Source organism: Nicotiana tomentosiformis, chromosome 1 (assembly GCF_000390325.3).
Source record: "Nicotiana tomentosiformis chromosome 1, ASM39032v3, whole genome shotgun sequence".
Lineage (NCBI taxonomy): Eukaryota > Viridiplantae > Streptophyta > Magnoliopsida > Solanales > Solanaceae > Nicotiana > Nicotiana tomentosiformis.
Window position 1 is genome coordinate 70,801,645 of NC_090812.1, and position 72,089 is coordinate 70,873,733.

General features: G+C 36.9%; 3 protein-coding genes and 1 long non-coding RNA gene across 4 annotated transcripts; all 4 read right to left on the reverse strand.

The window, feature by feature from the left end:
• Positions 1-25,384: 25,384 nt before the first annotated feature.
• Positions 25,385-28,102, reverse strand: LOC104095631 (caffeoyl-CoA O-methyltransferase 6). Its single transcript, XM_009601798.4, has 5 exons — positions 27,839-28,102; positions 27,379-27,458; positions 27,010-27,154; positions 26,280-26,411; positions 25,385-25,919 (listed from the first exon to the last, which is right to left on the reverse strand). Exons 1-5 carry the CDS (start codon positions 27,929-27,931, stop codon positions 25,626-25,628), a joined length of 744 nt encoding a protein of 247 aa, XP_009600093.1. The 5' UTR covers positions 27,932-28,102; the 3' UTR covers positions 25,385-25,625.
• Positions 28,103-36,465: 8,363 nt separating this feature from the next.
• LOC138898604 (uncharacterized) lies at positions 36,466-41,249 on the reverse strand. The gene is made up of 3 exons (XM_070184683.1): positions 41,122-41,249; positions 39,238-40,536; positions 36,466-36,718 (listed from the first exon to the last, which is right to left on the reverse strand). The coding sequence occupies exons 1-2, from the start codon at positions 41,131-41,133 to the stop codon at positions 40,063-40,065; spliced, it is 486 nt and encodes a 161-aa protein (XP_070040784.1). The 5' UTR covers positions 41,134-41,249; the 3' UTR covers positions 36,466-36,718; positions 39,238-40,062.
• Positions 41,250-60,258: 19,009 nt separating this feature from the next.
• LOC104116406 (uncharacterized) lies at positions 60,259-62,125 on the reverse strand. The gene is made up of 3 exons (XR_690841.3): positions 61,980-62,125; positions 61,349-61,475; positions 60,259-60,648 (listed from the first exon to the last, which is right to left on the reverse strand). It is a non-coding gene; the product is annotated as an uncharacterized lncRNA (long non-coding RNA).
• Positions 62,126-64,408: 2,283 nt separating this feature from the next.
• Positions 64,409-65,674, reverse strand: LOC117281517 (protein ALP1-like). Its single transcript, XM_033661369.1, has one exon. It carries the CDS (start codon positions 65,672-65,674, stop codon positions 64,409-64,411), a length of 1,266 nt encoding a protein of 421 aa, XP_033517260.1.
• Positions 65,675-72,089: the final 6,415 nt, after the last annotated feature.

Below are 72,089 nucleotides of genomic sequence, written 5' to 3' on the forward strand. Positions count from 1 at the left end.
ATGGTGAGAGAGAGTCAAGTGAGGTACCGTTCGAGGTTCCGATCTGCGGTCCTTGCCATTACATCAAAATAAAAGTAAAATAAAAATTACAATGAATGCTACAAAATCCTATCTATTCTTCTATCTTGAATCTTCTATAGTCTTGTTGTGCATCTCGAACTGTTGAGTCGCATTCTTGAGGCGAGCTTCTACTACTTCTAACTTGAATTGACCTTATTCTTCATGCGGGCTCCTACTGTTGAGTTGAATTTGAATTTAACTCTGAAATGAATTTCCTCATTCTCCAGGTGGGTGCCTACTACTGACTTAAAACTTGAAATAACTCTGAAATAAATACCCTCGTTCTCCAGGTGGGCACCTGCTACTGACTTGATACTTGAAATAACTCTGAAATGAATAGCCTCATTCTCAAGGTGGGCGCCTACTACTAACTTGAAACTTGAAATAAATTCCTTCATTCTCCAGGTGGGCGCCTGCTACTGACTTGAAACTTGAAATAACTCTGAAATGAATACCCGCGTTCTCCAGATGGGCGCTTGCTACTGGCTTGATAATTGAAATAATTCCGAAATGAATACCCTCATTCTCCAGGTGGGCGCCTACTACTGACTTGAAACTTAAAATAAATTCCCTCATTCTCCAGGTGGGCGCCTGCTACTGACTTGAAACTTGAAATAAATTTTCTCATTCTCCAGGTAGGCGCCTGATACCGACTTGAAACAAATCCTGAAATACTAACCCTCGTTCTCCAGGTAGGTGCCCATTACTGACTTGAAACTTGAAATGAATTCCCTCATTCTCCAGGTGGGCGCCTGCTACTAAAACTAAAATTAACTTTGAAATGAATACCCTTGTTCTCCGGGTGGGTGCCTGCAATCAAAACAAATAAAGACTCGACTAGGATGTGCATCTCCTGTGAGTAAAACTAAGAAACTTAGACTAGGAAGTGTGTCTCCAAGGGGTAAAACTAGAATGATCCAAACTAGGAAGTGCGTCTCCTAGAGGTGAAACTTGAATGACTCAAACTAGGAAGTGCGTCTCCTAGGGTGTCACGACCCAACTCCATGTCAGGCCGTGATGGCGTCCAGCACCGTTGCTGGACAAGCCAATAATGAACAACTTAGTGATTTCCCATTTTTGTTTATTAAGCAATTCTAACATTTAGCTTTACTTACATTTAAAGCATTTGATAAATAACGGATTTTTAAGGCAAACAAATGGAAACATCTAAAAGCAGTTATAACGATTGAATTACAACCCAAAAATCAAAGTCTGCTAATACGTGCCAAGATCTAGTGTCACAGGTTTGTAGGCAACTAGTAGAATATACAAAAGATGACTATCCTACTGTGTGAAACAGAATAGACAGATAAAAATAAAAGAGAAACTCCGGCATGCTACTGAATGGCTCAGAAGGGGGCAGCTCACCGTAAAGTCTCGGTCCAAGATCAGGCATGTGCGCCGGGCAGGTAACTAGATGCACCAGCCTCAGTTCCCGTACAATTAAGTGCAAAAGCATAGAATGAGTACATAAACAATATGTACCCAGTAAGTATCCCACCTAACCTCGAAGAAGTAGTGACGAGGGGTCGACTTGACACTTACTAAGGCCAATAATAATGTAATTAAAGTGTTATGCTAAGTATAGATATCATGAATAATTATGACAGTTTAATAACGGGAAGAGATAAGTACTTCTTACATAAATTTAAAATTTTAATTTCGGTCATATCATTTAACCACTTACATTTCAAGGCATTTAAGCAGTATAAATCACGGAGAGTTCCAAATAATCAACATGCACAATTATGCCGAGGTCATATAGCCCGATCCAACATAATATTAAATTGTGTACTTCCGGAGGGTCGAACGGCGTGAACCATAGATGTATCTATTTACTACCGAGGCGCTCGGCCCGATCCACAAATAACAATTATTTTCAAGAAAATACAAGTTTCTCATTTACAGTCTAGTATCTCATACAAACTTTTAAGTAAGTGAATTTAACCTTATACAATTCTTTAATCAATTTCTATCATGACTTAAGTGATTATATTAACAAGTAAGGGAACAAATGATAACGACAAGGTCGAGAATCCAAACTAGAGTAAGAATTTGAAAAGTAAATGCGGAAGCAATAACAATAAGGAATTGAGAAACTAGAATTAAAGGGTAGAAAATAAAGGATATGGAAAAATTCAAGGAAAGAATTCCAAGATCTTCCAAGAATGCAAGTTCTATAGCCTTGACAAGATCAAAGCAACAACGTCTTAATTTATTGAAGAAATCAAACGCCTTTACTTAAAAGCAAATCAAAACAATAGATTCGGATCTTGACCGCTTTACGAGTAACTTGAGACAATAATTAATAACTAGTATTAAACTCCATCTAAGAATACCACAAAGGAATCAAAGATATCACAATAGAGAAGTAATCTTACTACCCTGAACTATGAACTAGTAAAGGTTGAAAGATAAATTTCAAAGAACAAGTAACAAAGGTTCAAAAGAACTCTCAAAGTATGATATACTTAATCAATAATGAAGTGTCTCAATGAATGAGAAGAATTCCTTATTTATAGGAGTACTAAGGCACAAAAAGTCCTTAAAATTAGGTAGGGTGATTGCTAAGGCATAAAAAGTCATTACAATTAGGTAGGGTGATTGATAAGGAGTAAGAAAAGTCATTACAATTAGGTGGGGGCGGCCAAATCCCTTTGGGGCAGATTTGGACCTTAAAACTACTAGTTTGGGCCATTGATTTGGACTCTAATTGGGCTCCCTTTGAAACACCCCCTTTTGGACCTCTTTTAAGCTCATTTTGAGCCCCTTTGGTGGACTTCAAGAGCTGATTTGGTGGCCCAATATTCCTCCTCTTGGACTTCAATTTGGATCACCAAATAATTGTAAAACTTGGATAATTCATCTACTTTGGGATTGAGTTCTTCCTCTACAATTAAAAGCTTCTTTATTTTCCATTGAAGTCCAGCAACCTTAGAGTGCAACTCTTTAGCTTGAGATCTTGTAAATGGCCTTGGAGCTTCCAAAACTCTATCCTTGTCCTTGATGCTATCATTCCCCTCTTCTTGAAAAACATTCATCCCCGAATTCGATCCTACATCAAACAAAGACAAGTCAACAACATTGAATGTAGCACTTACTTGTAACTCACCAGGTAGGTCCAGCTTGTAAGCATTGTCTCCAATCCTTTCAAGGACTTGAAATGGGCCATCTCCTCTAGGGTGCAACTTTGACTTCCTTTTGGAGGGAAATCTCTCCTTTCTAAAGTGAACCCAAACTAAATCTCCAGGTTTAAAAATTACTTGTTTTCGACCCTTATTCTTTCTCAAGGCAGTTTGCTCATTTTTCTTCTCAATTGCAAGCCTTGTTTGTTCATGAATTTTTTTCATCATCTCAGCCTTTGTCCTACCATCAAGATTAACAATATCATTAGTAGGTAATGGTAATAAATCAAGGGGAGTGAAGGGATTAAAACCATAAACAACCTCAAAAGGAGACATACCTGTAGAAGAATGGATTGTTCTATTGTAAGCAAATTCAATCATAGGTAAGTGAGCCTCCTAAGAAGTTAATTTACCTTTCAAAACAACCCTCAACATGTTTCCTAAGGTTCTATTAACTACTTCAGTTTGTCCATCAGTTTGTGGGTGACAAGTAGAAAAAAATAATTTAGTGCCTAACTTTCCCCAAAATACACGCCAAAAGTGGCTCAAAAACTTAGCATCCCTATCACTAACAATAGTTCTAGGTATACCATGCAATTTGACAACTTTTTTTATAAAAAGATCAACAACATGTGAAGCATCATTAGTCTTTAAACAAGGAATAAAACGAGCTATTTTGGAGAGCCTATCTACCACAACATATATACTATCCTTACCATACCTTGTTCTAGGCAAATCTAACACAAAATCCATAGAAATATCAATCCAAGGTGAAGTAGGAACAGGTAGTGGCGTGTAAAGACCATGTGGTAACACTATAGATTTAGCTTGTTTACATTCCAAACATTGTGCACACATTCTTTCAACATCTTTTCTCATTCCAGGCCAAAAGAAATGTTCAGCAAGTATGTCTAGCGTCTTTGGGACTCCAAAGTGACCCATAAGCCCTCCACAATGTGCTTCCCTTACAAATACTTCACGTAAAGAGCAATTAGGGATACACAACTTATTTTCCTTAAAGAGAAACCCATCTTGGAGGTTAAACCTCTCAAAAGGACCCAACTTACAATCTGCAAAAATCTTGCCAAAATCAACATCATTAGCATAAAGTCCCTTGATTTGATCAAAACCCATCAATTTAGAAGTCAGAGTATAAACTAAGACATACCTTCTTGAAAGTGCATCCGCAACAACATTCTCTTTCCCTTGTTTGTAAGAAATTACATAAGGAAAAGTTTCAATGAATTCAACCCACTTAGCATGCCCTCTACTAAGCTTACCTTGACTCTTCAAGTATTTCAAGGATTCATGGTCAGCTTTAATGACAAACTCTCTTGGCCACAAGTAATGTTGCCATGTGGCTAAAGCCCTTACCAAAGCATATAGCTCTTTGTAATAAGTGGAATAGTTCAATGTGGCTCCACTCAACTTCTCACTAAAGTAGGTAATAGGTTTAGAATCTTGCATCAAAACAGCACCTATTCCTTTGCCAGAAGCATCACATTCAATTTCAAAAGATTTAGAAAAATCAGGCAATTGTAACAATGGAGCAGAACATAAATTTTCTTTCAACAAGTTAAAAGCATCATCTTGTTCTTTTCCCCATGTAAAAATCTTATCATTTTTAATAACTTCAGTTAAAGGAGAAGCAATGATGCTAAAGTCTCTCACAAACCTCCTATAAAAACTAGCAAGTCCATGAAAACTCCTAACTTCAGTTACACTCTTAGGTTTTGGCCATTCTTTTATTGCTTTAATTTTCTCTTCATTAACCTCAAATCCTTTAGAACTAACCACAAAACCCAAGAAAATCACATGATCCACACAAAAAGTACACTTTTTAAGATTAGCAAATAAGAGTTGCTTTCTAAGAACTTCAAAAACTTGTTTTAGGTGTTCTACATACTCTTCTAAAGTGTTAGAAAAGATCAAGATATCATCGAAGTGCACCACAACAAATTTTTCATGAAAATCCTTAAAGATATGATTCATTAATCTCATGAAAGTGCTAGGTGCATTAGTTAAGCCAAAAGGCATAACTAACCACTCATAAAGCCCATATTTGGTCTTAAAAGCAGTTTTCCATTCATCTCCAGGATTCATTCGAATCTGATGGTAACCACTTTTTAGATCAATTTTAGAAAAGATTTTGGATCCATGTAATTGATCCAACATGTCATCAAGACGAGGAATAGGATGGCGATACTTTATCGTTATCTTGTTGATTGCTCTACAATCCACGCACATCCTCCAAGTTTCATCCTTTTTGGGTACCAATAGGACGGGAACAGAGCAAGGGATCATGCTCTCTCTCACAAAGCCTTTCTCAAGCAGCTCCTCAACTTGCCTTTGAAGCTCTTTTGTCTCTTCTGGATTACTCCTATAAGCAGGCCTATTTGGGATTTGTGATCCAGACACGAAATCAATTTGACGCTCAATGCCACGTAAAGGTGGCAATCCATTAGGAATATCTTCAGGAAAGACATCTTCAAAATCCTGTAAAAAAGAAGAAATACTACTTGGCAAAGAAGAAGTTAGTAACTTAGAATTAATCAAAACTTCTTTGTAAATAAGTAATATTATGGGCAACCCCTCTTTTCTTGCATTTAAACAATCTTTGGCTTTTATATAAAAACTCTTTTTTTATTTCCTTAGCCTCTTTCCTCTCACCAAGACTTTCTATTTTTTCATTCAAGCCCCTTTTTATCTCTTCTCTCAAATTGTTGCCCTCTCTCTCTTTCTCTCGGCCATCTCTCTTTTTTTCCAACTCTTGGCCTCCTTTCTTTTCTTTTTCCTCAAGCTCACCTTTTATCCCTCCCCTTGGTTTTCCCATTGTTTCCCTTAATCTCTTTTGATCTTCAAACACTTGAGAAGGAGATAAAAGTGCAAGAGTAAATTTCCTGCCATTTAGCTCAAGAGAATATCTATTCTTCCTTCTATCATGAAAAACATTCCTATCATACTGACAAGGACGACCCAGTAAGATATGACAAGCTTGCATAGGGACTATGTCACAAAGAATATCACCCTCATATCTATCAACATTGAATGAAATCATGCATTATTTGTTTACCTTTAGTTAACCACTATCATTTAACCATTGGAGTCTATAGGGAGTAGGGTGTTTTATGCATGCAAGTCCCAATTTTTCCACAAAGTATGAACTCACTACATTAGCACAACTACCACTATCAATGATCATAGAACAAGTTTTGCCCTTTATCCCACACCTAGTATGGAATATATTCTCCCTTTGTTTTCACTATTGCTTCCCAAATTGATAGTCATAATCCTCCTAACTACCCCAATCATGCCATCATTAGGTAGTTCTATATCATCATCATTACTCACATATCCCTCTTCTTCTCCCTCACTTTTTTCACTCTCATATCCTCCATCTTCTCTAAGAATGATGTTTCTTCTACTTGGACATTCATGCATCATATGTCCTCTTCCTTTACATTTATGACACTGAATAAACTAGAAGGTGTAAAAGGTGTAGGTTTAAAGGTTTTACCTCCCTCTTTGTTCTCAAATTTACCTTTATCCTTGTCTTCTTGAGGTCTAGAAAAACTCTTCATCTCTTGATTCGACCATGGCTTCTTGGAGATGGTTTTTGACCGACCTTTCCATGAGCTAGCTTGCTTTCTTTTATTTTGATTTTCTACCTTTACAGACAAATCAACTAACTCATCTATTGTTACATATTGTTGTAATTCTACTACATCAGCTATTTCCTTATTTAAACCATTTAAAAACCTAGCCATTGTAGCCTCCTCTTCCTCCATACAATTAGCTTGGATCATAGCCATATCCATAGCCTTAAAGTACTCATCCACAGACATGGACCCTTGCTTCAATGTTTGAAGGCGTTGTTGTAGCTATCTTTGAAAGTGTGATAGTATGAATCTCTTTCTCATCACCCTCTTCATCTCAGCCCAAGTAGCAATTGGTGCTTGTCCTTCTTGCAATCTGTCCCTAGTAAGCTTTTTCCACTAAATAGCAGCATAGTCAGAAAACTCAACAATAGCAAGTTTAACCTTCTTACCCTCAGAGTAGTTGTGACAATCAAATATGGTTTCAACCTTTCTCTCCCAATCAAGGTACAAGCCTGGCTCCCTTGTTCCCTTAAAAGATGGCATCTTCATCTTTATACTGCTTATATTATCGTCTTCTACTCTACCTCTTTGTTCCCTCCTATCTCTTCCCATCCTATCAAAATCGATGTCATTAAAATCATCTATTGGGTTTTCTTGATTTACAATGGGAGCAAGGGGTACATTTCTCCTATCTTAGGACCTAACATTATTTTCCCTTCTAAGTTTAGCTATTATATCATTTTGCTCAGCAATGGTGTCCCTCATCTCTTGGAGTTGCAAATTCCACCTTTCGAATTGTTGATGCATAGCTTGCAAGGTAAAATTATTTTTTGCTTTGATTTCGGCTTCTTGAAGAACTCTCCGTTCATCATCACTACCTGTATGTGATATCTTAAATAATTAAACTGTATCAGAAAATTAAATTTTTCCTCAATTATTCTCACACACACTTTGCCTTTTTATCTCTCTTGAAATAACCTTTGAACGAAATACTTTGTAGATTTATAGTTAAACCCAACTCATATAAAGTTCTTAGTAGTAAAATATAGATTTTTGAGGAACAAATGAAAGAAGAACCAAATCCTAGAACTATTAGGCTCGGTTGAAACAAGACACGAACAAAAAGGAAATGATTATATATTTAGATTAGAAAGAGTAAGAAAAATTAAATTTTTGTCTTATCTTTGAAATCTGGGATCCCCTCTTCTTGTTTCCTTTGATAGTTTTTGGAAACAAATTAGATACAAAAGAAAATTCCTGGAGAATTGATTTTCGTTTTTTTTTTGTTTTTTTTTTTAACTTGTTTTTTTTTCCGCTCTTAGTATTCAAGAAATCCCCAGAATTATCAAGAATGAAACCTTGATAGAACCGCTCTGATACCACTTGATAACGACAAGGTCGGGAATCCAAACTAGAGTAAGAATTTGAAAAGTGAATGCGGAAGCAATAACAATAAGGAATTGAGCAACTAGAACTAAAGGGCAGAAAATAAAGGATATGGGAAAATTCAAGGAAAGAATTCCAAGAACTTCCAAGAACGCAAGTTCTATAGCCTTGACAAGATCAAAGCAACAACGTCTTGATTTATTGAAGAAATCAAACGCCTTTACTTAAAAGCAAATCAAAACAATAGATTCGGATCTTGACCGCTTTACGAGTAACTTGAGACAACAATTAATAACTAGTATTAATCGCCTTCTAAGAATACCACAAAGGAATCAAAGATATCACAATAGAGAAGTAATCTTACTACCTTGAACTATGAACTAGTAAAGGTTGAAAGATAAATCTCAAAGCACAAGTAACAAAGGTTCAAAAGAACTCTCAAAGTATGATATACTTAATCAACAATAAAGTGTCTCAATGAATGAGAAGAACTCCTTATTTATAGGAGTATTAAGGCACAAAAAGTCCTTAAAATTAGGTAGGGTGGTTGCTAAGGCATAAAAAGTCATTACAATTAGGTAGGGTGATTGCTAAGGAGTAAGAAAAGTCATTACAATTAGGTGGGGGAAGGCCAAATCCCTTTGGGGCAGATTTGGACCTTAAAACTACTAGTTTGGGCCATTGATTTGGACTCCAATTAGGCTCCCTTTGAAACACCCCCTTTTGGACCTCTTTTAAGCTCATTTTGAGCCCATTTGGTGGACTTCAAGGGCTGATTTGGTGGCCCAATCTTCTTCCTCTTGGACTTCAATTTGGATCACCAAATAATTGTAAAACTTGGATAATTCATCTACTTTGGGCTTGAGCTCTTCCTCTACAATTAAAAGTTTCTTTATTTGCCATTGAAGTCCAGCAACCTTAGAGTGCAACTCTTTAGCTTGAGATCTTGTAAATGGCCTTGGAGCTTCCAAAACTCTATCCTTGTCCTTGATGCTATCAACAAACATACCAAGTATAGCATGATACGGGTCCTAAACTACCCGGACAATAGCATAATAGTAGCTACGTACTGACTCTCGTCACCCCGTACGTACGTAGCCCCCATAATTAGGTACAAACATTTATTTAATTCACCTATGGGATTAATTCCCTCTTACAAGGTTAGAAAGGAGTCTTACCTCGCCTCAAAGCCTACTTCCCAATTCAAGAACGCGCTCAAACCTCCAAATTTGATGCCAAACGACTCGAAGCTCACAAAGCTAGGTCGAAATCTCCTCCTTAAGAGCCTCAAATCGCCCAAGAGTGTAATAAATGACCCCAAAATGCCTAAGTCCCTGAAGACCCTTCATCGTAAACGTGGTCAATGTTTCGCGAATGCGGAGGCTAGCTTGGCCTACCCTACGCGAATGCGAGGGTTGCTTCACAAACGCGAAGAACAAAGCGGCCCCAGCCCAGCCCAGTTACTCTACGCGAACGCGAGTCACCTCACGCGAAAGCGAAGGTCACTGGCCTAGACCTTCGCGAATGCGTAGCAAATTTTTCCCCCTAGCCCTAACTTCTTCTACGCAAACGCAATGGTCCCTTCACGATCGCGAAGAAGGAAACTAGAACTCGACATTTCTGGTTTCTCACACTCTGCTCCGAGGAGTCCGAAACTCACCCGAGCCACTCGGGACCCCGTCCAAAGGCACTAACAGGTCTGTAATCATAATACGAACTTGCTTGAACTCTCGAAATGCAAAAAACAACAACGAAACCAAGAATCATACCCCAAAACCAAATTGAATCAAACTTTGAACTTCAAGTTTTCCAAATCCTCCGAATGCACCGAATCATGCTTAGACTACTCTAAATGACACCAAATTTTGCATGCAAGTCTTAAATGACACTACGGAACTACTCCCGATACTAGAATTCAATTCGGACCTAGATAACACAAAAACCCACTCCAAACCAAATTTTAAAGAACTTCTAAAACCTTCAAGAACCAGCTTTCACTATTAGACGCCGAAATACTCTTGGGTCATCCTAAACCCGATCCAAGCATACGCCCAAGTCCAAAATTATCATACGAACCTATTGGAACCGTTAGATCCTGATTCTGAGGTCGTTTACTAAAAATATTGACCAAAGTTAAACTTGGCCTTTCAAGCCAACCTTAAGGAACCAAGTGTTCCGATTTCAACCCAAACCTTTCTAAATCCCGAACCAACCATCCCCGCAAGTCATAAATCATTAAAAGCAAATACGTAAAGTTGTATTTAGGGGAACGGGGTTCTATCAAGTAAAACGAGGGTCGTTATATAGGGGTGAAGCTAGGATGAACCAGAACTAGGAAGTGCGTCTCCTAGATATGATATTGAGCTTGATCTTGAGGAAAACTGTAAACTGAGCTTGACTAAAATAAAAACTGACCCTATTCTCCAGGCGGAACCCCTGAACCCAAGGAAAACTAAAGATTAACAACTTAAGGAAACCAAAGACTGACCCTATTCTCCAGACGGGACTGCTAAACTCAAGGTAAACTAAAGATTAACAACTTAAGCAAACTAAAACAGACCCTATTCTCCAGGAGGGACTCCTGAACTCAAGAAAAACAAAAGATTAACAACTTAAGAAAACTAAAAACTAACCTTATTCTCCAGGCGGGACTCCTGAACTCAGGAAAACTAAAGATTAACAGCTTAAGGAAATTAAAACTGACCCTATTATCCAGGAGGGACCCCTGAGCTATAGATTAACAACTTAAGAAAACTAAAACTTGTCCCATTCTCCAGGCGGGACCCCTGAACTAAAGGAATGTTAAAGATTAACAACTTAAGAAAACTAAAATTGACCTTATTCTACAGGCGGGACCCCTGAACTCAAGTAAAACTAAAGACTAACAACTTAAAGAAACTAAAAAATGACCCTATTCTCCAGGCGGGATCCCTGAACTAAAGGAATGCTAAAGATTAACAACTTAAGGAAACTAAAAAGTGACCCTATTCTCGAGGCGGGACCCCTAAACTAAGGAAAACTAAAGATTAAAAACTTAAGAAAACTAAAAATTGACCTTATTCTCCGAGCGGGACCCCTAAACTTTAAGGAAAACTAAAGATTAACAACTTAAGAAAACTAAAATTTGACCCTATTCTTCGGGCGATATCCCTGAACTTAAAGAAAGCTAAAGATTAATAATTTAAGAAAAACTAAAAACTGACCCTATTCTCTAGGCGAGACCCCTAAACTTAAAGAAAGCTCCAGACGGGACCCTTGAACTTAAAGAAAGCTAAAGATTCTTCTTAACTAGGGAGAATGCCTAGGAGGTATGGTTCTTTTCAACTAGAAAAAATTCCTATGAGGTAATGATCTTCTCAACTAAGAAAATACCCAGGGGTAATGAGATTCTCAAACAGCCTATGCGTCAATTAAAACAAACACATGATTTTTTTTCTCTTTTTTTTCTTTTTTAATTAAAAAAATTGGTTGACTCGTGACAAACTTGTAAGCTGACTTTTAAGCATTGTTATTTGACTTGGCTTGCCAGGGTTGATTTGCATTGGTTTCAAAGAAGATCCAAAGTGATTTGCCCATGGGATTCGACCAAGTTCATTCCTATCACTTCACTCAAATTTCCAAAATTAATTCATTTTTTTCAGTTGAATTATCAAACAAGTCATTTCCCTTTACTAGGATTGCCGAATTGATCGTCTCTTTCACATTGATTTTCAAAATTGATCATCTGCCTTCCTAATTTGGGACCTCTTTGTGGTAAATTTAAAAATTCTTTCTTGCTTGTCTTGAGCAAAAGAAGAAGAACAAATGCACAAGTAAAAATCAAAGAGAGTAGTGTGTGATGAGATTCCACTGAGAAGAAGGAGAGCTTATCTAAAATGAAGAATAAGGCAAAGGAATGTGACATGCATTTATACCAATAACTTGATTTGTCCATCTTTTCAAACTTGTTGACTCTTCAAATCCCTACCTAACATTGAAGAGTTTGACTACTTTGCTCCTCCAAATGTTCCGCGGACGTTTCATGTTTTCTTCAAAGATATTTTGTTGCACATATATCCCAACATTTCGACTTGTAGTGCCTCGAAAGGTTTTCACCGACAAGTCTCTTTCATTTCCCTTTTTGCTCCCATTCATTGCCGCTTCCAATTCTTAGCTTGGCTAATTGACTACCCCTTCAATCGTTATTGATTTTCACAAAAATATTGATAAGCTCCCAACATGCTTGACTTGGCATTTTCAGGAATCGATCTCATAAGGACTTTTATTTGGACCGTAATGAAAGTTTTTGTGGCTCAAAATTGTAATGACGGGGTTACTTTATTTACAACTTTTGGAATCCACTCTAAAAACTTCACCCCAGTTTCTGAAACAAGAGAATTTGAGTTTTGAGTTGTTTTTTTCTTTTTTCTTTTTTTTTCTTTTCTTTTTGAAATAGAATTTCTAAAAACCTTCCCTACTCTTGACTTCGTGGGATTATGAAATATTTTATTTGGAGCGACCGAACCGTAAGGCTACCTACGTATCTTGTGGTAACAAGAATCAGGTCGAACATAGTTCAAAGAACTACATGGTATGGAGATCTCTCTCTTTTTCTTTTTCCTTCTTTGTTTTTCTTTTCTTTTTCATTCTACCTTTTCTTATTTTTTTATTGGATATTAACATTCAAACGGGGATGATTCTAAACCTTGACAGGCACTTGATTCCAAAAGAGGGTTACCACTGAAAGAGAAACATATTAAGGCTCAAAGGACTGACAAGTGGTATTAGTGTTTGGATAGGAGAAAAATAGCCTTTCGTCATTTCAACTCTAAAAATGCCAACTCAAGACATATTTCAAAATGATTTAACCTGGAATATCCTGAAGTATTATCGTACATCCGAAGGATAGAACTAAAACTACTTCAGATTCCACTGCAAATTTTCTCTCTTCCACTGAGTCCTTGAGGTGCTTATCATTAGCTCAAAAACCTGCCTCTTTCTGAATGTGAAGTTCATTATAATCTTTTTCCTTGAAACTTCATTATCTTATGACTCATTGCCAGAAAGCTTTTGCTAATATCCAAACCTTGCCACTGGTCATGACGCATGTGACATTTAGTAGGCTAGAAAATGATGAACTATAGTGAATGAGAAGGAGAATGCAAGAACAATGGGGAAGGGTAAAATATTGCATTTAAGAGAGAGGTGAAAAGGACATGGAGGTTGAACAAGACAAGCAAAACACGATCCAAAACCCCTGGTTGAGCCGGTCTATCTGAAAGAATGACCAAATTAAAACCACAAACAAGTTCCTTTAGCACGATATAGGATTGAGATATGAACTACTCTTTAATCCCTTGGACAAGGTCATAGGGTATTATTATTGGCATTTGAGATCAAGAGACATTGGTATCTTCCACTTTGAATCAGCTCGATGAATCCTCTTAATTAATCAAGACCTTGAAGTGTTCAAAAAGGGCTAGGGCATGAAGGGAAGTGACGGTTTGTATCAAGTGGTACATGGTCTATGTTATCTTTTGATGTGAAGATAGATTGAAAGAAGATGGGTGAGGTCTTGAAAGCACTTGAATTGTGATTTCTGGCCAATATTGCTTTTGGTTGAATAAAATCGGAATGGTGTTTGTTCAACTCCAAACTTGTCACAAGTCAACCTTTATTTTGAAAAACCTTTTTTTTTGATAATTCAATTGAACCCGATGTAGGTTTCCTACGTATCTCGCATCCGGTGATAATCAGACTAAGCGTAGTTCTGGAAGATCGGAAATAGACTAAATAAACCAACTTCCTTTTTCTTTTTTTTTTTCTTTTTCTTTTCTTCTTATGCAAAATCAGACTATCAGAATATCTAAAATAAGAAAATATTTTTGAATTTTTATTTTTTATTTTTTTGAAAATTTGCGAAGAAAGTCATCTAAAAATGAAAGAAAATATTTTTTTTGGTTTTGAAATATTTGCAAGAAAGACTTCCAAAGAAGAAAGGATTTGTTTTTTTGAATTTTTAGTTTTTATTTTAATTTCCGAAAGAAAACTTTCAATTTTTGAAATTTTCGAATGAAAGACTTCTAAAGAAAGAATTAAAGAAAAATATTTTTGGATTTTTGAAAATTGGGGCCGGACCCGATAAAGGTTTCCTACGTATCTCACATCTGGTGAGAATCAGACCCGCGTAGTTCGGTCGGATTAGGAATGGGAGAGGACTTTGGAAAAAATCAACTAATTTAGAGAAAACTATTTTTTTTTGTCTTTTTGAAAAATGATAAGAAAGTGTAAAATCTTTTTGGGTTTAATCTTTTAGAAAATTGGACAAGAAAACCAAAAGTGATAAAAGAAACTATCAACATTCTCTCTTACTTCATTTTTCACCCTTCTTTCCCAAATATCAGTCTGCTAAATAATATTTTTACCCTCAAAGATGCAACATTTAGCACATAGGATGATTGAACGTCCTTTTGGGTTGGCGAGCCCATTAGACATAATTTGGATAGGCTTCCTACAAAGGGACACTAAAGGCTGACCTACGTTGGAGTTCACTAACAAGGTAATTCGGGGAAGCGCATGGTCGATGGCGGCTGCTCAAGCTTTCCACCCACTCCATACGTCGGACGGCTCCCCCTCCTAAAATAAGGGTGACTCAACAAAGAGTTCGTGTATGCGACGCGTACTACGGGACTTATTACAGAAAGAAGACTCATGATTATGCAAATGATGACAGTTATAAAACAGTAACAAATAAGGAAAATGGTAAACACATAAACAATTAGCAACTAAGCAACAAAGTGTAAAAATACAAAAGAAACAAAAACACAAAAATGCCTCAATTGAGTATTCTAAAAGACCAACAAGATTACAGTATCAGCTCGAACCTGCAACTCCCCAGCAGAGTCGCCAAATCTGTCACACCCCTTTTTTTTACCTCACTAACCCTCTTTAATAAATAAGAGTGATTTGTAAAGCTCGAAAGGGTTTTCAATTAGAAAGTGACAAAACACTGGTTTAAAAGGGATTTTCTCAGAGTCGCCACTTGGCATATAATCTCGGTGTGCCAAGTCACCATTTAAAAGCAATTTTCTCTTAAAAACATATTTGACTCTAAACCAGTTTGCACCAGAGATTCTAAATAAGGGGGTTCATTTGACTCGGGGAGAAGGTGTTAGGCATTTTTCGAGTCCCGTAACTAGTACGGTTGCATACTTGATCAAATTGACTTTTAAGAATATTCTAATTGAGGCAAAAACACATGAAAGAAAAATAAACACACAAGAGGCTCGAGGTTGTCCCCACCTAAAAAAATAAAAAAATAAAATAAGAGTGAAAATACTAAAAGTATATACTATGCTCACTTTATGATGTCCGTCATGGCCTCCAATTACATTCACTACGGGGCATACCCCGAATAAAATATATACAAAATTTACGGGGCATTCCCCTGAATATAAACTAAAGGGAACGACCTCTCACCTCGAATAAAAAATGAAACAAAAACCTAAGGTTTGCCTACCCAAGTGTGGTCGGCCTAAACATGCTCCTAACGATTAAATTAATAAAGCAGAACCAAATACAAAGTTCATTAAGTCCAACGTTCAATTTAGAAGCAAGACACACATCTGATTTTAAGAGATTAACCCCTCACGGCCTATGTCATCGAGCTTTGTCACATTCAACTTGTTATCAGTCCAAACAAGAACTATCAATCAAACAGAATTAATCCAACCCCTCCTTAAAATTCTCGTCTAGCAACCCATTTGTTGAAGCCTTTTGTCTAAACTCATTCACTTGCTAAATCAATTTATCTTTCTCTTTCACGGGTCAATATAGATTTGTAAAACAGGGATTCAACATGTACAATTATATATTCAATCAAAATTAATCAACTCAAATAGATCTCTAAATAAAATCATAAGTCATTCACGTAATAATGATTAAAGCATGTTAGGCAAACAAACATATAGATCACCCACATAAGATAATTTCAGTTAAGTAAAGAACACAGAAGAGAGTGAACCTCAAGTGGAAGCCAAAATGCTCTTTGAAATTTGATTAATAATGAACCGATTTCCTTTGATTACAGCAAAATCAAACTATGAACTTCAAATTGGACCGAGAAATAGACACCCCGAACCTGAGACCCCGCTGATGAAACCTCGACGAACCTCGCCTCTGAACTTCTAATTTATTTTTTAGCTTTTGTTTTGCAGGAGAAAATAAATTAAAATGGAAGCATATAAAGAAAACATAGGATATTTTGTGGTTTCTGGGCGAAGTTTGACGGAGCTGTGATGTGGTGGAAGTAACCCGGCACCGGTAGAGCAGTAGCACGTTGGTGGTGCTATGGCTGGTCTTGGATGAAGGAGAAATAATTAAAATGCCAGAAAAACTGAATTTACATGGTGTTGTTTGAGGGAAGAAATTGGTGGCTTCACATGGCTATTTTGGCTTGAGAACGGAAGAAAGTGGCTAGCTCTAGAGAGGATGAGAGGCTTCAACGCTTAGGGATTTTTCTCGTCTCCGTTCTGTTGCTATGTCTGTTCCTATTTTCGTTTTTCTGTTCGTTCCCTCTATCTCCACTCCCAATTATTTTGACTCTCTTGTCTTTATCTATTCTTTTTGCTTGGAGAGGAAGTTGCAAGAAATACGTGTGGGCCCAAGTTTGTTGTAGAAAAAGACAAGAAAGCTAATGTGACCTTTTTCTTTTGCGTTCTTTTTTTTTCAGTTTTATCAAAAGTAAAAATAGATAAAAATATATAGATAAAATACAAAGTAACTCAAATAGAATAAAATATTTTTGTAATTTTCAATTTTAATATAAAATAAAGAAAAAAGGTCAAAAATAATCAAAATAGCATTACTACACCTAAAACCAACACTAAGCATTAAAAGGTGTAAACTTTCAGGGAGGGTCAAAATTACATGTCTACAACGACGATGAATTCAGCTCGGGAACGGACGTACAACTCATGAAATCGGAAGTGGAAGAAGGTCACACTCAAATAAACTCGACAAGCTTAACATGGTACTATAGAAACAAGTATATAGATTACCTGAAGACCGGGAAGCTACCCTCGGATGGTAAAGAACCGAGAGATTTGCGTACGAAAGTGGCCAGGTTCAGCCTGCACGAAGATAACACTGTGTTCAGTAGAATGTTCAATGTTCCATTCTCCATATGTCTGGGATTGGGAGGCATCGATTATGTTGTGAGGGAAGTTCGTGAAGGTACCTGTGGGAACCATTCGAGGGCTGAATCGTTGGTTCGGAAGATAATCAGTGCCGGCTATTACTAGATCGACATGGAGAAATATGAGAAGGAGTTCATGTGAAAATGCGACGGTTGTCAGAGACACACACCAATGATCCATCAGTCCGGGGAGCTACTACATTCGACCTTGTCACCTTGGCCATTTATGAAATGGGGAATGGACATCATCGGTCCCCTGCCATAGGCACCCGGTAAGGCACAATTTATATTATTCATGACTGGCTATTTTTCTAAATGGGTTAAAGCTCAGGTATTTAAGAAATTCAGAGAAAAAGAAGTTATTGATTTTATTTGGGACCACATAATATGTCGGTTCGGGATGCCGGGCGAGATCGTATATGACAACGGAAAACAATTCATCGGCAGCAAGGTAAGCAAATATTTCGAGAACAATATGATCAAAAGGATCTTGTCAACACCCTATCACCCTAGTGGGCAGGCAGAATCTATAAACACGACAATACTCCAAAACCTTAAGAAAAGTTTGACCGATGCCAAAGGAAAATGGAAGAAAATTTTGTCCGAAGTCCTGTGGCATACCATACGACCTCAAAGTCTAGTACTGGGGTCGTCACGTTTTCGTTAGTCTACGGTGCCGAAGCACTAATACCGGTCAGGGTAGGAGAATCAAGTTTCAGGTTTCGATATGCGATCGAAGAGTCGAACGGTGACGCCATGAGCACGAGATGAGAGGCACAAGGCCGCCCTCGTCTGGTTGGCCACCCAGAAAAACCGGATTGAAAGGTATTACCACCGGAGAGACAACCTCCGACACTTCAATATCGGAGACTTAGTGTTAAGAAATATGATATTGATCACCCAGAACCCGAGCGAACGGAAGATGGAGCCGAATTGGGAAGGTCCATATCAAATTATTGAGATTATCGATAAAGGTTCGTACAAACTCGAAGCAGGGAACGATGAGCAGCTACCGAATAACTAGAACGTGACCCCATTTATTCTTATATATATATTGCGAATTGGACTAACACTTGCAGACAACATCCAAAGGATGATGTAGTTGTTAGGCTTGAAAGCACGCATTGCACTCTTTTTCTCTTGAACCGGTTTTGTCCTAAATGGTTTTTCCGGCAAGATTTTTAACGAGGCAACAATAGATCGTGCTAACTTAGAATTGAAGAGCAGTTTTGAATCGAAGTCGATGGTCACGTCAACAGTATCTGAGCCCTCTCAACGATCGACCTCGAATACTGGGGGGCCATAACCCTCGGGTCATAATTTTTAGCAATGAAGAAATATTTGTGCTCGATCGGTCTAGGCTCAGTAGTTAGGATTCATTGTAAGGGCCAAACAGTCAAATGAACTGTGCTCGCATAGGTCATATCGGTCGCAATACGAGCTTTTTATACAATCTTGTACATTACGCACAGAATTGAAAGAAAGTTTCTACCTTGCTAACAAATATTTTTTGCTTCTTAAAAGTATCTAGCCTAAGGACTATTACTATCCGAGAATTATCGAGCTCAAGGGCCACCCCTATCCGAGCCCAAGGGGCTACCCCACTCGGGGACTGCCTTCCTTGATAAGTTCAGACGGCTCGGGTTATCAAAACCCAGAGGCACAAGACCTATTAGGCAGTGCCCAAACCTAAAAGGCTACGGCCACCCTAAAAGCGGCTCGGAGACGTCCGAAGCTTGTAATCAAAACATAAGGCCTTCAAAACTTCAAATCGATTCAAAGGTTAGCCTCGGCAAAATGATATTCTTAAAACATTTAAACAAACTTTTTGGGAAAAGCTTCCGGTCATTCTGAGCCCCCACAAGTTTCAAACAAAACTTGCATCGAGAACAAGTCTTGTTCGGACCTCCGAAAAATAACTTATTCTGTAGTTGAGCAAGCTAGCTAGCTACACACCACAAACATAAACAGTAGTAATGACAACTCGAATTAACCCACCCATTTGCCTATCTCTAAATAGAGTGTACCTTAGCCCCGAGTAATAATAGTAGGAGAAAGGGCCCTCTAGTGATAACTTTTTCTTGTCAATCATTGCCTTAGCTCTTCTTACATACAGCAATGGATCACTTCCACCTCTGTGATAATAAACTGGTAAAAGAAGCATGCCAAATATTCGTTACCCCACCTTGCTCCTGATTTGCTGTTCATCAGCTGAGCAAAGTCCTGAATTTTTTGGTGTATCTTATGTAGGGAAATAGAGAATCTCTCGAGCTATGATTTTATATATTTTATTTGACTCCCAATTACTATTAAAAAGTTTAGAAGTATAACAACTAAATTTGGTTGGTCGCTATATGGCATTCGATTCGAGTTGCTAAAAGGGAAGTGTTGTATGATGATGCACTTATACAAAATTGGAGTAGGATAAGCACTCAAAAACAGATTATCATGCCAACTCAAGCGAAGAAAAATACAAATGAAAACATGAAAATTGTAATGGAATATATGCAATTAGAGGACTTCGGTCCAATTGGTGGGGATAAAAAGAGAGGACTTTGTTCCAATTATTTGGGCCATTTCAAGCTTTCCACCCACTCCATACGTCTGACGGCTCCCCCTCCTAAAATAAGGGTGACTCAACAAAGACTTCGTGTACGCGACGCGTACTATAAGATTTGTTGCAGAAAGAAGACTCATGGTTATGCAAATAATGACAGTTATAAAATAGTAACAAATAAGTAAAATGGTAAACACATAAACAATTAGCAACTAAGCAACAAAGTGTAAAAACACAAAAATGCCTCAATTGAGTATTCTAAAAGGTCAACAAGATCACAGTATCAGCTCGAACTTGCAACTCCCCAGCAGAGTCGCCAAAGTTGTCACACCCCTTTTTTCACCTCACTAATACTCTTTAATAAATAAGAGTGATTTGTAAAGCTCGAAATGGTTTTCAATTAGAAAGTGACAAAACACTGGTTTAAAAGGGATTTTCTCAGAGTTGCCACTTGGTATATAATCTCGGTGTGCCAAGTCACCATTTAAAAGCAATTTTCTCTTAAAAAATATATTTGACTCTAAACCAGTTTGCACCAGAGATTCTAGATAAGGGGTTCATTTTACTCGGGGAGAAGGTGTTAGGCATTCCCCGAGTCCCATAACTAGTACGGTTGCATACTTGATCAAATTGGATTTTAAGAATATTCTAATTGAGGCAAAAACACACGAAAGAAAAATAAACACACAAGAGGCTCGAGGTTGTCCCCACCTAAAAAAATAAAATAAAATAAAATAAGAGTGAAAATACTAAAAGTATATACTATGCTCACTTTACGATGTCCGTCATGGCCTCCAATTACATTCACTATGGGGCATACCCCGAATAAAATATATACAAAATTCACGGGGCATTTCCCTGAATATAAACTAAAGGGAACGACCTCTCACCTCGAATAAAAAATGAAACAAAAACTTAAGGTTTGACTACCCAAGTATGGTCGGCCTAAACATGCTCCTAACGATTAAATTAATAAAGCAGGACCAAATACAAAGTTCATTAAGTCCAACGTTCAATTTAGAAGCAAGACACACATCTGATTTTAAGAGATTACCCCATCACGACCTATGTTATCGAGCTTTGTCACATTCAACTTGTTATAAGTCCAAACAAGAACTATCAAGCAAACAGAATTAATCCAACCCCTCCTTAAAATTCTCGTCCAACAACCCATTTGTTGAAGCCTTTTGTCTAAACTCATTCACTTGCTAAATTAATTTATCTTTCTCTTTCACGGGTCAATATAGATTTGTAAAACATGGATTCAACATGTACAATTATATATTCAATCAAAATTAATCAACTCAAATAGATCTCTAAATAAAATCATAAGCCATTCATGTAATAATGATTAAAGCATGTTAGGCAAACAAATATATAGATCACCTACATAAGATAATTTCAGTTAAGTAAAGAACACAGAAGAGAGCGGACCTCAAGTGGAAGCCCAAATGCTCCTTGAAATTTGATTAATAATGAACTGATTTCCTTTGATTACAGCAAAATCAAACTATGAACTTCAAACTGGATCGAGAAATAGATACCCCAAACCTAAGACCCCGCTGATGAAACCTAGACGAACCTCGCCTCTGAACCTCTAATTTATTTTTTAGCTTTTTTTTTGCAGGAGAAAATAAATTAAAATGGAAGCATATAAAGAAAATAGAGGATATTTTGTGGTTTCCGAGCGGAGTTTGACGAAGCTGTGATGTGGTGGAAGTAACCCGGCACCGGCAGAGCAGTAGCACGTTGGTGGTGCTATGGCTGGTCTTGGATGAAGGAGAAACAATTAAAATACCAGAAAAACTGAATTTACATAGTGTTGTTTGATGGAAGAAATTGGTGGCTTCACATGGCTATTTTGGCTTGAGAACGGAAGAAGGTGGCTAGCTCTAGTGAGGATGAGAGGCTTCGGCGCTTAGGGATTTTTCTCGTCTCTGTTATGTTGCTATGTCCGTTCCTATCTTCGTTTTTTTGTTCGTTCCCTCTATCTCCACTCCCAATTATTTTGACTCTCTTGTCTTTATCTATTCTTTTTGCTTAGAGAGGAAGTTGCAAGAAATACGTGTGGGTCCAAGTTTGTTGTAGAAAAAGACAAGACAGCTAATGTGACCTTTTTCTTTTGTGTTATTTTTTTTAATTTTATCAAAAGTAAAAATAGATAGACAAAATACAAAGTAACTCAAATAGAAGAAAATATTTTTGTAATTTTCAATTTTAATATAAAATAAAGAAAAAAGGTCAAAAAATAATCAAACTAGCATTACTACACCTAAAACCAACACTAAGCATTAAAAGGTGTAAACTTTCGGGGAGGGTCAAAATTACATGTCTACAACAATGATGAATTCAGCTCGGGAACAGTCGTACAACTCATGAAATCGGTAGTGGAAGAAGGTCACGCTCAAATAAACTCGACAAGCTTAACCTGGGACTAGAGAAACAAGTATATAGATTACCTGAAGACCGGGAAGCTACGCTCGGATGCTAAAGAACCGAGAGGTCTGCGCACGAAAGCGGCCAGGTTCAGCCTGTACGAAGATAACACTGTGTTCAAAAGAATGTTCGATGTTCCACTCTCCATATGTCTGGGATCAGGAGGCATCGATTATGTTGTGAGGGAAGTTTACGAAGGTATACGCGGGAACCATTCGAGAGCCGAATCGTTGGTTCGGAAGATAATCATAGCCGGCTATTACTGGATCGACATGGAGAAAGATGAGAAGGAGTTCGTGCGAAAATGCGACGGTTGTCAGAGACACACACCAATGATCCATCAGCCCGAGGAACTACTACATTCGACCTTGTCACCTTGGCCATTTATGAAATGGGAAATGGACATCATCGGTCCCCTGTCATGGACACCCGGTAAGGCACAATTTATATTATTCATGACTGGCTATTTTTCTAAATGGGTTGAAGCTCAGGCATTTAAGAAAGTCAGAGAAAAATAAGTTATTGATTTTATTTGGGACCACATATCGGTCGAGATCGTATATGATAACAGAAAACAATTCATCGGCAGCAAGGTAAGCAAATATTTCGAGGACAATATAATCAAAAGGATCTTGTCAACAACCTATCACCCTAGTGGGCAGGCAGAATCTACAAACAAGACCATACTCCAAAACCTTAAGAAAAGTTTGACCGATGCCAAAGAAAAATGGAAGAAAATTTTGTCCGAAGTCCTGTGGGCATACCGTACGACCTCAAAGTCTAGTACCGGGGTCGTCACGTTTTTGTTGGTCTACGGTGCTGAAGCACTAATATCGGCCAGGGTAGGAGAACCAAGTTTCAGGTTCCAATATGTGATCGAAGAGTCGAACGGTGACGCCATGAGCACGAGATGAGAGGCGCGAGGCCGCCCTCGTCCGGTTGGCCACCCAGAAAAACCAGATTGAAAGGTATTACCACTGGAGAGCCAACCTCCGACACTTCAATATCGGGGACTTGGTGTTAAGAAATATGATACTGATCATCCAGAACCGGAGCGAACGGAAGCTGGAACCGAATTGGGAAGGTCCATATCGAATTATCGAGATTACCGGTAAAGGTTCATACAAACTCGAAGCAGGGAACGATGAGCAGCTACCGAACAACTGGAACGTGAATATATATATATATATATTGCGAATTGGACTAACACTTGCAGACAACATCCAAAGGATGATGTAGTTGTTAGGCCTGAAAGCACGCATTGCACTCTTTTTCCCTTAAACCGGTTTTGTCCCAAATGGGTTTTCCGGCAAGGTTTTTAACGATGCAACAATAGATCGTGTTAACTTAGAATTGAAGACCAATTTTGAATCGAAGTTGATGGTCACGTCAACAGTATCCGAACCCTCTCGACGATCGACCTCGAATACTGGGGGGCCATCACTCTCGGCTCATAATTTTTAGCAACGAAAAAAACTTTGTGCTCGATCGGTCTAGGCTCGGTAGTTAGGATTCATTGTAAGGGCCAAACAGTCAAATGAACTGTGCCCGCGTAGGTCATATCGGTCGCAATACGAGCTTTTTATACAATCTTGTACATTACGCACAGAATTGAAAGAAATTTCTACCTTGCTAACAAATATTTTTTGCTTCTTAAAAGTATCTAGCCTAAGGACTATTACTATCCGAGAATTATCGAGCTCAAGGGCCACCCCTATCCGAGCCCAAGGGGCTACCCCACTCGGGGACTGTCGCCCTTGATAAGTTCAGACGGCTCGGGTTATCGAAACCCAGAGGCATAAGACCTATTAGGCAGTGCCCAAACCTAAAAGGCTACGGCCACCCTAAAAGCGGCTCGGAGATGTCCGAAGCTCGTAATCAAAACATAAGGCCTTCAAAACTTCAAACCGATTCAAAGGTTAGCCTCGGCAAAATGATATTCTTAAAATATTTAAACAAACATTTTGGGAAAAGCTTCCGGTCATTCCGAGCCCCCACAAGTTTCAAACAAAACTTGCATCGAGAACAAGTCTTGTTCGGACCTCCGAAAAATAACTTATTCTGTAGTTGAGCAAACTAGCTAACTACACACCACAAACATAAACAGTAGTAATGACAACTCGAATTAACCCACCCATTTGTCTATCTCTAAATAGAGTGTACCTTAGCCCCGAGTAATAATAGTAGGAGAAAGGGCCCTCTAGTGATAACTTTTTCTTGTCAATCATTGCCTTAGCTCTTCTTACATACAGCAATGGATCACTTCCACCTCTGTGATAATAAACTGGTAAAAGAAGCATGCCAAATATTCGTTACCCCACCTTGCTCCTGATTTGCTGTTCATCAGCTGAGCAAAGTCCTGAATTTTTTGGTGTATCTTATGTAGGGAAATAGAGAATCTCTCGAGCTATGATTTTATATATTTTATTTGACTCCCAATTATTATTAAAAAGTTTAGAAGTATAACAACTAAATTTGGTTGGTCGCTATATGGCATTCGATTCGAGTTGCTAAAAGGGAAGTGTTGTATGATGATGCACTTATACAAAATTGGAGTAGGATAAGCACTCAAAAACAGATTATCATGCCAACTCAAGCGAAGAAAAATACAAATGAAAACATAAAAATTGTAATGGAATATATGCAATTAGAGGACTTCGGTCCAATTGGTGGGGATAAAAAAGAGAGGACTTTGTTCCAATTATTTGGGCCATTTCAAGAATTGCACTATGTAACATACCCGAATGCGGAAAGAAAACCCGTAGAAGTAATTCAGAAAATGCTTTTAAATTAGTAATTCATAATCTGCAACAGCTAGAAAACTACTTGCCTATTTCCTACTTGCCTATATTGCAAATGGTACAAAAACAGCTAGCGGCTTCGACTTTAATTTTCTGTGGGCGCTAAACAATGTATCATTTACAATGGGATTAAAATTAATAAGTAGCTCCCTAAAAGTTGTAATAATGTTCACTTTGCTACCTCAAAAACTTGTACCTATTAGATATTTCAACCTCTCTAAGCTCTCAACTTTAGGGAACTGCACTTGCCAAATCTTTCTTGAAGTATTCAAATACATTTACAAAGGATAAAATATCATTTTGTAAATAAACTTTACTCGAGCGATAATCATTTCTGTAGTACAATCTTAAGTATTTGTTACAATTTCAGTAGTACAATATTTGAAATACAAATATATAGAAATATTAATAGCGATAATCATGAGATACAAAATATTTATTCACAAATCAAAAGAAAAACAAAAGTAGTTGGATAAACAGAATAAATCAGCTGATGCGGCGGCACAGGGTAATTCCATCACCAACGGGAAGCATGCAAATCTCAATTCTTGGATCAGCTGCCAAAGCTTTGTTAAGTTCCAATACGAAGTCCCTATAGTACCTTACGTATTTCCTCATTGGAGCATCAGGTGGAGCCACCACAGAACCATTCCATAGGGTGTTGTCGTAGCCAATCACACCACCAACTTTCACTAATTCTATTATTCTCTTGTGGTAGTTGATGTAATTGTCCTTGTCAGCATCCACGAAAATGAAATCATATGTGCCATGATTATTTTTCTGATATTAAAAAAAAACAATTCAAAATGAATCATTATCAAGTCTAAAGAAAATTAAACATAAAAAGGTTTATTGGATTTTATGTATCAAAAATTTTGATTCCGAAATATTGAGTTTTGTCGAACCAGCAAACACAATCAAACATCTCTATAATACTTTCGTTTGTTACGATATTTTTTGACTGTTATAATGAAGTACTGTTATAGAGGAAATATATTATAATATAATATAATAGTCGGTTCGAGAAAAACTCAATTTTTATAATGAATAAATATTATATAAGAATATTGTTATAGAGAGGTATGAATTCAAGTAATTGGACCCACATTGAACATAGAAGAGAGGATGCGTGAAACTTACATCTTCAATCATTAAATCAAGAACAGGCAAAGCAGGACCTTCTCTAAAATCAATTTTATGAGCCACGCCAGCCTTTTGGATTACGGGCAACCCGAGTTCGTAATTTTCCTTGTTAATATCCATTGCCAATATCTGCAGAATCAAACAAAAATAGCAATTAGTTCCTTAATTGTCTCTGGTTTTTCTTTTCTTCTCAAAACCGAATTTGCTCATTTAATATTCCGAATAATATATTTGAAATGGTTTTGTCGATATGTTTGGTAATGACCCATAATAGGCAAAAGTGGTGTGCACGACTTATAATAACTTGTTTTCGGTACGTGGTCGTTGAGGCGACAATATTAAGCTAGTAATTAAAATGTTACTGTAACTCGAATTATATTATATCACTAGCTCAAACTTAAGTGACACCCTAATTAATTACTGATGTTTAATTAGACATTCAGTAGTTTGAGTTAAATGCAACTTCAATTTGAGTAAAATCCTCCCCTTATTATAAGGATCGTCACATTGAAGTAGATCTGAAAAGTTTCATAAGTTGAATGGGGTTGTGCCTAAAGTCAAATGTCCACTTGTCCTCGTAGACTTTTCTGCTCTTCTTTTTCGTTCTCCTCCTTATTTTTCTTCTACGTTTCTGTTTTATTTTATTTTATTGTATTGTGGGCAAGTCTTTTCAAGAGGATGCAGTATGTGAATATCTTAATTGATCATTATCCATATGAAATTTTACCTTTCCATCATCAGGAAGAGCAAGAGCAGTTGCAAGAAGGGAGTAGCCAGTGTAAACACCAATTTCCATTGTATTTTTAGCATTGATCAGCTTCAATAGCATGCTCAAGAATTGTCCTTCATCCGCCGAAGTTGTCATTAGATTCCTGTTTCCAACAAATATGCATATTCTTCAGTAACAAAAAAACATCTTTAGGAATTAACTTTTTACGTGTGCTATAATATATTATATATTATGTTGTTCGGAATGTCCGAAAACATCGATGGGTGAGTGCCTTTTTGAAGAACCTGACACGGATGCACGGATGCGATAACTGTTTTGGAGAGTCTGCGCAACGTGTGTGTATATATATATATATAATAAACTCACCATGGATGCTTAGCAGTCAATTCTCTGAGCTCTTTCATGGGTTCTGGCTCTCTTGGGTATACGCTGGTCTCAAGTATGTACTGTAACATGTAGCAACCAATGATCAGCAGCCACGAAAAATTATTACTTTGTCATAGCCAGATTCAAAATATATTCATTTTTAATATTCTTATTAAGAGTAAACTCATTTTATTTTTATAATTACGGTTCAGAATAAACATTTGTTGTGTTTAATTAGAATTTTTTAAACTATATATCTATATTTGTTTTCGAAAATACTAGTTCAGTTAAAATTATTATTCAAAAGTTCATCCGCATTCGGATTATGCAGTGAATATAATTAAGTAGAGGATGCTAAAACATCATCTACGTACTACAAACTATTTAAAATTTTGAATCTATCTCTACATGTACTGAGAAAATTTTCTTTTTTAGGAAAAGGCTTAAGAAATTGTTTTACCTGGTAAAGAGCATCACTTTGCAAAAGGCTCTTGTGGCCAACCTCTTGGTGTTTGGTAACCTGATTTTCCTGTGCTGCACCGTTCTCAGCCATGTTAAATTTTTTAAGTTTTTAACTCTTGCAAATTCTGCTCTCTTTTTCTGTAGCTTTTCTCGTTTGTTTTATTTGCTTTCTCTTAATTTCCTTTCCTTTGGTTTCTGATTTTTGAAGGGAGGGAATGGAAATATATATATATATACACTCTTTATAAGGAAAATGGATGCTAGGTGTCTGAATTAGACGGGGTGAGTTTATTGACTATACCAAGTAAGGCTTGCATGAACAGATGCAGCCCACCAACTAGGCAAAAAGTTGGTGAGATTCCTTCTTGGTGTGATTCTAATATTTAAATGGACCCCACATGTGGGACCAATGGAAGTTGTTGCAATGGACTCTCAACCACTGAATCACTATCACGTCTGATGGCGTCATGGAAACGTCATGAAAACTTAATTAAAGTGTCTGATGGGTAAATTATGACGCATGATTGTTTTTGTAGTTATTCTCACGTTACATATAAAATAACTAGTTACTTTAGAGGGATTTGAAGTCGTACATTATATTTGTGTCACCTTTTAATTTTTACTCTATTTTTAAAAATTATTGATTTGGTATCCAGCTGACAAAAAATCCATAATAATATGACAATTACACGCCTGACAAAAGATATAAAACCTGCATCACGCATTAATCGCGTGATCTGCAACCTCATTCGTGAAAAAAGATCTCCTCCTTTCCTCTAACAGTTTTATCATAAAATCAAAAACTTGTCCAGATTTATCTTTAAAATCACACTTGCATGAAGTTGTTTCACCTTTAAGCTAAAACTTCATGCTATATGTAGCATGAATTTATTTCACATTAAAGCTAAAACTCCATGCTAATGCATGCTGAAGTTATTTATCTTGCAGTCTACAGTTTTGTCATGAGTTTTATCCGAAACTTCAGTCTAAATATGCTGAAGTTATTTAGTTCATTTGCTAAAACTTCAGACTAAACATGCTTAAGTTGTTTAGTTCATTTGCTAAAATTTCAGACTAAAACATGCTTAAGTTATTTAGTTTATTTGGTAAAATTTCAGACTAAACATGCATAAATTTTTTAGTTCATTTGCTAAACTTCAAACTAAACATGCTTAAGTTTTTTAGTTCATTTGCTAAAACTTCAGACTAAACATGCTTAAGTTTTTGTCTTGTAGTATGTAATTTTCTAATGAGTTTTTGCTAATGCATGCTGAAATTATTTAGTTCATTTGCTAAAATTTCAAACTAAACATGCTTAAATTTTTTAGTTCATTTGCTAAAATTTCACACTAAATATGTTTAAGTTTTGTAGTTCATTTGCTAAAAGTTCAGACTAAACATGCTTAAAGTTTTTAGTTTATTTGCTAAAATTTCAGACTAAACATGCTTAAGTTTTTGTCTTGCAGTATGTAATTTTTTAATGAGTTTTTGCTAATGCATGCTGAAGTTATTTAGTTCATTTGCTAAAACTTCAGACTAAATATGCTTAAGTTTTTTAGTTCATTTGCTAAAACTTCACACTAAACATGCTTAAGTTTTGTAGTTCATTTGCTAAAATTTCAGACTAAACATGCTTAAATTTTTTAGTTCATTTGCTAAAACTTCAGACTAAATATGCTTAAGTTTTTGTCTTGCAGTATGTAATTTTCTAATGAGTTTTTGCTAATGCATGCTGAAGTTATTTAGTTCATTTGCTAAAATTTCATACCAAAACATGCTGAAATTTTGTCAGGCAGTCTACAATTTTGTCATGCATTCTACAATTTTATCATGAGTTTTATCCGAAACTTCAGTCTAAACAAGCTGAAGTTTTTTAGTTCATTTGCTAAAATTTCAGACTAAACATGCTTAAGTTTTTGTCTTGCACTATATAATTTTTTTAATTAGTTTTTTCAAATGTATGCTGAAGTTATTTAGTTTATTTGCTAAAATTTCATACCAAAATATACTTTATTAATAGTTATTTAGTTTTGCCCTGTAGTCTACAGTTTTGTCAATAGTCTTTTATTAAAGAAGGGCAAAATCGTCTTTTTAAAATACTTTTAATAAAAAAATAGATACGGATACAAACAAAAAAATAAAATGGGTATAAGTTAAAAAGGGCGACCAAATAGGGCGCCCCATGCAATTTTTACTTACTTTAGCCCCTATTGAGCCCAAGCCCAATTCCAAAAGTTAAAGCTTGCAAGAGTATTTGAAATCAGAAGAAATAATTATTTTTTTACTTTGGACTTCTATTGTATTTTAAAAATATATATTCCTATAAGTTCTTGAAGTCTAAATGAGCCTTAGCATGTTAATCTTGTTTGACCTGTCAAATTATTTTTTGTTTTCTAATTTTTATTTGAGAGAATTTAGCAATTGAAACGTTAGATGTTCAACTTTTAATTTGGTAATCGATTCTACTAATAAAAAAAATCTTATGATATTTATAGTATGTTATCGTAAAGATAAGTTGATTAGACAATTTGACATCAAATAGGACGGGCCCGATAGGCCAATATAGTGTATGTAAGTTTTTCTAATGGCACTTAAAAGTTTTTAAAATTTCATATTTGAAATTTAACTTTAAATTATTTTGATTTAATTTTTCACACTAGTTTGATTTCTAAAATTATCTTGAAATAACCTCTACCCCATAAAAATAGAGGTAAGTTCTGCATACATCCTACTTTTTTCAGACTTCACTTTATGAGATTACACTGATATGTCGTTGATGTTGTACTCCTAATTGTACACTCCTTCTCAACTTCCCTCGGAAAGAAATATATTTCGATTCAAGAAAGCTTAAATTTTATCTTATATTACTAAGTGATTATTTTGATTTATCTATATGTAACTCTAGATAAACGAAAGCTTGCACAAAAATAATCTAACATAATATTTATAATAGGCTGGTAAATGTATCTAATATTCTAATTTCTTTTCTTAAATTTTATTTACCAAGCATTTGCTACTATCACCATATAAAGACTCTTTAGAATTGAAATTACTGAACATCATTGTAAAAGATTTGCAAAATAATTTGTTATTTGTTTTACAAATTAATGATTTGATAACTTTAAAAAGACACAATGCAGTGGGTATATAGTATTAAAGCCGTAATGGGGCCCATGAGTTTATAGGAGAATTCAAACAAATGCAAAGAAAACCGAATTACCAGAGAGGTCTCAAATGTGAAAGGTAAATGGAACCCACAGGTAGAAACTCCAAGGATATTTTTGTCAATTCACCTCTTAGCCGCTTCTATAATAGTAGTAAAATAAAATAAGAAAGGTGGGAGAAGATTGGCTAGGAGTGGGACGTGAAATAGGTTGACAAAATAGAGAAGAAAAGGTAATGGTAGTTGCTGGTTGGTAAAGATAGCTGCAATACACTTCTCAATAATTTTTTGGTAAAAGAAAGCTTTAATAACTCTTTTTGAGAATATAATTGGGTTTCTAAAGAACAACTATCTAAACATATTTTTCAGTCAAAATATTTCTAAATGATTTATTTTTTTCAAAATACGTTTTCAAATACCACCCAAAATTCTCATAACATCAACCGAAAACCAAATCAAAATATTAAATAAGTGGATAATTTAAATGAAGGGACAAATATAGGTTAGTTCAGAGTTGGCGAAAGAGAAATTTGCTTGTGAAGATTCGGTCAGTGGTTGGTGGAAAAAAAAACCTTTATAGTCAACAAAATTTTGATAGAATAACAAACAATTATGCTAAAAGTTGGTAAAATGGTGACCCCAGTGACCACCGTCCTCTTCGACTTTTCCATTCTCTCTTCTTTTAGTTCTTTCTTTTTTCCTCTATGGTGAAGCAGACAAATTAGATAAAATGGAGTCGGATAGGAACTCCACTTTGACTTTTTTTTTTTTGTACGCTTCAACCGTTATTTCTCAGAATAATTTCAGTAGGTAGGAATTTAAAGCATTATATAAGGGAAGTTTCATAATACTCATTTGTAAAATTTACTATTATGATATACTTATATTTTGAAATTACATTAAATATTCCAAAGGTATTACATTCTATACCTTCAAATCTTTCCATATATTCTGAAACATACCATAATATTCTAATTTGGAATGCAATCCAAATCGAAATATACCACAATATTTAAACTAGAAATACCAAAATATTTTAATTTGTAGTATAGTATCCAAACCAAATATTTCATATTATTTTAATGAAAAATACAATATTCAAATCAAACATATCATAATATTCTAATCTGGAATATAGTATTTAAACCAAATATACTATGGTATTATAATTTGGAATACAGTATTCAAACCAAACATACTATAGTATTCTAATTTGGCTCCCATGGAAGACAAGATGCGGGAAGCTAGGCTTAGTTGGTTCGGGCATGTGCAGGGGAGAAGTCTGGATGCCCCGGTTAGGAGGTGTGAATGGCTGACCTTGACGGGTATGAGGAGAGGTAGAGGGCGGCCTAAGAAATATTGGGGAGAGGTGATCAGGCAGGACATGGTGCGACTGCAGATTTCCAAGGACATGGCCCTTGATAGGAAGTTGTGGAGGTCGAGTATTAGGGTTGTAGGTTAGGAGATAGGAGGCTAGTTTGATAGTGTTTTGTTTTAGACTGCTAGCGGCTCCAGTTGTGTCCTTAGTACTTCATTAGGGTTGTAGGTTAGGTTGTAGAAGTTAGTCTGGAAGTATTTTGTCTTAGGATGTTAGTGGCTCTTGTTGTGTCCATATTATTCTATGGCGTTTGTATAGTACTGTATCATTTTACTACTTAGTGTTATTACTTTTCTCTCTATTTTCTAGTTATTACGTTGCTTGTGTTATCTTTCTGGACTCCTTTGTTGTTACTGCTACACTATCCCATTTCATCTTATTGTGCCGAGGGTCTATCGGAAATAACCTCTCTACTCCTCCGGAGCAGGGGTAAGGTCTGCGTACACACTACTCTCCCCATACCCCACTTGTGAAATTTCACTAGGGGGTTGTTGTTGTAATATTCAAACCAAATATTCCACAATTTTTTAATTTGAGATACATTGTTAAATCAAACATACAACAATATTGTAATTTGCAATATAGTACTCAATCCAAACATAATACAATATTCTAATTTTGAATACACATTATTTTATTTTAGAATATAGTAGGTATACAAGGTAAAATAAATTTAAAAAGTAGGTATACATGATAAAATAAATATTTTAATTGTATATGGTGTCTCCGGTGGGCATACAACGCAAATTTCCCTTTCTTAATTGGCTTTAAGTTATACATCCTAAGCTTCCTTAACTATGAGATTTAATTTGTAATATCGAAAATAAGATAGGTAACCTGCTACAACATATAAAAAGGCAGAATGGCCTAAATGACACCTATACTTGTGCCGCTTTGTCATGTCGGTCCTCCTACTTTACTTTTTTTTATCCAGACACTTTAACTTGTTCAAAATCTATATTTTAAACCTCTTTGACCGTGTGTGTATCTCACTTGCTTGACGTGGATGACACATCATATTTCACATCATTTTTTATATTTTATCTACTAAAAACAATTATTATATACCATTTTCTTAAAGAAAAAGAAAAAATAAAATCAATGCCTCTGTCTCATCTCTCTTCCCTCAAATTCACAGATTTCTTCTTCCTTGTCCATCTCATATCCCTTCTTCATTCTCATCTCCCTTCTCTGTCTCACTATTCCGTCGATGAATAGCCATTTAGGTATTTTTTTTAATTAGGCAGATTAACCAGAAGGGGGAAGGGAGAAAGAAGAAACTGGGTTGGGGTCTCCACGACTAGGAAATATGAAAATTAAATGAAAACAGAAGAAAATTAGTATTTGATAGTAGAAATGGCCACTTTTAGTAAGGGATTTTTAGGGATTGGGTTGTTTTTCTTTCTTTTTTTTTGGGGGGGGGGGGGAAGAAGGGGGGGAGGGAGAAAAAGAAAAAGAAGAAGAAGAAGCGTACAGTGGGGGAACGAAAAGGGAGGGGGTGTTGTTGGGGGAGGCAGTGGGGAAAAAGAAGAAGAGGCGTACAGGGAGGGACGAAAAGGGAGGGGCAGTGGGTTTCGAAGAAGAAGAAGAAGAAGCGTACAGGGGGGGGGGGGGGGGTTACGAAAATGGAGGAACATTTTGTTTTTTTGGTTTTTTACTTATGTATTTTCATTCTTATTTTAATGATTTTTTTTCTTCTTATTCTAATTATTTCTGGTTCAAAATGTTCATATTCACGCTCATTATCCGCGTGAATTACACTCACTTTGTACAGCTCAACCATTATTTTTCCACATGTGCTTGGTCAACGGTCAGAAGGATTTAAAATATAGATTTTGAACAAGTTAAAGTGTGTGAATGAAAAAAAGTGAATTAGGAGGACCGACATAACAAAGTGGCACAAGTATAAGTGTCATTTAGGCCATTCTGCCCATATTAAAATGATATGATATATAAAATTTTCTTGCACAAGTGGTGCATAAAACTTAAACTCTAACTAATTTACCAAGTCAGTTTATAATGTTTAGTCTATGTTGTAAGTTCACCAAGTACTAACTCAGTTTATAATGTTTAGTCTATGTGTAAGTTCACCAAGTACTAAATTGTTAAAAGAATGAACGCAAAAATTTATATTCTCTTTCCTACCAAGTTTCTCTCATATTGTTGTTCTAATAAGTTAGTTGAAACTTGATAAGCTGGAATTAATAGAATCATTACGAAATGGGCTGAAGTATTCAAGATGAGTGCGTTGTACCAACTACCAAGTGGAAAAAAGAAATAATAAATAAAATTATTGAAGTACAGAAAACATGCCTAAGCGCACTACTTAGGATTATAGTGAGATAAATATCCTTTCACCTTAATTAGAAATTTTGATTTCGTAATAGGAATGAATTATTTTTTAATAGGGAGGAGCCGCTTCTCTCTCTGGCCTTACGCGCCGAGCCATAAAGCGGACCACAAAGAATGCTTGAGCTTGAAGAGGCGTGCTGTGTTTGTTCCTTTTTATTTTCTTCCCTTTCTTGCTCTTTTATTTTTTTTAATTTTTAATTTTATTTTTACCTCTCTTTATTTTTTTTTATAACTTTTTATCAAGTGAGGAAATGTTCATTCCTAGATATAGCCATTTGCTAATCAAATTGTTTGACTTTGAACTTTGTTTCCTTTTTCTACCAACTTAAATAATTTTTGGGACATAACAAAAGAGGTTCTCTCTTTTCTGGAGTACCCAAATTAATGATTATAATTTTTTTTAAATTCTAAAAATGTTAGTACTAAATAATGTATATTTGATGTGCAATTATCGAGTGTCATTTCAAAAATAGTTTTAGAGTTTGATGTTGTGTTAAGATTATAATGATGATAGGTATTTAAAATTTATCGTATTTATTTAAATGTGCATTTACCAATTTGACTTTTCATACTATATATGCTATAACTTTTTTGCTCTATTTGAATAAAGTAAACTGAGAGAATGAATTATCTTTTATTCTTATTTGCCATTGATAAATTCTAGGAGAAAATATTTGTAGAGCCACTTCTTTGGAATCCCTGTCCTCTGCATCTGTCTACCTATATCCAAACCTTATTTTCTGATTTATACGTGTTTTACAACTTGTTTGGAGGGTTGCTACTTGTTATATAGTATCGTATTGTTACTTTAAATATAATATTTATTTTGAATGTTACTTAAATTTTATTATATTGTATCATTGAATCCATCATTATGTAACAACGAAAAATATCACTTTATGGAATACGATTTGGTGTGGTCGCATCATTACCTTATTTTTTTCTCTCATCATGCCCTTCCATATTATTAAATAATTCTATTTTATCATTTATCTTACCTTTTTATATAATAATTCTATCATGTATTATATTTTTCTTTATAATATTACAAGTTTATTCTTAATATAATTGGTGCATGACATAATACAATACAATATGATACGATACGATACATTATAAACGATACATAATAACTATCCAAACAAGCTATTAATAAAACAATAAGTTTGATAATAATAATTCTAAACTATATATTTCATATTTCAAAGTCCTAAATATTAAGAAGTTTAATCATGAAAAGGTATTATAATTAAGTTTCATAGTTCAAATAAGGAAATAATTTATACAAGGTAATTTTTTTGTGAATTTTAAAGTTCTAATTATTAGAAATTTTTACCGAGTTCAAATAAGGAAAGATTTAACAATAAAATATTTTAGTTGAATTTAAAGTAATAAATATTTGGAAAATAAGTTAATTACTATTTTGGCCAATGTGAATTCTATTTTTAAAGGGTAAAAAAGACGAACGATATTTTACTACGTATTTCGTACATTTAATATAGTATAGATAGATAGATTAGTTTTTCATTTTAAAATGAAACAAAAGAGAATTGACCTAACAATCTACGTTATAGCACTTCATCGTTATAGCACTTCATCTCTTTTAATGTCACGACCCAAAATCTAACCATGGTCGTAATGGCGCCTACCGTGTTACAAGGCAAGCCTATTTCTAAAAATATTACTACTAAATTGATTATACGAATTTAATAAAACATTTCCAACATTTGAATTTTTCATAAACTAAATCAACTCTAAATATAATTATAGAAAATACGGAAACGAGCCCCAAACATCGGGGTGTCACTAAGTCATGAGCATCTAGATAACCAAACTAATACAACCAGTGTCTAAGTATTAATACAAGATATAAAGAAATATATAGAAGGAGAGACAAGGCCCTGCGGACGCTGGTAGCTACCTCGTAGTCTCCGGTACTCGATTCTCCCGGACTCAACGACCTCCGTAATCAAACACACCTGAATCTGCATATGAAGTGCAGGGTGTAGCACGAGTACAACCGAGTCAGTAGTAATAGAAATAACAAAGGAACTGAGTAGTAGTGATGAGCTAAGCAAAATAGTCCAATTATTTATTTTCACAATTTACAATAAACATGAATAAACAGGTAAATTCCATAAAAACTAACAAATACCACAAAGAAATTAACAGGTAAATGCGGTAACAGCAAAAGTAAATGCAACCTCACAGCAATGTCACTCCATCACTCAGCACTCGGCACTCAATACACTCAACACTCAATAGGTGCCTGCGCTCATTGGGTGTGTGTACAGACTCCGAAGGGGCTCCCAAAGCCCAAGAGCTAAGCACGGACAACTCACATGCTGCATGGACAACTCACGTGCCATAATATCAATCCTTGGATCCGCACGGTCAACTCATGTGCTACGCGGACAACTCACGCGCTATGGTATCAATACCTGGATCCGCACAGACAACTCACGTACAGTACGGACAACTCACTTGCCTCAATCAAATACCTCACAACAGGCCCTCGGCCTCACTCAGTCATGTACCTCTCTAGCCTCACCATCATCAACAAATAAGGGAAACACAACTCACGTCAAGTATCACAGCATATCAGCAAAATAATAGGGACTGAGGTAAAGATGTATAATAATATCTATGACTGAGTGCAAATAATGTAAGCATGAACAAAGCCTAAGCATGATTTCTAACATGAAGGCAAACAAGTTCAACAATAAATAAACACATAACCACAGATAATAGCTATTAGGCCTCACAGCCTCACAGGACGGACCAAGTCTCAATCCCTCACGGTGCACAGCCACACGCACGTCACCTAGCGTGGGTATCACTTCTAAACAATCATGTGATTTCAAATCTCCAGGTTTATACCCTCAAAGCCAGAGTTAAAACTGTTACTTACTTTAACAGCGTAAAATCCTACTCCGGGATGCCCTCGTCTCTAGACTCAGTCTCCAAAAGCTTCGAATCTAACCAAAATCAGAATACTACTATTAACATAGGCTAAAGAATCAAATTCCACAATAAAAACTGCATAAATAGGCCAAAAATCTGAAATCGGCCCCCGGACCCACGTCTCGAAACCAGTAAAAAATGGCAGAATAACAACCCTCGTCCTCACCAGAGTCTAACCATATATAATTCGTCAAAATCGAACTCCGTTTGGTTCCTCAAATCCTCACTTAAAACTCTCTAAAACTCAAACCCTAACTCCCTCAATTTCACCCTAAACCCCTACTAATTTCATGGCTAATCAGTGAAAAAACATCATAAATGCATGTAAATATACCCAAGAAACTTACCTCACTGATGTCTCGTGATTCTCCCTTGAAAAACACTACCCTAGCTCAAAATCGCGTTCAACAATGGAGGGAAAAAGGGCAAAAATTCGCGAAGTGTGATATATATAGGTTCTACCTAGGGGTTCCACACCTGCGATCCTATATGCTCATCTGTGCTTCCGCATCTGCGGTCCCAGGTGCGCACCTGCGCATTCCACGTAACCGACCAGGCTTCGCACCTGCGAGCTCGCATCTGCGGTCCTAGGTGCGTATCTGCGAAAGTCACTTAAACGCCAAGCTTCGCACCTACGGCTGCCCCTTCGCACCTGCGGGCTCGCAGGTGCGATCCTCTCTTCCGCACTTGTGCCCAATGCTAGCCTCCATTTTACGCATCCGCGACATGCCATCTGCACCTGCGATCATCGCACCTGCGGCTCCCCATCCGCATGTGCGGCCACACCAGTAGCCTTACACCAGTAGCTTCCAACTGCATTTCCCAACTTCCAAACTTCTCCTTAACCATCCGAAATCCTCTCGAGCCCCTCGGGACCTCAACCAATAATTTCCACAAGTCATATATCACTACCCGAGCTTAATCGAACCTCTGGAACACCCAAAACAATATTAAAACACCAAATCAACCCTGGATTTAAGCTTAGGAACATCTAAACTTCAAAAATTCACCAACGACGCCGAAACCTATCAAACCACGCCCGAATGACCTCAAAATTTGCACACACGTCACAAATAACACTACGAACCTACTCCAACTTCCGGAATTCTAGTCTGACCCCGATACCTAATTTTTTCACTACCAACCAAAATCGCCAAATTTCTAACTTTTGTCAATTCAAGCCTAATTCTACCACGGACCTCCAATTTATATTCCGGACACACTCCTAAATCTAAAATCATCCAACGACGCTAATCGAATCATAAAAATCCACATCCGAATTGGTTTACTCATAAGTCAACTTCCGGTTGACTTTTATAACTTAGCTTTCTACTAAGAGACTAAGTGTCTCATTTCACTCCAAAACTACTCTGAACCCAAACCTACCAACTCGATACAACTCAACATAACTGAACAACATATAAATAAGCAAAAATGGGGAAAATGGGGCTATAACTCTCGGAACGACCGACTGGGTCATTACATCTTCCCCCTCTTAAACAAACATCTGTCCTCGAATGAGTCTAACAGAAGAACATACCTGAAATTACAGCATCTGAAGCAATAGCATCTGGCCTGGATGGGAGGGCATAGAAACGGGCCTGACCACCCCCTGATCTGCCCCTCCCCCCCCCTCCCGGGCGGCCCATAGCTGACTGGGCTCCGCCCCTAGCTGGTTGAACTCCACCTCTAGCTGGCTGGGCGGGTGGTGGAGGAACTGGTGCTGGTGCCGTCGGCTGAGTACTCCATTGTGGAGTCCCACCCAACAACCTAGGGCAATATCTCGCAATGTGACCAAAATCTTCGCACTCGAAACAACCTCTCCTCTGACGAAATTGCTGCTCCTGGTGCCCAAAAGAATTATCCGATGATACCTGAGCGGGCGGGGCATAATGAGAACCCTGCGCTGGCAATGCACTGAATGATGACTGACTCTGCTGAAACTGACCTCCCTGAGGAGCACCACTGAAACCACTCTGACCACGAGGCCTCTTAGCCTCCTGTCAGCCCTATCCTGACCTCGAACCATCTCAATCTGTCGAGCAATGTAGATAACCTCATCAAATGTAGCCCCAGATACTCTCTCCCTGGTCATAAGCAATCGAAGCTGAAAATCGAGCCCATCTATAAACCTCATGATCCTCTCTCGATCTGTGGGAACCAACCAGACCGCATGACGAGCTAACTCGGAGAACCGCATCTCATACTGTGTAACAAACATCTCACCCTGGCGAAGCTGCTCAAACTGCCTGCGCAACTCCTCTCTGTGGGACTCAGGTACAAACTTCTCCAGAAAGAGAATGGAGAACTGCTGCCAAATAAAGGGTGCTGCGCCAATAGGCCTACGCCTCTCGTAAGTCTCCCACTATCTGAGTGCAGCCCCAGAAAACTGAAAGGTAGTGAATGAGACCTTACAAGTCTCTAGAATACCAGCAGTACGGAGTATCCTCTGACACCTGTCCAAGAAGTCCTGAGCATCCTCTCTCTCTGTGCCACTGAAAGGTGGCGGCTGGAGTCTCCCAAACCTCTCCAACCTACGCTGATCATCCTCAAGCATAGCAGGAACCACATAATCCTGTGTAGCTGCAACCGGTTGGGCTGGTGGTGCCTCCAGTGTCTGAAGTCCCTGAACAACCTTCTCGGGTGTGCGAGCGACGGGAGTCTGAGTGCCTCCCCCGGCCTGAGAAGTGGCTGCGATCGTCGACATAGAGACCGCCTGAGCAAAGCCGGTACACGCTGTCATAATCTGAGCCAGGGCCTCCTGAAGGCCTAGAATAACAATAGGCACAGGTGGTGCCTGAGCTGGTCCCGCCGGAACCTCTACCTCCGGGACCTGGTCCTGAAAGGCAGTAGCGGAGCCAGGATTTACACAAAGGAGTGTCAAAATCTAAAGAAGAAGCCAAGAAAAATGATTCTACTAGTGACAGCAAAACAATATTATATTATTACAATCGTACTCGACGGGGTTTCATTTCTTGAAATGTTTTTACAATATCATCATTAGAAATAGTACTAAATACATCTTTTTCTACGTAAGACACCAAGCAACCACTTAAAAGTTCATCATTCATTCGATTACGCATGTCGTCCTTGATAAACTTCATTGCCAAAAAAAGTAATATTTTCTATAAAATATCACAATTCACAGTTATAACAACTGTCAAGTTTGTCAAGATTTCCAGACTTTTGGTACATGAATTTTCACTTAAAGGTAAAAAAACACTTAAAAATCCAAGATGCTCACACGAATTAAAAGCAGCCTTATGAATGTAAATAAGAAATTCAAAGGAACTACACAAAGTGACCACAAAGTCAATGATAAATGTAAATGTGAAATTCAAAGGAATTACACAAACTGACCACAAAGTCGATCCAATCCACCTTAATAAAGTACCAATGATTTGCAAAGAGTAAAGGAACTTACCGTGGCTGCCATGACAGGCGAATATCGAACATCGATTTGCAAAGAGGACCAACGACAGCGAGTCGGCGACAACAATGGGCACACACAACGCACTTAGCAATTTTGAGAATGGGAGCACTAACTTTTGAAATTAGGGATTTCTTTAATCCCAATTTCGTTTGTTAGTTTAAAAAAGAGTACTTACAGCTAATAAAACGATGTCGTTTGAAGTTTGTTTAAATTTTTTTAAAAAAACTAAACTGTAAAATAGAAATTATGTTGCAATCGGGAATGGAACTTGCGTCCTTCAACAACTTTTGACACCCCTTGACCGTTGCGCTGAGAGGTTGTCTTGTGTCAAGGGTTGTCAACTAATTGTATATATTCTATTTTTTAAAAAATAAACCTATCTATGCAATTTCCCAGCGAAGGGGTGTCAGTTGACACCCCTCGGACAAGGGTAGCTCCGCCCCTGCTGAAAAGGGACAACTGGGGATCTGTAGGTGCTGCCCCAGCTGCTGCGCTGGCGATGACTCCGTCCCTACCACGTCCTCTCGCGGCCCAAACTGGTGGTTGTCCCTCTTGACCGGTAGCACGAGTCCTCACCATCCATGAGAGAATGAATAACAGATGTTTAGTTACTAGAACACACAAAACGCACGACAAGAATCCAAGAATGTAAAATTTTTCTAAAGGTTCTGCAGCCTCTCGAAGATAAGTACAGACGTCTCTGTACCGATCCGCAAGACTCTACTAAACCCGCTCATGACTCGTGAGACTTATGTAACCCAAGCTCTGATACCAACTTGTCACGACCTAAAATCTAACCATAGTCGTGATGGCGCCTATCGTGTTACAAGGAAAGCCTATTTCCAAAAAAATATTACTTCTAAATCGATTATAAAAATTTAATAAAATATTTCCAACATTTGAATTTTTCATAAACTAAATCAACTCTAAATATAATTATAGAAAATACGGAAACGAGCCCCAAACATCAGGGTGTCACTAAGTCATGAGCATCTAGATAACCAAACTAATACAACTAGTGTCTAAGTATCAATACAAGACAGAAAGAAATATATAGAAGGAGAGACAAGGCCCTGCGGACGCTGGTAGCTACCTCGTAGTCTCCGGTACTCGATTCTCCCGGACTCAACGACCTCCGTAATCAAACACACCTGGATCTGCATATGAAGTGCAGGGTATAGCACAAGTACAATCGACTCAGTAGTAACAGAAATAACTAAGAAACTAAGTAGTAGTGACGAGCTAAGCAAAATAGTCCAATTATTTATTTTTACAATTTACAATAAACATGAATAAACAGGTAAATTCCATAAAAACCAACAAATGCCACAAAGAAATTAACAGGTAAATGCGGCAACAACAAAAGTAAATGCAACCTCACAGCAATGTCACTCCATCACTCAGCATTCGGAACTTGGCACTCAGCACTCAATACACTCAACACTCAATAGGTACCTGCGCTCACTGGGGGTGTGTACAGACTCCGGAGGGGCTCCCAAAGCCCAAGCGCTAAGCACGGACAACTCACGTGCTGCATGGACAACTCACGTGCCATAATATCAATCCCTGGATCAGCACGGTCAACTCACATGCTACGCTGATAACTCATGCGCTATGGTATCAATACCTGAATCTGCACGGATAACTCACGTGTAGCACAGACAACTCAGCTGCCTCAATAAAATACCTCACAACAGGCCCTCGGCCTCACTCAGTCATTGTGTTGACCCAAAATATTATCTTTAAATTTAATAATTAATTTTGTATTCTAAGACCATAAAAAGCACTATTTATCATTCCTCGACTTGCGTGCTCAGTCCGTAAAATTTTCCGGAATGATTTCAGATGAAAAATGAATTAAAATATGAATTAGAGCTTTAAAACTCAAATGAGTTGACTTTGGTCAACATTTTGAGCAAACAGACTCGGATCAGTATTTTGATAGTTTTGGTAGGTCCGTATCGTGATTTGAGACTTAGGCATATGCCCGAAATCAAATTCCAAGGTCCCTAGCCCGAGATATGAAATTTTGATGAAAAATTAAAAGTTTAAGTTCAAATAGTGACCGGATGTCAAATTATGTGCAAACAACCCCGGAATAGAATTTTGATGATTCCAACAGCTCCGTATAGTGATTTTGGACTTAAGATCATGATCGGAATTTTATTTGGAAGTCCGTAGTGGAATTAGGTTTGAAATGCCAAAAGTTGAATTTTTGGGAAGTTTGATCGGGGGGGTTGACTTTTTGATATCGAGGTAGGAATCCGATTCTGGAAATTAAAATAGGTCTGTTATGTCATTTATGACTTGTGTGCAAACTTTGAAGTCATTCCGAATTGATTTGATGTGTTTCGGCACAAGATATAGAATTTGAAAGTTCAAAGTTCATAGATTTTGATTTGAGGTGCGATTCGTCGTTTTGATGTTGTTTGATATGGTTTGAAGCCTTGACTAAGTTTGTATTGTATTTTGGGACATGTTGGTATAATTGGTTAAGGTCCCGAGGGTCTCGGGTGGATTTCGGAAGGTAAACGGAACGGATTTCGGACAAAGAAGGCTGCTGGAAATTTCTATTGCAGAAATTTCGCCCGTGGAGCCAAATTTGGAAGCTTATATCGCGCAATCTATAAGGAATCAGAAAATTATCAAAACATAAGAGTTGTAGCCCTTTGATTTTAGTTTCTATAAATTTAAATCATTCATCATTTGGATATTTTTACAGAAAGTTATGATGGATTGAATGAAGGCTGGTAGAGCAGTTTTGCCAGAAATTTCGCTAGAAATTTCTAATGTGTGGAGCTGACTTTGGAAGATTATATCTCGAAATGCATAAGGAATCTGAAAAATTTCAAAACATGAAAGTTGTAGTCGTTTGATTCTAATTTCCAGAAAGGTATACCATTTATCATTTGGACATTTGTACATAACGTTATGATCGATTGAAGGAAGGCTGATAGAGCAGTTTCTGGTGGACTTTTAGTGACGAAAAATGGACTTTTAGTGATGGAAAATAGACTTTTAGTGACGGATTAGCAGAAACTTAAGACCAAAAATGGTCATTTCATTCATTTCGTTTTGGATTTTTGGAGCACGGTTATTGGGCGATTTTTGGGCGATTTTTACGGGAAAACATTGGGGTAAGTGTTCATTATCCTATATTGATTATATTTCATGATTCCATACTCATTTACATCATGAATCCGTGAATTTATGGAAGAAAAATCAAGATTTTTGCAAAATCTTCCAAAAACGAAAATTTAAGATTTGGAGGCCGAGTTATTATCGGATTTTGGCAAAATTGGTATGGGTGGACTCGTAATTGAATGGGTTGTCGGATTTTATAAGTTTCGCCGGATTCCGAGATGTGGGCCCCACGGACAAATTTTAAACTAATTTCGAATTTTATTGAAAATGTAATATTTTCTTATGAAATTGATTACTATAATTTATGTTGACTGTATCGAATTAATTATGACTAGATACGAGTCGATCGGAGTCGAAAAATCGAGGAAAAAGTATAATACTTGGTTAAATTGGAGCAAGTCGAGGTAAGTGACTTGTCTAACCTTGTGTGGGGGAAATTTTCCCTAGGATTGATAATTGTAATGTGTGAAAAGTCGTGTACACGAGGTGACGAGTGTGTACACGTGCGAAATGTGAATGATTATATTTTAAATTGTGTAGATCACTGTTATGCATTAATTAAATTATTCTATTTTGTTATATTCTTCATTATTGATTTAATGTTTATATTTTAAATTTGTTTGACCTTTTCCGGCTAATTATTTTTTTTGTTTAGTTGGAACTTGGTTTCTTTTATTCTGTGCATTATTTGAAGGTTGATTTTCTTTAAATTAAATATTATTAATATGAAGTATTTGACATTTTTAAACTCTATATTGAAGCAACATATTAAAGATTTTGAAATATTATTTTCCTGAATTATTTACTCCTGAATATTTTTGTAAGATTTTCGTACTCATTGTGATGGAGCAGTGAGCTCTTTATTGTGGAAAAATATTATTGTTAAATTATTTTGACATGAGCCGTGAGCTCTTTATTGTGAAAAAATATTATTATTGAATTATTTTGATATGAGTCGTGAGCTCTTTATCGTAGAAAAATATTATTGATGATTTATTTTGGCATGAGCCGTGAGCTCTTTATTGTGAAAAAAATATTGTTGTTGAATTATTTTGGCAAGTTAAATTATTTGAGTACTTGAAGTGCAAATTGTGATATATTGTGATATTGATACGCATGCGGTGGTGTAAGGTCGGGTGTTGAAACACATGCGGTGAGATAATGGTGGCTTGATACGCGTGGCTAGTAGGGGTGACTATTAGAAGTCATGCGGTGTGATAAGGGTGGCTAAAACGCGGGATGCTATTTCGGAAAAAAATATTTTCTTTAAATAAATTGTGAAGACTCCAGCGGTGATATAAGAAAATGAGATATTGTGAAATTATTTATAACTTGGGACGACAAGGCGGTACCTCGGTAGTGCCCTTGTTGATATTGATTTATGGCCATAGTTGCTTTCGATTAATTGTTGTGATTTTCATAAAGTTGAAGGAAATTCTATTTTGATTCCACGAGATATTATTTGCAATTATTTGGTGTCATTAAATGTGACATACTATTTGATTCATTTCCAATGTCATTTTATTTTACTACATTGATAAACATTTTACCATGCCATTATTATATTTCAATAGGACCTCACCTGACCTCGTCACTACTCTACCGAGGTTAGACTTGGCACTTACTGGGTACCGCTATGGTGTACTCATACTACGCTTCTGCACATCTTTTTGTGTAGATCCAGGTACATTTTTACCAGCCTAGACGTCAGTGAGTTACCTGCGCACGGAGATTTCGAGGTATATCTGCCAGCGTCCGCAGACTCCGGAGTCCCCTTCTATCATTTTATGTTGCTTTCTTATATTTTATTTAGACCTTGATATATAGAGACATTGAGAATAAATTCTTAGAAACTTGTGACTTATTTCTACCGGGTTTTGGGAGTTGAAATTGTTTGAATTGTAGTTTATTTATTTCAGATATTTATTATTATTCCGCATTGATAGGCTTACCTAGTCTTAGAGACTAGGTGCCATCACGACATCCTACGGAGGGAATTTGGGGTCGTGACAAGTTGGTATCAGAGCACTAGGTTCATAGGTGTCATGAGTCACAAGCAGGTTTAGTAGAGTCTTGCAGATCGGTACGGAGACGACTGTACTTATCTTCGAGAGGCTATGGAACTGTTAGAAAATATTCACTTCTTTGACTCCTTATCGTGCGGCATTGATTTAGCTTGAAACATATATCTTATATTCCTTTGTATCCACTCGTGTATGACATTGCGCACTCGATATCAGTTGTGCTTCGATGGTTCGTGATGCCGTAGATAGACTATGAGGGAGCCAGAGATGCTCAAACATTGCCTCAACGTGTGGTTCCGACTGAAGATGCGGGCGTATTGAGAGATCACCAAGTGAATCATGTGGGGGTGCAACGGACATTGGCGTCTGGTTGATTTATACAAGCTGTGAAGATTATTATTGTGGATCATCGGATGTTGTGACCTATGACTTCGCGCCGAGTAGGGGGAGTCCATTACCAATGGGTGGATTGCGGGGTCATGTATTATATCAGTTTTGGCCTGAAATATATATATGTGGTACTGAAAGGTTCCCTAAAATTTACACATGTTTAAAACCTGAGATTTTGTAGAGGATAAGGTTGGGACTTGCGGTATGTCCGCCTCCTTAATAATCCTATACTTCAATACCAAAAGAGTTATAGAAACAACTCTAAATTTGTAGAAGGTCTACTCAGCGTGGACGTCACTGTTGCGGATTTTAGGGTGCTTCGGAGTAAGTACACTTGTTGACGAGAGTCTGGACTATGTGGTTCGTGACAAGATTTGTCTGTATGGAGCTCTACTTTTGTGATCGTTGTGTATAAATAGGGGTAAGGGTTACCCCAAAGAAGAGTCGAAGAGTATGTTAAGAAATTGGTCAGCTCAACAGTGTAGAGTCAGTATAACAAAAGAAGAAATTCACCTTGGGAGAGATAATTCTCCACCGATGTTCGTGGCAAGCCTATGAAGAGAGCAGACCAGCCAATGCAACACCGCCCACTTGTCTCAGTTCTCAGAAATGCTTTTGAAAGAGTTTGTTTTCTGGACTCTCCATAATGCGTGGCGCATAAGGTTTGAACGGCTGCGTTATGTCACCATTGACGATGTCAGAATATGCCATCAAGTTCAATAAGTTAGCCCGTCATACTCTTACTTTACTTCCTACAGCCAGAGGGCGAGTCCATAGACTCATTAAAGGACTCAATTATGATCGTAAAATTTTGTACGACTCGGGAGCTACAAGTTGATACTTCATTTCTGCTAGTTGTACAAATTGCCAAGATATTAGAATGTGTTCGGGGTGGGAAAAAAAGGGAAACTAAGGAGACCAAGACGTCTCAAGGTTCTGGGGGATTCAGTGGATTCTACTCTGCAAGTATAAATCATTATGGAGGGGGCTCGGGCAGTCGGCCAGCCCATTCCGCACATTAGATTACTCAGGGTGCTCCAGTAAGTTCTTTTAATGCACCACCAACATGAGTTCCTACAATGGTTATTCTAGTTATCTGGCGCAGACTCAATATGAGCAGTCTAACCCACAAAAGGGTTGTTATGAATACGGTGATACTAGGCACATCATGAGAAAAATTGTCAAAAACTTGGGAGAGACTTATTTCATCAAAGCACTTAGGCTACGTGCCCCATTGCAGTTACTACACCACCCACACGACCAGATAGGGGTAGAGGACAGACGGGTAAAAGGCGTCCTAGAGGTGGAGACCCAGCCGTTGATATATTTGTTTTACGGTATGGCAGAGGTCGCTACATCAGATGGTGTCGTTACAGGTACGACCTCGATTTAATATAAAGGAATAATTTCCTTAAGTTGATTCGGTTCTCAATATCGAAACGAGTCTTCCTATTGTACTCCACTTATGAGTGAGCTTCATATTTCTATAATTTACTTATGTGTTTACCCCTGTTGGGAGATTTTATGGAGATAACTACGCCTATCATTTTGTGTTGGTCACTAATAAGAGCTGCGAGGCTAAATGTGGCTTTCTGTTACTCATTTCGGTAAAGTTTGATGTAAATTCCGAATAATTAATTGCAAATTATGAATTATATGCCCTACCGGTGTGGGGTTCATTATGTGTTGTGATTTGATGTAACCGAAATTATTTAAAAGGAGAAAATGGAAATTTTCAATTGGCACGAGGTGCATATTACTTGTGATTCAGAACTGAGGACGAGATCCTCATATTTTTATGTAAATTGATATGTTTAAACCGGGCTATGATCTGCGGTGGAAGTTATACAAGGACGAGATCCTTGTGAGGAAAATTCTTGTGTTTAAGTTTTCCCTTGTGAAATTAAATTTGTACTATAGTACTAATAGGGAGTCATGCCTGTTAGGCTTATTTAAAAATTCTTATATGAAATTCTCTGTGCATAATTGTCAAATTCGTGTTGTAATTATTAATTTTTAACCTACGAGGTAGGTGCCCGCCTAGGTGGCGTTAAATGTGACTCGTTAATTCAGGTAAATAATTATGAAGTCTTCATACCTCGCATCTAGTTATCAGTATTGTGAAGGTTTGCAACGAGATTTTTGTTAACATGAGGTTAAATGACGATTCTGTAATTGATTATGAACAACTATTAAGATCAAATTGATCCAAGAGGGTGCCTCATTTACAGGGTCAAACGAGTGTGAGTTAAGCTTTCAGAAGCTCAAGATCACTTTGACTCGGACACAAGCGTTGGTATTACTTACATATTTAAGGTTTTATACTGTGTATTATGATGCTTCGTGTATTGGTCTCGACGCGATGTTGATGCAAGACGGTAGGGTGATTGCCTACGCGTCCAGACAGTTAAAGGTACATGAAAAAAAAAAATTTGGTCCACGGCCTTGAGTTAGCAGCTATTGTTCATGCCTTGAAGAATTTGGCGGCATTATTTGTACGGTGTCCATTGTGAGGTCTACACCGATCACCGAAGTCTACAATATCTGTTTAAACAGAAGGATCTTAATTTGCGGCAGCGGAGATGGTTGGAGTTGCTTAAGGATTATGATATCATCATTCTCTATCATCTTGGGAAGGCCAATGTAGTGGCCGATACCTTTAGTCGTAAGGCGGAGAGTTTGGGCAGCTTAGCATATTTACCGGTAGCAGAGAGGCCTTTGGCCTTGGCCAACCAGTTTGTCAGATTGGATGTTTCCGAGCCAAGTCTAGTTTTGGCTTGTGTGGTTTCTTAGTCTTCTCTTTATGATCGTATCAGGGAGCTTCAATATGATGACCCCCATTTGCTTGTCCTTAAAGATACAGTTCAGTACGGTGATGCCAACGAAGTTGCAATTGGAGATGACGGTGTATTACGGATACAGGGCAGGTTATGTGTGCCTAATGTAGATGGTTTTCGTGAATTGATTCTCCAAGAGGCTCACAGTTTGCGGTAATCCATACATCCGGATGCTGCGAAGATGTAGCAGGACTTGAGGCAACATTTTTGGTGGGGGAAGATGAAGAAAGACATAGTGGAGTATGTATCTAGGTGTATAAATTGTCAACAAGTAAAATATGAGCATCAACAACCGAGTGGATTGCTTCAGAAGTTAGAGATTCCAGAAAGGAAATGGGAGAGGATCACTATGGATTTCGTTGTTGGGCTCCCACGGACTCAGAGGAAGTTCAATACAGCTTGGGTGATTGTGGATAGATTGACCAAGTCAGCTCATTGCAATCCTATGATGACTACCTACTCTTCCGAGCAGTTGGCTCGAATCTATATTCGCGAGATTGTCAGATTTCACGGCGTACTGGTATCTATCATCTCTGACCGGGGTACGTAGTTTACATCACGCTTCTGGAGGGCAGTACAATGTGAGTTGGGTACTCGGGTAGAGTTGAGTACAATATTTCACCCTCAGATGGACGGGCAGTCCGTACGCACTATTTAGATACTGGAGGATATGCTTCGTGCGTGTGTGATAGATTTTCGGGGTGCTTGGGGATCAGTTCTTACCACTTGCGTAGTTTTCTTACAACAATAGTTACCAGTCAAGCATTCAGATGGCTCTGTATGAGGCCTTGTATGGTAGGCGGTGCCGGTCCCCAGTGGGTTGGTTCGAACCGGGCGAGGCTAGGCTACTGGGTACAGACTTGGTTCAGGATGCCTTGGAAAAGGTTAAGTTGATTCAGGATTGACTTCGTACTGTCCAATCTAGACAGAAGAGTTATGCGAATCGGAGGTTCGTGATGTTGCATTCATGGTTGGTGAGCGGGTATTGCTCCGGGTTTCGCCTATGAAGGGTATGGTGAGGTTCGGGAAGAAGGGCAAGTTGAGCCCTAGATATATTGGGCCTTTTGAGATTCTTGAGAGAGTTGGAGATGTGGCTTACAGACTTGCACTACCACCTAGTCTTTCTGCGGTTCATCCGGTATTCCATGTTTCCATGCTTCGAAAATATCACGGCGATCCGTCTCATGTGTTAGACTTCAGTTCGGTTCAGTTGGACAAGAATCTATCTTATGTTGAGGAACCAATGGCTATTTTGGATAGGCATGTTCGAAAGTTGAGGTCAAAGAACATTGCTTCCGTGAAGGTTCAGTGGAGGGGTCATCCGGTCGAGGAGGCAACTTAGGAGACTGAGCATGATATGCGCATCTGTTATCCACACTTATTCACCAGCTTAGGTACTTTTTCTAACTCCGTTCGAGGACGAACGTTTGTTTTAGAGGTGGAGAATGTGATGGCCCAAAATGTCATTTTTAAATTTAATAATTAATTTTGTATTCTAAGACCTCGAAAAGCACTATTTATCATTTCTTGATTTGCGTGCGCAGTCCGTAAAATTTTCCGGAAAGATTTTAGGTGAAAAATAAATTAAAATGTGAATTAGAGCTTTAAAACTCAACTGAGTTGACTTTGGTCAATATTTTGAGCAAACAGACTCAGATCAGTATTTTGATAGTTTTGGTAGGTCCATATCATGATTTGGGACTTAGGCGTATGCCCGGAATCAAATTTCGAGGTCCCTAGCCCGAGATATGAAATTTTGATGAAAAATTAAAAGTTTAAGTTCAAATAGTGACCGGATGTCAAATTATGTACAAACGACCCCGGAATAGAATTTTGATAATTCCAACAGCTCCGTATGGTGATTTTGGACTTAAGAGCATGATCGGAATTTTATTTGGAAGTCCGTAGTAGAATTAGGCTTGAAATACCAAAAGTTTAATTTTTTAATATCGAGGTCGGAATCCGATTCTGGAAATTGGAATAGGTCTGTTATGTCATTTATGACTTGTGTGCAAAATTTAAAGTCAATCCGAATTGATTTGATGTATTTCGACACAAGATATAGAATTTGAAAATTCAAAGTTCATAGATTTTGATTTGAGGTGCGATTCGTCATTTTGATGTTGTTTGATGTGGTTTGAAGCCTCGACTAAGTTTGTATTATATTTTGGGACATATTGGTATAATTGGTTAAGGTCCCGAGGGTCTCGGGTGGATTTCAGAAGGTAAACGGAATGGATTTCGGACAAAGAAGACTGCTGGAAATTTCTGGTGCGTGGAGCCAAATTTGGAAGCTTATATCGCGCACTCTATAAGGAATCAAAAAATTATCAAAACATAAGAGTTGTATCTCTTTGATTCTAGTTTCCAGAAAGTTAAACCATTTATCATTTGGACATTTGTACAGAAAGTTATGATGGATTGAATGAAGGCTGGTAGAGCAGTTTTGTCAGAAATTTCTGATGTGTGGAGCCGACTTTGGATCTTATATCTCGAAATGCATAAGGAATCTGAAAATTTACAAAACATAAAAGTTGTAGTCGTTTGATTCTAGTTTCCATAAAGTTACACCATTTATCATTTGGATATTTGTACATAAAGTTATGATCGATTGAAGGAAGGCTGATAGAGCAGTTTCTAGTGGATTTTTAGTGACGAAAAATGAACTTTTAGTGACGGAAAATGGACTTTTAGTGACGGATTGGCAGAAACTTAAGACCAAAAATGGTCATTTCATTCATTTCGTTTTGGATTTTTGGAGCACGGTTCTTGGGCGATTTTTGAGCGATTTTCACGGGAAAACATTGGGGTAAGTGTTCCTTATCCTATATTGGTTATATTTCATGATTCCATACTCATTTACATCATGAATTCGTGAATTTATGGAAGAAAAATCAAGATTTTTGCAAAAATCTTCCAAAAATAAAAATTTAAGATTCGGAGGTCAAGTTGTTATCGGATTTTGGTAAAATTGGTATGGGTGGACTCGTAATTGAATGAGTTGTCGGATTTTATAAGTTTCGCCGGATTCCGAGATATAGGCCCTACGGGCAAATTTTGAACTAATTTCGGATTTTATTAAAAATATAATATTTTCTTATGAAATTAATTACTATAATTTATGTTGACTGTATCCAATTAATTATGACTAGATACGAGTCGATCGGAGTCGGAAAATCGAGGAAAAAGCATAATACTTGGTTAAATTAGAGCAAGTCGAGGTAAGTGACTTGTCTAACCTTATGTGGGGGAAATTTCCCATAGGATTGATAATTGTAATGTGTGGAAAGTCGTGTACACGAGGTGACGAGTGTGTACACGTGCTAAATGTGAATGATTATATTTTAAATTGTGTAGATCACTGTTTTGCATTAATTAAATTATTTTATTTTGTTATATTCTTCATTATTGATTTAATGTTTATATTTTAAATTTGTTTGACCTTTTCCGGCTAATTATTTTTTTTGTTTAGTTGGAACTTGGTTTCTTTTATTCTGTGCATTATTTGAAGGTTGATTTTCTTTAAATTAAATATTATTAATATGAAGTATTTGACATTTTTAAACTTGATATTGAAGCAACATATTAAAGATTTTGAAATATTATTTTCCTGAATTATTTACTCCTGAATATTTTTGTAAGATTTTCGTACTCATTGTGATGGAGCAGTGAGCTCTTTATTGTAGAAAAATATTATTGTTGAATTATTTTGACATGAGTCGTGAGCTCTTTATTGTGGAAAAATATTATTGTTGAATTATTTTGACATGAGCCGTGAGCTCTTTATTGTAGAAAAATATTATTGATGATTTATTTTGGCATGAGCCGTGAGCTCTTTATTGTGAAAAAATACTGTTGTTGAATTATTTTGGCAAGTTAAATTATTTGAGCACTTGAGGTGCAAATTATGATATATTGTGATATTGATACGCATGCGGTGGTATAAGGTCGGGTGTTGAAACGAATGCGGTGAGATAATGGTGGCTTGATACGCGTGGCTAGTAGGGGTGACTACTAGAAGTCATGCGGTGTGATAAGGGTGGCTAAAATGCGGGATGCTATTTCGAAAAAAAATATTTTCTTTAAATAAATTGTGAAAGCTCCCGCGGTGATATAAGGAAATGAGATATTGTGAAATTATTTATAACTTGGGACTACAAGGCGGTACCTCGGTAGTGCCCTTGTTGATATTGATTTGTGGCCATAGTTGCTTTCGATTAATTGTTGTGATTTTCATAAAGTTGAAGGAAATTCTGTTTTGATTCCACGAGATATTATTTGCAATTATTTGGTGTCATTAAATGTGACATACTATTTGATTCATTTCCAATATCATTTTATTTTACTACATTGATAAATATTTTACCATGCCATTATTATATTTCAATAGGGCCTCACCTGACCTTGTCACTACTCTACCGAGGTTAGGCTTGGCACTTACTGGGTACCGCTGTGGTGTACTCATACTACGCTTCTGCACATCTTTTTGTGCAGATCCAGGTACATTTTTACCAGCCTAGACGCCAGTGAGTTACCTGCGCACAGAGACTTCGAGGTATATCTGCCAGCGTCCGCAGACTCCGGAGTCCCCTTCTATCATTTTATGTTGCTTTCTTATATTTTATTTAGACCTTGACATATAGATACATTGAGAATAAATTCTTAGAAGCTTGTGACTTATTTCTACCGGGTTTTGGGAGTTGAAATTGTTTGAATTGTAGTTTATTTATTTCAGATATTTATTATTATTCCGCATTGATAGAGGCTTACCTAGTCTTAGAGACTAGGTGCCATCACGACATCCTACGGAGGGAATTTGGGGTCGTGACAGTCATGTACCTCTTTACCCTCACCATCATCAACAAATAAGGGAAACACAGCCCACGTCAAGTATCACAGCATATCAACAAAATAATAGGGACTGATGTAAATATGTACAATAATATCTATGTCTGAGTGCAAATAATGTGAGCATGAATAAAGCCTAAGCATGATCTCTAACATGAAGGCAAATAAGTTTAACAACAAATAAACACATAACCATAGATAATAGCCATTAGACCTCACAGCCTCACGGGATGGACCAAGTCTCAATCTCTCGCGGTGCACACCCACACATCCGTCACCTAGCATGGGTATCACTTCCAAACAATCACGTGATGTCAAATCTCTGGGTTCTCAAAGCCAGAGTTAAAACTTTTGCTTACCTTAACAACATAAAATCCTACTCCGGGATGCCCTCGTCTCTAGACTAGGTCTCCAAAATCTCCGAATCTAACCAAAATCAGAATACTACTATTAACATAGGCTAAAGAATCGAATTCCACAATAAAAACTGCATAAATAGGCCAAAAATCCGAAATCGGCCAAAACTCATCCCCCGGGCCCACGTCTCGAAACCAGTCAAAAATAACAGAATAACAGCCCTCGTCCTCACCCGAGTCTAACCATATAAAATTCGTCAAAATCGGACTCTGTTTGGTCCCTCAAATCTTCGCTTAAAACTCTTCAAAACTCAAACTCTAATTCCCTTAAATTCACTCTAAACCCCTACTAATTTCATGGCTAATCAGTAGAAAAATATCATAAACGCGTGTAAATATACCCAAGCGACTTACCTCACTGATGTCTCGTGATTCTCCCTTGAAAAACACTGCCCTAGCTCAAAAACCCGTTCAACAATGGAGGAAAAAGGGCAAAAATTCGCGAAGTATGATATATATATATAGGTTCTGCCTAGGGGTTCCGCACCTACAACCCCATATGCGCATCTGCGGTTCCAGGTGCGCACCTGCGCATTCCACTTAACAGACCATGCTTCGCACCTGCGGGCTCGCATCTGCGGCTATAGGTGCGCATCTGCAAAAGTCACTTAAACGCCAAGCTTCGCACCTGCGACTGCCCCTTCGCACCTGCGGGCTCGCAGGTGCGATCCTCTCTTCCGCACCTACGCTCAATGCCAGGCCTCCATTTTCACATCTGCGACATGCCATCCGCACTTGCGATCATCGCACCTGCGGCTCCCCATCCGCAAGTGCGGCCACACCGGTAGCCTTACACCAGCAGCTTCCAGCTGCATTTCCCAACTTCCAAACTTCTCGTTAACTATCCGAAATCCTCTCGAGCCCCTCGGGACCTCAACCAATAATTCCCACAAGTCATATATCACTACCCGAGCTTAGTCGAACCTCCGAAACACCCAAAACAACACCAAAATACCAAATCAACCCCGGATTCAAGCCTAAGAACTTTTAAACTTCCAAAATTCGCCAACGATGCTGAAACCTATCAAACCACATCCGAATGACCTCAAATTTTGCACACACGTCACAAATGACAATACGAACCTATTCCAACTTCCGAAATTCCATTCCGACCCCGATACCTAATTTTTTCACTGCCGACCAAAATCGCCAAATTTCTAACTTTTGTCAATTCAAGCCTAATTCTATCACGGACCTCCAATTTACATTTCGGACACACTCCTAAGTCTAAAATCACCCAACGAAGCTAACCGAAACATAAAAATCCACATCCGAATTCGTTTACTCATAAGTCAACTTCTAGTTGACTTTTCTAACTTAGCTTTCTACTAAGAGACTAAGTGTCTCATTTCATTCCAAAACTACTCCGAACCCAAACCTACCAACTCGATACAACTCAACACAGCTGAACAACACATAAATAAGCAGAAATGAGAAAAATGGGGCTACAACTCTCGGAACGACCGACCGGGTCGTTATATTTAACGACGTTGATGGGACACAAAAGGAAAATTTTATTTCACTTGTCATTATATTAGTAATAATAAAAAAATAATTAGAGTATGGTTGAGAAAATATCTAGATAAAAATAATATCACATCAAAGTTAAAAGGATATTAAACAACTAAATGAAGTTAAATTGTCAAAATCAGCAAATTTTAATCAAACAACTATCTGCAGCTAGTTAAGGTTGGCATTATGAATCATTTATATCTTTCTCATTCTATTGGGGAAATAATTATTTTTAACCAGGACAAACTAAATGCTCACTTTAACCAAATTACAAAAGTTCCAGGTAAATACGAGACTAAATATTCTGAAAATCACATCGAATAATGTCATTGGTTTAATAATTTAATAAGATATTTTTAAACGCATGGCATAAGGAAGCAGTGAGGGTGTGACACTAATACACTATCAAGAGATAAGAATGCAATCAAATCAGATTAACAAAGTAATAAAATGATCGAAATCCTGCATCAATCAACAAGAAAGTGGACATTCTGGCCCACCGAGCAAGAGACTTTGAGTACTAAAAATAATGGCTGGTGAGGTTGGTGAAGTGTTGAACCTTGATTCAATTAAAGGTTTGATTAAGCAAAAATGATATTGCTAATTAATATTTAGGGAACCTTAGGTTATGACCTTTTTTCCCTTTGAACATCAAAAAGTGAAGTTAAGTCTCCCACCAAAAGCCAATGAAAGCGGACACGTATGCTCATGCCTATGTACGAATAAATTATATGTACGTGATAATTTGTTATAAAATACGAATAAGAGCACTTAAAGATAGACATATTTTTTATAACGGGCCAATACTGATGTAGAATAGAACAGTTATAGCTCCTAAAGTAAATTATAAGTAGCGAAATTAGAGCTAGAGGGTAGATGAATATACAATTGTAAAAGTTGATTTAAACGTCTGCCCTTTGTAGAGTAAAAAGAATACATGAAGACAGGGCGGATGAGGGTCGGAGGTGGCACGCCACCCGGACGGTCGGGTAAATTTTATGCGCGTGTGTATATACATATTAATATTTTAGAAACACCACGGTATATATAATAAACGATGGCACTTAAATTGATATGTTGGCTCTAGGTGCGACGGTTAAAACACAATTTTCCAGACACTAGATGCTAGATCGGATCCTTTGTTAGCCTTCTCTTTATTTACTTTTTGCTCCTTTGCTTAAATTTTTGTATTTCTTCATCTTTTGATTTCCTCTCTTAGTCCAACCATTTTATTATTTATTCAATAATATATTTGCTTCTTTTTTTCTTTGGGTAGATCTTCAACATTTTATTTGAATGTGATTTTAGTATTTTCTCTTTTTATCAATATAATTTTATTATTTCCATGGCATCAATAGACATATAAGGGGTGTATTTGCTAATTTTAAATTTTATTTTAATTTTATGCATCTAATCACATCATTCAATAGAGATAGAGAAATAGATCGAATTGGACAAAATTTATTCAGTTTGATGGTCATATATTTATTTATGCACCAAAATATTTGTAAATCGAACCACATTAATTCAAAAAAACAAATAGATCGAACCGAACCAAAGCGAACCGAATTAGTTCAAAATTGATCAAACTCATAAAATGTACACCCTAAGTTAATCTCCTTCACCAATGATAGATTTGCATTAAAAAATGGCACTCGTAGCCATCTCTTTATTTACTTTCTGCTCCTTTGCATAAATTTATGTATTTCTTCATCTTTTGATTTCCTCTCTTTCTTAGTACAACTATTTTATTATTTATTCAACAATATATTTGCTTCTTTTTTTCTTTGGGTAGATCTTTAACATTTTATTTGAATGTGATTTTAGTATTTTCTCTTTTTATCCATATAATTTTATTATTTTCATGGCATCAATAGACATATAAGGGGTGTATTTGTTAATTTAAAATTTTATTTTAATTCTATGCATCTAATCACATCATTCAATAGAGTTAGAGAAATAGATCGAATTGGACAAAATTTATTCAGTTTGATGGTCATATATTTATTTATGTACCAAAATATTTGTAAATCGAACCGCATTAATTCAAAAAAAGAAAAATAGATCGAATCGAACCAAAGCGAACCAAATTAGTTCAAAATTGATCAAACTCATAAAATGTACACCCTAATTCAATCTCCTTCACCAATGGTAGGTTTGCATTAAAAAATGACACTTGTAGCCATCTCTTTATTTACTTTTTGCTCCCTTGCTTAAATTTTTGTATTTCTTCATCTTTTGATTTCCTCTCTTTCTTAGTACAACCATTTTATTATTTATTCAACAATATATTTGCTTCCTTTTTTTTCTTTGGGTAGATCTTCAACATTTTATTTGAATGTGATTTTAGTATTTTTCTCTTGTTATCAATATAATTTTATTATTTCCATGGCATCAATAGACATATAAGGGGTGTATTTGCTAATTTTAAATTTTATTTTAATTTTATGCATCTAATCACATCATTCAATAGAGATAGAGAAATAGATCGAATTGGACAAAATTTATTCAGTTTGATGGTCATATATTTATTTATGCACCAAAATATTTGTAAATCGAACCACATTAATTCAAAAAGAAAAAATAGATCGAACCGAACCAAAGCAAACCGAATTAGTTCAAAATTGATCAAACTCATAAAATGTACTCCCTAAGTTAATCTCCTTCACCAGTGGTAAGTTTGCATTAAAAAATGGCACTCGCAGCCATCTCTTTATTTACTTTCTGCTCCTTTGCATAAATTTATGTATTTCTTCATCTTTTGATTTCCTCTCTTTCTTAGTACAACCATTTTATTATTTATTCAATAATATATTTGCTTCTTTTTTTCTTTGGATAGATCTTCAACATTTTATTTGAATGTGATTTTAGTATTTTCTCTTTTTATCCATATAATTTTATTATTTTCATGGCATCAATAGACATATAAGGGGTGTATTTGTTAATTTAAAATTTTATTTTAATTCTATGCATCTAATCATATCATTCAATAGAGTTAGAGAAATAGATCGAATTGGACAAAATTTATTCAGTTTGATGGTCATATATTTATTTATGCACCAAAATATTTGTAAATCGAACCGCATTAATTCAAAAAAAGAAAAATAGATCGAATCGAACCAAAGCGAACCGAATTAGTTCAAAATTGATCAAACTCATAAAATGTACACCCTAATTCAATCTCCTTCACCAATAGTAGGTTTGCATTAAAAATGACACTCGTAGCCATCTCTTTATTTACTTTTTGCTCCCTTGCTTAAATTTTTGTATTTCTTCATCTTTTGATTTCCTCTCTTTCTTAGTACAACCATTTTATTATTTATTCAACAATATATTTGTTTCTTTTTTCTTTGGGTAGATCTTCAACATTTTATTTGAATGTGATTTTAGTATTTTCTCTTTTTATCCATATAATTATTTTATTTCCATGGCATCAATAGACATATAAGGGGTGTATTTGCTAATTTAAAATTTTATTTTAATTTTATGTATCTAATCACATTATTCAATAGATCTAGAGAATTAGATCAAATTGAAAAAAAATTATTCAGTTTGATGGTCATATATTTATTTATGCACCAAAATATTTGTAAATCGAACCGCATTAATTCAAAAAAAAAAGATCTAACCGAACCAAAGTGAACCGAATTAGTTCAAAATTGATCAAATTTATAAAATGTACACCCTAGTTCAATCTCCTTTACTAATTGTAGCAACCCCTTTGGGAGGGTGCTACTTACGAAATAAATCTAATTTACTACTTACAACATTAAGAATATATTAATTAAAAAAAATATTCAGAATAATTTAGTAACGAAAATAGGCCCATGCGATGAGGTCCAAAGTGTAATATTTTTATTTTTGAAAATACTCTTCATAATATTTTTTTTAAAAATAAAATACAATGTCAAAATATCAACATAAAGTGATATAACCTTTTTTTGAATAATCAACACGTTAAAGCAACTTTCTAACAAAATTATACTTTCATTCAAAATCACTACAAGTTTGTATTTTACATAAATTTTAAACTATCGGGTATAAAAAAGGAAAGCTAGTTTTCTCCTTTGTACATATTTACAAGACAAAGTGTAAATTCAGCATATTACAAGACTTGAGTTATTAACATACCCTAAAACAGCAAAATAAGTTACCAAATTCAAGTTACAAGATTTTGGTCTTAAGATCCAACAAGCCTCCAAATAACATACAGAAGTGTGACATATATATCATGTACATGTCCCAAAACTATATAAAATCATGGTGCATATGCAAATGTGATCTCCATAAGTTCTCCCAAAAAGACTACTTCATAAGGCCGTCTTCAAATTTCATCCTGTACATTACCTACGATAGAAAACAACTATCGCTAAGCATAAAGCATAGAGGCGTATAAACTTTGGGCTTGGAGCCATTAACTTCTTCAATTCTCATTTTTAGTCATAGGTAGCTCAAATGAAACATAATTTAAAATAAGTGAACAAATATATCAAAAGTATCAAATATCAACCTTGAAGTATTTCCAAATATCAATACCAATATTCAAGATTCAAGAGTTGAGAAAGCATATACTATCAATCCAAGAGAGTTTGTCAAATATCTATTTTTCGCCCAATATGTACGTCATGCCATCACACTAAGTAAAATCAGATATCAAGATGGACCGAAATCCCAAATCGAGTTGGGTCAAAACCCAATAGTCAAGAGAATCAAGAACCATATTAAAAATGGCTTCCTAGTTCTTACTTAACACGAACAAGTTCCATAATTTAAGACGAAATACAAATTCAAAGTCAAGATGGAAAAAGATCCAAATCAAGAGACATGCCAAGATGAGTGATAAAGTCACTGCCACAAAAAGGACAAAGTCCCAACAAGAATGCAAAAATGATCAAACAATCCATACGAGTGGGCGATTTAGCAAATATCTTGCAATACTTGATATAACACGAATACAATGCTATTAATTAAAGACAAGAAAAATAAAATATCAGGTTATTTCAAAATATTTCAGCAAGTAAAAAAAGTACAAAGTTTATACACAAACCTTGGTGTTTTACCACAAAACAGTTCAACCACAACTTGAGGATGTTCGAATCGTCTATACCATAGACAAACCAAATCCGTCCACTTCGTCAAATACTTCCCCTTAGATTTTACAAGGGTATATATACCTTAAATACATAATCAAATATCTATATAAGTTCAGTGATTTAACATGTCAAACTAAACATGATATTGGTAAAAATTACCCAAAATATTTGAAACAGAAATTCTGGACAGTATCACTGTCTCGTGTTGTGACTCAGATTTGAAAATAAAAAAGGACAAACTAAACTGTATGGTCTTCTTTACAGTTGTAGATAAATGTCTTAGCATTTCAGAACATCTTGAATCACCTCCATATCAATTTTTTGTAAAACGTTATGCTAAAATTACTAATATTAGTACAGGGAGGGTTTGTAAAACAGAAAATCTGGGCAGCACTTGCCCTGTACTTCATCACCTATTTTCGGGTAAATAAAAGATAAACCAGGTTTTGGCTTCTTCATAAGAGTTATATATCTATGAAATAACTTTCCAGAAAGTCTTGGATCACTTAAAATGGAGTTCTATATAAAAGGATATGAAGAAAACACTAATAGTTGTCTAGTGTAAAAACGAGTTTAGTAACTTACCACAAAAGAGAGGAGCAACTTGAGTTTCACCAAGAACAAATTTTATTGGTTGGTTTAGTGAAAATTTAGGATGGTTTTCATGAAGTTTTTCAGGTGATAAGAAGGAGAGAGGGTAGGGGTTTTCTTTGTATTGAAAGAATAAAATATGAGAGGAGTTTATGGAAAAGCAAGTCAATTAAAGTAATCTTTAAGAACTTTGGATAAATATGAATTAAAAGTGGCTGCCCAACTACTAAATATCTTTAGATAAATACAAAAGGGTGGCAGCCCAAAATCTTAGATATCTAATGTATTTAAAAACAATTCATCAAAATAATATTAAGTGTTACACATAGCAACACCATGTAACTTCTTTGTCAATACTAACACAACCTAAAGTAAAGAATTTTCATATATTGTAAATTTCACGTTTAGGAAGTGCGAAGTAAAATATCTCCTCATTATAAAGATGCTCAATCGAGAATGCAAATATTAGTAAAAATTTGGGGTGTTACACCAATGGTAGGTTTGCATTAAAAAATGGCACTCATAGCCATCTATTTATTTACTTTCTGCTCCTTTGCTTAAATTTATGTATTTCTTCATCTTTTGATTTCCTCTCTTTCTTAGTACAACCATTTTATTATTTATTCAACAATATATTTGCTTCCTTTTTTTTCTTTAGGTAGATCTTCAACATTTTATTTGAATGTGATTTTAGTATTTTCTCTTTTTATCCATATAATTTTATTATTTCCATGGCATCAATAAACATATAAGGGGTGTATTTGCTAATTTAAAATTTTATTTAAATTTTATGCATCTAATCACATCATTCAATAGAGCTAGAAAAATAGATCGAATTGGACAAAATTTATTCAGTTTGATGGTCATATATTTATTTATGCACCAAATTTTTGTAAATTGAGCCGCATTAATTCAAAAAAAAAGAAGAAATATAGATTGAACCGAACTAAAGCGAACCGAATTAGTTCAAAATTGATCAAACTCATAAAATATACACCCTAATTCAATTTCCTTTACCAATGGTAGGTTTGCATTAAAAAATGGCACTCATAGCCATCAAATCTTGGATCCGCCTCTGCATAAAGCATCGTACTGTTGAAAAATGGGTAGTATTTTAGAAGGTTCATTCCTTAGAAAATTTTCCTTCTCTAATTTATTTATATAATAAAAAAGTCATATTTTTAGTGAGCTAGTAGTGATTGCATTGGGTAGGCTGTTTACTTGGGTGCGACCCTTTTTCTAATCTTACGTGAATGCGAAATACTTTGTGCACCAAGTTGATTTTACTTTTTGGAAAAAAATTTAGTGAGCTAGTAAAGAGCAAGTAGAGCTTTAAATTCACTCCCAGAAGATTTAGACCGAAAGGCAAAATGTTTGATTACTTGATTTGCGCCCCTTGCCATCTGCTTTTCCCCAAATTTCTTCAAAATAGCTGTTGCAAAGTGTCTATAAATATTAAATACCGCCCTTTTGCTCAGTTTGCAAAACACACTAAAAACAATACATTCTTTTCTACTTCTTCATTGCTCGGCTGGTTTTATATGCTTTAGTTCTACAGTTCCTACTCCTAATTCATAATTAAAAAGCTTCTTGAAATCTGGAAGATATGTCACTTAATTTGTATACGACGGACACAGATCTTGTACTTTGCTTTATTTCCTCAATAAGGAATATCTTCGACAAGATCCCTCAATTTGTTATTGGGAACTTATCCTGTAATAATGTGTTCAAAACATAAATATAGTTTGATATCTAGGTTCTGTGAGATATGTTTTTCTCCTTGACAATTTCTCCATATCACTCTGCATTTTAGACATCCAAAACTTACCAACTCAAATTTTTTTCCGTTGCTAACATATAAGCAAAACAAGGTACAGCTCAAAAATCCACAATGTAGAAATAAACTAGTTTCAAGCTGGAATTGACTCTGATGAAATGCAGGTGTAAAGGGCAGCCGGCTGCGCGTGGGTCCGGGGAAAGGCCGGATCACAAGGGTCTATTATTGTACGCAACATTACTCTGCATTTCTGCAAGAGGGTATTTCCACGGTTCGAACCCGTGACCTGCTGGTCACATGACAATAACTTTACCAGTTACGCCAAACCTCCCCTTCGATGAAATGCAGGTCTAAATAGAAAAGTGTTTCAAATGTTTCGAGGATAAAATTAAGACACACAAGACATAGAAGCAGAATGATCTTTCCACTTTTTTGACAAACATCCGGTATAGTCCAGTGATATTAACACTCTAAAAGAGCTCTACATGTTAAGTAACAGAAGAGGGCATCAATTCCCAGAATTTACTATATGCAAAACAGCCCTGACAATCTCAAGAAAAGGAGGTATAAGTTTCAATAATGTTAAATAGATGAATGAATTTTATGTTCATTGCCTATACTTGAAACAAAAAAGTTCTAGAAAGTATCACTGCTTTTGTGATTGAAACTCTGTTGCTTTTGTCGCTAATGCACTTCTTATAGCACGTGCAACACTATCACCAACACCAGGTTTCAAAGAGCTCTGATTGTGCAATGAATAATCACTCAAATCCTCACAAAATGCTGAAAAATCCTCCCTTGATAACAACATATTATGAAGTATTGAACAAGCACCAATAGAAGCCACTGCAGCTTTAACTTCTCCCTCAATCGGTTCACTCAAAACACCCCAATTTCTCAAGCTCTGAATAGCCTTAAGTCCTCGCGAGCGAGTTAAATCGAGTGCAGAGTTGAATTTCTCTTCATTTGATTGAGAAATAGGATCATCAAATGGTAGCATTAACCAAGGTAACAAAGGGTAGTTTCCATCACCAACAAAAAACTGAGGTACAACTATACCATTTATCTGCAAAGCTTGTGAATTCAAAATTGTTCCTTTTTCAATATCTTGGAATAAAGTTGATGACTTTAGGACTTGTAAATCATTCTTATCTCCACGAAAACCTGCTATAATACTAAGAATTCTTGACGATGAATCGACGACGAATTGAGCTACTATACTATCATTATTAATCTTGAATCTTACACAACAGAGGACTCCACAGCAGTTGGGCAGGCCCGAAATGGATTCGAACCTAGTCGAAACGGATTCAAGCTCACCCGAATTCGGAAACCCAACCCAGAAACGGTAATTAGTACAAAGTACCCTACACAATTGTTTGGCACAAAACTTTGCAACAGGTTCAGACACACTGAATTGACGAGAAATATCGGAATAATTGGCTCCGGTAGCCAATCGAAAAAGTCCGATTCCGAGCCGAGTTTCAGCTGGCAGATTAAGGGGCGAGTCAACCGGGTCACGACAATCGAGCAGAGGTTCTAAAAGGCCACAGAGCCAATCAAAAGTTGAGGAGTTCATATTGAAGAATTTCTTGAAAGTGTCCGGGTTACGTCGGATGGACGAGTCGGGTCGACCACGTTGACTGAGTTTGAACCGGGTCGGATCATCTCCGGGTGGGGCGTCAGATTCTGAGAAGTGGTCCCGTTTCCGTTTTCTGGAAAAAGGAAGGAGGGAGAGGGTAGCGGCGATTTCAGAGGTGGAAAGGAAATGAAGGAGAAGAGGGGAAAGGAAATCGTAGACAGAGGAATTGGTGATGGAAAGAGGATTTGAAGAAGGGAAAATAAGGAGAAGGAGAAGGACGAGTTGAGATATTAGAGAAGAGAGTAGAGCAGCCAAATGCCGAGTATTCATGTTTTTGTTTGTGTCAGTGTACTTTTTTTTGTCGTCAAATGAGGTTTTCTTGATTTCAGAGCGAATCAAAGGTTTGCTCTGACAAATCTGCTGAATCTCAATGGTTGACAAAGTACTAAAAAGAGCTCAGCTTTGCTTTGCTTTGCAAATTTTCACAAAGGCACGTGACTATTTACAGTCAAAACTGATTCTCTCTTTTTTGGAAAATCATTCAATATTTATCCCAAATATCTAAAGTTTCTTATAAGAGCCAGTTTAGTGGATAATCTTTTTCAGTACTATATGCTATAATACTGGTATTTGGACTTTGAAAAGAAAATTAAGAGAATTTCAGAAAGAAAAAAAACCCAAAGGTAAATTTTCATAAAACTAGCATCAGTGTTCTCCAATTTTGTTTTTTATCAAAACCTAATGTAGACACAGGTTTTTCCTAAAAAAAACTTATACTTAAACAGGACCAAATTCAAACGCCTTAAGTTCCATCTTTTAAAAAAATTCTTTTGTAAATTGGACAAAAAGGAACTTAAGGATGAAAATATCTTCCTTTTGGACTCATTATCTTCTTTTTCCCCAAACGAGGATACCTATTGATTTTCTTCCATTTTTTTCTAAAGAATGCATTTAAATTTATCCTTGAACTATTGACTCTTAAGTCTACCGGTCCATCAGCCTCTATTATACTTTGTCAAAACAATTTACTAGTCAATTGATAATTCTAGTGTGATTCGTTTGTGGTCTGGAGGGTATGTGACTCATCGGAATGCAGTGGCGGCTTAACCCTGAAGCCACTAAAGCAGTGGCTTTAGGCCCCTGAAAAGAATTATGTATTTATTATTAGTGAAAACTGAATTATTTCTAATCATTTGTTGTTTATTTTTAACCAATTATTTCTCGATTTTTAAAGTTTATACCATCTTTTAAAAATATGATTTATGCAATTATAGTTGAATGTTGTAGACTATTAAATTTGCAGTTATATCCTATGTTTTTTTAATTACCTCATCCATGGTGGGTGGGCTCGACTCCATAATTTCTCTAACTCACTTCAACTTGAACAATTTTGTTTATAACTATGATTTTGTAGAATCTTCTTCTATTCTTTAAGCGCTTTATAAATAATTTTCAATCTCAAGCTAATAAAATTATCAAAGGATTACATATGAAAAAGCATTTCTTAACCTTGAATGTTTTTTAAGACCTCTTTTTAAATTTTGGCTTTAGGTCACATGTAGTGTTTAGCCGCCTGTGGCGGAATGGTGATATTATCAATCACATCTGTCATTTTTTGGCGTGGTTTTTATTACTCATTTCTATAGAAAGGCTAATTCGGTAGCCGGTGGTTTAATCAATTTAGCCTTTAGTCAAAAATCTTATTTTGAATGACATGCGCTTGTGACTTCTAGCATTTTTTTTTGCGTGTTGTGGGAGATATTGTGGGTGTTCATTTTCTCACTTGATATCTAGCTAGTTTTCTTTTGTTATTTTATTTCCTTTTCAATTTTAAAAAAGAAAAAAACACTAATAGTCATTGTGATTCTGGACAATTTTAGCTATTTTGACTATTGGTCCTACATTTTAATATTTCATACTAAGGCTATAAAACCCTGCATGTATGCGGACACGTGGAAAATTTGCCTATTTTCTCGCAATATTCTTAGAGCAATCTTCTTTCAACCCCCCCCCCCCCTGAATTCAACTCTTCTTCCAATTGCAAACTTCCCTCAGTTCATTTCCATCGACCTTCTTGACTATCTCACGTACACCAGCTAAATCTTCCATTCTGTATAGAAATTGTGATATGCATATTGTTTACCCAACAATGATGAGATAATAATTGAATTTATATGTGATTTTAAAGACATGTGATTTTATTTGGCATAAACTGAAAAAGTATGCAAACTGATATTGAAATTGACTGTAAAGAAAAATAAAAGCAAACCAAATGAGATATGTAGCTTGGGTCCTTGAACCAAATGAGATATGTAGCTTGGGTCCTTGAACCAAATGAAGCAACAAAGGTAATACAAGTGAGGTAACAGAGTATTGAGAATTTTAAGAAAAGAATATTATATTATTTTTTTTACTGTCTGAGCCGTACTTTACAAATGATCAGACCCTCTTTATATAGTAGGGGAGTCCTACTCTTGATACAATTCTAAATATAGTAAGGACTCTCATGATGAGCTAATTAATCGGCCTCTTCTTAATACGTGTTGTGATTTCCGCCGAGATTCTCCCCCTAATTGCGGCTGTAACGGCGTTTTGTTTCTTGGCTCGATCTTGATCCTGGCCAATCTTGATCTTAGCTGATTTCGATCTTGATTGGTCTCTGGGTCTTCGAGATCGATCTTGACCGACCTCGATCTTGATCGGTCTCTGGGTCTCGAGCTCGACAACATATTCTTCGTATCATGGCTCGATATTACAATGATGAACCTTGAACCATCATGTTCCAATCTCGATTAATCATATGAAGGGCAAAACTCGGTTTCGACCGTATACAGATAGTCCCCTCGTTTCTCGGAAAGAAGATGATGAGAAACGATTTGAATTTCCGAACTTCGACTTGGTGGATGATGATGTCAGCGACGAGTCCGATTGTGACATATGCGAGAAACGTCCCGTCGGTCCGATTACCAAGGCATTAAATGCGCATCAGTTAATGGTCGGCCATTATCAATTTTGAACCGTCATTGTGAAACCAATAAATAGCTCTTTTCTTCATCATTCCAAACTTTTGTTTTTGAAACATTTCCATTCCTATCTTCATAGTTTTTCTCCTTCTCCAAAGCTTCCCTATTTTTGGGTTTTTAAATTTCGTTGCTTGTTCTTCTTAAAACACCAAATACTTCAATCTCCATTCTCCTTTGTTCACAAAAACTAAATGGCAAAAATATCTAAAACTGTTCCGCAGAAAGAGGCTGCTTCCTCATCTCGGCCGGCGAGAAACCAGTGGTAGAGCCACGCCTTGAGGAACTTATTCCTAGGGGATATGTTATTGATTCCGATTTTAAGGTCGAGAAAATCTCATCGGTTGTTGGTCGATGCGAGCCGGTATCGAGAAATTTATGCTCGATACCCAAAATTTTCTTGATCTGGTGAAGAAAGATTGCAATTGGGAAAATAAAGAGGTTGTGATACCGACATCGGAAGAAGCAATCACTATCCACGTGGAAAGGTATCTGAGTGTTTACACTTATCCTTTCACGCTGGGTCCCCTCGATCCGATCATCGTTAATTTTTGCAAGAAATACCAAGTGACCCTCGGCCAAATTCACCCTTCTTTTTAGAGGATCGTGATATTGCTCTATTTCTTCATGAGTAAAATCGATGGGCTCCCTTTCACCATCGACCACCTCGTAAGATTATACATCCCTCGAATCTATCGAGGTGGGTTGATAAAGCTTCAATGCCGGGCCACCAAGGAGTTCATCTCGAGTATAGATGAAGACAAAGATCAGTTTTGGATGGACCGGTTTGTTCGGGTGAAGACCTCAGACCTAATCCCGGCTGAGCATACTATTTCCTGAGAAATGGAATATGAAACGTAAGTATGATCCCGTTTTTAATTTTCGTTCGCTGTTTTTACTTCTTCATCATTTCTCATCAGTATTTTTCTCGATGTAGCCGTTGCTTGGATGCCGGGTGCGGTTCCCTACCTCGAGAACTGGGTGAGGAGCCTGGTTTCTACGTCAACATACGCCGAGCGCACGTGGTGTGATTTGTCAAAGGGCCGGTGGGAGGCTCGTACTCATGGTAGGTCTTCTTCTTGGATTACCGATTTGCCTATCGTTAGATCATTTTCTCAAGCATGAATTTACTTACTTTCTCCTTTTGTACATCTCGGAAAGGATGCGGTTATGAGACCCCATCCGGTGATGAAGAAGCTTTTTTGCCTATCTCGAAACCGGCGAAGGTAATTAAAAGAAAAAGGGCCTCGGACTCCGAGGGTCAAAAACTCAAGAAAAGAACGGCCCGTAAACCCAAGGGGAACACAATTCCGCTGACTATGGAGTCGGTCCAAAGACTAAGGGATGAAGAAGAAGAAGAAGGCGATTCTGGGCTGGTAGCCCGTGCATGAGCTAGCACCGATATTCAGAAGACTTCGGAACCGGTAGGAGTCGATACTGCTCCGTCTAAGTTCGACGAGGTCGAAAAGGAGACTCTTGCCCAAGTTCCCGAGCTGAGGGGAACCGAAGATACTTTACCTCGGGGTGAAGAGACCATTGAAAAGGCGATGGATGACGATGTAGAAACTGGGCTTGAAGCTCATCGAGAGGGAGGCGGTGCCCCAAAAAACCTACTTGGGGTAATAGAGATCGGGGATTCCCCCTCGTTTCCTTCATTTTCCCAGTCGATGACACGTGACACTCAAGCCGTGGAGACTTGTCACGGGGAGGGGGCCCACGAAGAGGAAGATCATTTCCATGGTTATTTTGTCGGGGTAGAAGATGTCACCGATCTGAGTGACTTGGAGGCTCCAAAGAAGAGCTCAGGCGAAGCGGGAGTTTCTTGTTTTTTCAACGAAGCTCAACATGCCTTGAATCGGGTAATTTCATTTTCTCTTTGTCAATTTTCATACTTGTATTTTTTTTCCTTGTATAATTCCTTCTTTCTATTTTTGTAGGCCTCTGTGCTTCATCACGAGGTTTTTCTCCGATCCCGAGGGGAGCTGAGTCGGTACGAAGCCAAAATCCGAGGGCTTACTGAGGAGAGAGATGCCTTCAAGCTTCTCAGAGAGTAGAGAGAAGGAGAAGAAGAAGGACTTCAAATTGAGCTAGAAGCAGCTCGAAAAGAACAAGTCGATTTGTCCAAGCAGGTAAAAAGAAATTTTGAAGTTAATGACACTAACTCGGGCGTGATGGCTAACAGTTCGGTCCCACCGGTCCAGCAAAAGCTCGATGTGATCAGGAAGCTTCGTATTGAAGTGGACATAGTGAAAGTGGAGGCCGAGGAGTGGAAAAAGAACATGGACCGCCTTGCCTCAGAAAAGGAGGCTGCCCGGGCTCAACTGGCCTCGGCTGAGACCCAACTCCAAGTCTTGAAAGAGAAAGCCTTGGTGCAAGCCAAGAAAATTGAGGAGTTCCAATCTCGGTTGGGCTCAGCAACTTCTGATCGAGAGAGACTGGCCACAAAACTTGCAGAGGTCAAATCGGAGGTCGAAATAGCCACGACTAATACTGATACAATGGCGGCCATCTACCGGTCCGATGCTGAAGCTGCTCAGGTTCGGGCAAAGGAGGTTGCCGAGGCTGCTCAGGCTCGAGCAAACTGGGTTGCCGAGCATGTTAATGCAGTCTCGGAGGGAGACTCTTGAGGAGATCCATGCTCGTGGCTTCAATCTTACAGCCAAGATCGAGAATGCTTCCAGAATGTTGGCCTTTTCTGATGATGATGATACCGGGAGTATGAGTGGATTTGAAGGCGAAGGAGGCCTGGAGGGTGAAGATGTTGCTCCCGGAGAGGAGTAAGTCCTTAAGTATTTTTTGTGTTTCTTTTAAGACAGTTTCGGTCTTTTGTAGAAAAACTTGATCGGGCCATGCTGCCCTTGTAAATGATTTTTGATACATATATATATAAAACTTTCTTTCTTTCCGCCTTATAAAATTATGAAGTTGTATTCTAAGATCCGAGATTTAAATAATTTGATTGGAACTGAATTAGTATAGCTCTTAGACTTTATGGTCGAGTGAGTGCTTGCTCAAACTCAAAGTAAGGTAACCCTTAAGTTTTTTATCTGAGTGAGGACGGTCTCTCAAACTTGAGACAAAAGACAGACCTTAGGCTTTTGTAAAAAGATTGTTTAAGGCTTTGTCCCCTTTTCGGCTTGAAAAAGTTTCTTATCATTTGTATTTTGCGAAACTTGTAATGCCTTGGCACAAAATGAGGAATTGTTCTAGAGTTCGAACAATTTTGTACTCATTAGAGTTTTTGATGCTTCGGTGTTTATCGAAGCCTTTTATGATTTTGTCGGGGGTAGCCTTTTTAACCAGTTCATGAAAGATTTTGAAGGCCTGTTTTGTTACGGAATTCAGACGTCTCCGATCCGTGTTAATTTGGCCGTAGCCTCTTTAGTTCGGGATTTGCCTCTTGGGATTATTTTCCTGTATTACTTCTAGCTTGCCCGAAGTGTCAGTCCTCGAGTGGGGCGGCCGTGGCCTATAAAATTGAGGGTTGCCTAAGAGGTCTTATGATCTTCGGAGTTTATATAACTCGATCTTGTTGATTTTTCGGACGGCAGTCCCCAAGCGTGGGGGTAATTATCCGAACTCTGGTTATAGTCGGCTCTTAAGCCTGTTTACATAATAGGTTGAGAGTATGGAATTGTAAAGGAAAATACTTCTCTTTATAAATGATTATACATGCGTACTTATTTTGTGCCATGGCTAAAGCAAACTATGCGGGCACGGTTCGT

Coding starts and splice junctions, on each gene's coding strand:
- LOC104095631 (XM_009601798.4), bottom strand. CDS start 27,931: ATGGCTGAGAACGGTGCAGCACAGGAAAATCAGGTTACCAAACACCAA. Junction 27,459..27,838: donor AAAGTGATGCTCTTTACCAG/GTAAAACAATTT, acceptor TACATGTTACAG/TACATACTTGAGACCAGCGT. Junction 27,155..27,378: donor TTGACTGCTAAGCATCCATG/GTGAGTTTATTA, acceptor TGTTGGAAACAG/GAATCTAATGACAACTTCGG.
- LOC117281517 (XM_033661369.1), bottom strand. CDS start 65,674: ATGAATACTCGGCATTTGGCTGCTCTACTCTCTTCTCTAATATCTCAA.